The 72,089-nt window shown below is 46.9% G+C and overlaps 1 protein-coding gene across 3 annotated transcripts; it reads left to right on the top strand.

The window, feature by feature from the left end:
* Positions 1-42,018: 42,018 nt before the first annotated feature.
* Positions 42,019-71,834, top strand: LOC140211689 (mothers against decapentaplegic homolog 6-like). Of its 3 annotated transcripts, none has more exons than XM_072281750.1 (5): positions 42,019-42,261; positions 42,987-43,469; positions 48,175-48,279; positions 52,792-52,851; positions 65,234-71,834. In XM_072281750.1, exons 2-5 carry the CDS (start codon positions 43,058-43,060, stop codon positions 65,773-65,775), a joined length of 1,119 nt encoding a protein of 372 aa, XP_072137851.1. In that variant the 5' UTR covers positions 42,019-42,261; positions 42,987-43,057; the 3' UTR covers positions 65,776-71,834. The 3 variants fall into 3 exon arrangements, with proteins under 3 accessions (XP_072137851.1, XP_072137859.1, XP_072137869.1); XM_072281758.1 differs by having other exon boundaries at positions 42,019-42,284; XM_072281768.1 differs by lacking the exon at positions 48,175-48,279.
* Positions 71,835-72,089: the final 255 nt, after the last annotated feature.

Here is a 72,089-nt window from a genome sequence, read left to right as displayed (position 1 = left end):
TCAGGGGCAGGATCTCGTCAGTGACTGTGGGGCCAGACTCGGAGACACATCGTTGCTGGAACCAGTCCTACATCACCCGTCGCCAGAGGGCGCTGTCCCACCGCGGCTGCTCCAATAGGTCCCCCGATCACCCGGCAGAGTTGTTCGAACCTCTCTGCCCTTCTACCGCCTTCCGCACCCCACGGTGCGGCAAAGCAGAAGCGCTGTGTCCCATCTGAGAAGAGAAAGATCGTAACAATTAGCTCACGCTTGCCTTTTAATATCTTTAATGTTAGCTTTATTTGTCACATGTACAATTTTCAAAGATAATTTAGAATCAGATTTAGTATCACCGGCGTGAAATTAACTTAGCAGCAGCAGTTCACTGCAATACATGATAATATAGAAAGAAAAAATAAATAAGTAAACCAATTACAGCAAGTACTGAATAGATTAAAATAGTGCAAAAACAGAAGTAATATATATTTTTGAAAAGTGAGGTAATGTCCATTTAGGAATCGATGGCAGAGGGGAAGAAGCTGTTCCTGAATCGCTGAGTGTGTGCCTTCAGGCTTCTGTACCTCCTACCTGATGGTAACAGTGAGAAAAGGGCATGCCCTGGGTGCTGGAGGTCCTTAATAATGGACACTGCCTTTCTGAGACACTGCTCCTTGAAGATGTCCTGTGTACTGCGGAGGCTAGTACCCGAGTTGGAGCAGTAGCCGCCTCCTCTCTTCCCGCCTCTCAGCAACCCCCCCCCCCCCCCCCCCGCCGTACCAGACAGTGATGCAGCCCGTCAGAATGCTCTCCACTGTGCTTCTATAGAAGTTTTTGAGTGTATTAAATGAGAAACCAAATCTCCTCAAACTCCGAATGAAACACAACTGCTGTCGTGCTTTCTTTATAACTACTGTAAGTCGATATGTTGGGACCCGGTTAGTTCCCCAGAGATCTTGACACCCAGGAAATGGAAGCTGCTCATTCTCTCCACTTCTGATCCCTCTGTGAGGATTGGTATGTGTGCCTTCGCCTTACCCTTCCTGCAGTCCACAATCAGCTCTTTCATCTTACAGACGTTGTTGCTGTGCCATCATTCCACTAGCTGGCATATCTCACTCCTGTACACCCTCTCGTCACTTGAGCTCTGTCTAGCCACACAGTCGTGGGTATAGAGAGAGTAGAGCAGTGGGCTAAGCACACACCCCTGAGGTGCACCAGTGTTGATCGTCAGCGAGGAGGAGATGTTATCACCAATCCGCACAGATTGTGGTCTTCCGGTTAGGAAGTCAAGTATCCAATTGTCGAGGGAGGTACAGAGGCCCAGGTTCTGTAGCTTTTTGATCAGGACTATGGGAATGATGATGTTAAATGCTGAGCTATAGTCAACAAACAGTAGGTGCTTGTATTGTCCAGATGTGTGGCCGTGTGAGGAGCCATTGAGATTGCATCTGCTGTTGACCTATTGTGACGATAGGCAAATTGCAATGGGTCCAGATCCTTGCTGAGGCAGGAATTCAGTCTAGTCATGACCAACCTCTCAAAGCATTTCATCACTGTAGATGTGAGTGCTACTGGACAACAGTCATTAAGGCAGCCCACGTTACTCTTCTTGGGCACTGGTATAACTGTTGCCTTTTTGAGGGAGGTGGGACATTCTGACCTGAGACGAGGCACTAGTCGAGAATGCAGCTGCTGGAAACTGGGGCAATGATGCTTACAGGTGTTGAGCACAGACTCTGCGATCACCAGTCAAGGTTCAAATCCCATCACTGTCTGTAAGGTGTTTGCACGTTCTCCCTGTCACTTTGTGGGTTTCCTCTACCTGCTCCCGTTTCCTCCGGCATTCCGAAAGGCTTACAGTTAGTGAGTTGTGGACACATTTGTTGGTGCCAAAAGCTGGCAATACTTGTAGGATAAGTCTGGGACTGATACAGGACTGTGGGGAGAGAGTGGGACAGTGGGATTAGTGTGGGGATTGACACAGGACTGTGGGGAGAGAGGGGACAGTGGGATTAGTTTGGGGACTGATACAGGACTGTGGAGAGAGAGTGGGACAGTGGGATTAGTTTGGGGACTGATACAGAACTGTGGGGAGAGAGGGGGACAGTGGGATTAGTTTGGGGACTGACACAGGACTGTGAGAAGAGAGTGGGACAGTGGGATTAGTGTGGGGACTGACACAGGGCTGTGGGGAGAGAGGGGGACAGTGGGATTAGTGTGGGAACTGACACAGGACTGTGGGGAGAGAGGGGGAGAGTGGGATTAGTGTGGGAACTGATATAGGACTGTGGCGAGAGAGGGGGACAGTGGGATTAGTGTGGGAACTGATATAGGACTGTGGGGAGAGAGAGCAGGGCATTGGGATTAGTTCGGGGAAGGATTGAGGATGTGACATTGTTTGATGGAGCTGGTTTTGCATTTCAGCCACACAGGGGGACTGGGGATGTTCACTGACTGACAGCAGGTCCTGCTCGACCACACTGTCCCCAGAATCTGAATCCCCATGACTGAGAGACACAAGAGGTTCCGCAGATGCTGGAAATCTTAAATTACACATACAAAATGCTGGAGGAACTCACATACAAGCACATGAACACACAGACACACAGACACACACACACACACACACACACACACACACACACACACACACACACACATACAGACACACACACACTCACACACAGACACACACTCTCACACACACAGACATACGCGCGCGCACACACATACACACACGTACATACACACACACACTCACACACAGACACACACTCACACACAGACAGACACACACATGCGTGCGCACACACATACAGAGACACACACACACACACACACACACACACACACACACACACACACACACACACACACCCCTCCATCAGATTCAATCCCACGTATCCAGGTCATCACAGGGAACTCTCCAAGTCTGTCGTCTCGGGAGGGGCTTTGTGTCCGACTCCCGAACGTCTTTCCTTTCCTAACAGTTGCCCAGTAGACGTGTGGGCTGGTCAGTTAATTGGCCGTTGTAAATCACCCTGCACAGCCTCCACCACCAGACGAGAGGGAGGTGATTTGGAATGGGAATGGCTCAGTACCAGCAGAGACTAAATGGGCGAAACAGCCTCTTTCTCTTTCATAGGATCCATTTTACAATCAGGGAAAAGTATTCTGGGAAGTCCGGAGGTCGGGAGAGTAGAGGACACAATGTCTTCAGGTGATCTTTAATCGGAAGCAGGCCACTCGGCCCCTCAGCTTTTATCCATCCTCTTATCCAAATTTCTTTTAAATGTTGTTAACGTACCTGTCTCAACCACTTCCTCTGGCAGCTCATTCCATAGACTGGCCCCCTCTGGGTGAAGAATTTGCCCCTCAGGTTCCTGTTAAATCTCTCCCCTCTCACCTTAAACCTCTGCCATCTAGTTTCAGTTCTCCTTCCCCTGGGGAAAGGACTGTGTGCATTCACCCTTTCTATGCCACTCATGACTATATATAAAGTCGAGTTTATTGTCATCTGCACAAGTCCACGTGTGCACAGGTACAATGAAAAACTCACTTACAGCAGCATCACGGTATCAGCTACTCAACATTCACATGAAAAACATAAATCACACAAAATTATGCAAGGAAGAAGACAATTAGAACAAAAACAGTCAATTGTAGTGCAAAGTGGTCACAGTGTTGCTGTACTGAGGTGGTGATTGGGGTCGTGCCGGTTGGTTCAGGAACTGAATGGTTGAAGGGAAGTCGCTGTTCCTGAACCTGGTGGTGTGGGACTTCAGGCTTCTGTACCTCCTGCCCGATGGGAGCTGTGAGATTTCATGGTCCGAATGGTGGGGATCTTTGACAGTACATAGAACATAGAACATAGAATAGTACAGCACAGTACAGGCCCTTCGGCCCACAATGTTGTGCTGACCCTCAAACCCTGCCTCCCATATAAGCCCCCACCTTAAATTCCTCCATATACCTGTCTAGTAGTCTCTTAAACTTCACTAGCGTATCTGCCTCCACCACTGACTCAGGCAGTGCGTTCCATACACCAACCACTCTCTGAGTAAAAAACCTTCCTCTAATATCCCCCTTGAACTTCCCACCCCTTACCTTAAAGCCATGTCCTCTTGTATTGAGCAGTGCTGCCCTGGGGAAGAGGTGCTGGCTATCCACTCTATCTATTCCTCTTATTATCTTGTACACCTCTATCATGTCTCCTCTCATCCTCCTTCTCTCCAAAGAGTAAAGCCCTAGCTCCCTTAATCTCTGATCATAATGCACACTTCCTAAATCAGGCAGCATCCTGGTAGATCTCCTCTGTACCCTTTCCAATGCTTCCACATCCTTCCTACAGTGAGGTGACCAGAACTGGACACAGTACTCCAAGTGTGGCCTAACCAGAGTTTTATAGAGCTGCATCATTACATCGCGACTCTTAAACTCTATCCCTCGACTTATGAAAGCTAAGACCCCATAAGCTTTCTTAACTACCCTATCCACCTGTGAGGCAACTTTCAGGGATCTGTGGACATGTACCCCCAGATCCCTCTGCTCCTCCACACTACCAAGTATCCTGCCATTTACTTTGTACTCTGCCTTGGAGTTTGTCCTTCCAAAGTGTACCACCTCACACTTCTCCGGGTTGAACTCCATCTGCCACTTCTCAGCCCACTTCTGCATCCTATCAATGTCTCTCTGCAATCTTTGACAATCCTCTACACTATCTACACCACCAAACTTTGTGTCATCTGCAAACTTGCCAACCCACCCTTCTACCCCCACATCCAGGTCATTAATAAAAATCATGAAAAGTAGAGGTCCCAGAACAGATCCTTGTGGGACACCACCAGTCACAATCCTCCAATCTGAATGTACTCCCTCCACCACCACCCTCTGCCTTCTGCAGGCAAGCCAATTCTGAATCCACCTGGCCAAACTTCCCTGGATCCCATGCCTTCTAACTTTCTGAATAAGCCTACCGTGTGGAACCTTGTCAAATGCCTTACTAAAATCCATATAGATCACATCCACCGCACTACCCTCATCTATATGCCTGGTCACCTCCTCAAAGAACTCTATCAAGCTTGTTGGACGTGATCTGCCCTTCACGAAGCCATGCTGACTGTCCCTAATCAGACCATGATTCTCTAAATGCCCATAGATCCTATCTCTAAGAATATTTTCCAACGGCTTTCCCACCACAGACGTAAGGCTCACTGGTCTATAATTACCCGGACTATCCCTACTACCTTTTTTGAACAAGGGGACAACATTTGCCTCCCTCTAATCCTCCGGTACCATTCCTGTAGACAACGAGGAGATAAAGATCCTAGCCAGAGGCTCAGCAATCTCTTCCTTCACCTTGTGGAGCAGCCTGGGGAATATTCCATCAGGCCCTGGGGTCTTATCTGTCCTAATGTATTTTAACAACTCCAACACCTCCTCTCCCTTAATATCAACATGCTCCAGAACATCAACCTCACTCATATTGTCCTCACCATCATCGTTCCCTCTCATTGGTGAATACCGAAGAGAAGTATTCATTGAGGACCTCACTCACTTCCACAGCCTCCAGGCACATCTTCCCACCTTTATCTCTAATCGGTCCTACCTTCACTCCTGTCATCCTTTTTTTCTTCACATAATTGAAGAATGCCTTGGGGTTTTCCTTTACCCTACTCGCCAAGGCCTTCTCATGCCCCCTTCTTGCTCTTCTCAGCCGCTTCTTAAGCTCCTTTCTTGCTTCCCTATATTCCTCAATAGACCCATCTGATCCTTGCTTCCTAAACCTCATGTATGCTGCCTTCTTCCATCTGACTAGATTTTCCATCTCACTTGTCACCCATGGTTCCTTCACCCTACCATTCTTTATCTTCCTCACTGGAACAAATTTATCCCTAACATCCTGCAAGAGATGTCTAAACATTGACCACATGTTCATAGTACATTTCCCTGCAAAAACATCATCCCAATTCACACCTGCAAGTTCCAGCCTCAGAGCCTCGTAATTTGCCCTTCCCCAATTAAAAATTTTCCTGTTCTCTCTGATTCTATCCTTTTCCATGATAATGCTAAAGGCCAGGGAGCGGTGATCACTGTGACCCAGATGCTCACCCACTGAGAGATCTGTGACCTGACCCGGTTCATTACCTAGTACTAGATCTAGTATGGCATTCCCTCTAGTCGGCCTGTCTACATACTGTGACAGGAATCCATCCTGGACACACTTAACAAACTCTGTCCCACCTAAACCCTTGGAACTAATTAGGTTCCAATCAATATTAGGGAAGTTAAAGTCACCCATGATAACAACCCTGTTATTTTTGCACCTTTCCAAAATCTGCCTCCCAATCTGCTCCTCTGTATCTCTGCTGCTACCAGGGGGCCTATAGAATACCCCCAATAGAGTAACTACTCCCTTCCGGTTCCTGACTTCCACCCATACTGACTCAAAAGAGGATCCCGCTACATTACCCACCCTTTCTGTAGCTGTAATAGTATCCCTGACCAGTAATGCCACCCCTTCTCCCCTTTTTCCGCCCTCTCTATCCCTTTTAAAGCACTGAAATCCAGGAATATTGAGAATCCATTCCTGCCCTGGTGCCAGCCAAGTCTCTGTAATGGCCACTACATCATAATTCCATGTATGTATCCAAGCTCCCAGTTCATCACCTTTGTTCCTGATGCTTCTTGCATTGAGGTACACACATTTCAGCCATTCTACCTTACTATCTTTACACCATTTATTCTGCTTCTCTTTCCTCAAAGCCTCTCTGTATGTTAGATCTGGCTTTACTCCATGCACTTCTTTCACTGCTCTATCGCTCTGGGTCCCATCCCCCTCGCAAATTAGTTTAAACCCTCCCGAACCATGCTAGCAAACCTACCTGCAAGGATATTGCACCCCCTCGAGTTCAGGTGCAACCCATCCAATCTGAACAGGTCCAACCTTCCCCAGAAGAGATCCCAATGATCCAAAAATCTAAAACCCTGCCCCCTGCACCAACTCCTCAGCCACGCATTCAACTGCCATCTCCTCCAATTCTTACCATCTCTGTTACGTAGCACTGGCAGCAATCCTGACAACGCCACCCCTGAGGTCCTGTTCTTCAGCCTTCTGCCTGGTTCCGGAAACTCACACTTCAGGACCTCATCCCTCTTCCTGCCAATGTCGTTGGTCCCAACATGTATCACGACTTCTGGTTGCTTTCCCTCTTGTACCAGGATGTCGTGCACCCTCTCAGAGACATCCCGGACCCTGGCACCCGGGAGGCAACAAACCATGCGGGTGTCCTTCTCACGTCCACAAAATCTCCTGTCTGCTCCCCTGACTATAGAGTCTCCAATGACGACAGCTCTCCTCTTCTCCGTCCCACCCTTCTGCACCACAGGGTCAGACTCAGTGCCGGAGGCCCCACCACCGTGGCTCACACCTGGTTGGTCGTCCCCGCCAACAGTATCCAGGACGGTAAACTTATTATTCAGGGGAATGGCTACAGGGGTGCTCTGCACTACCTGTCTGCTCACCTTCGCTTTCCCCCCTCTGACTGTCACCCAATGACTTGTTTCCAACAGCCTAGGTGTGACTACCTCCCTGTAGCTCTCATCTATGACTGCCTCATTCTCCCTTATGAGTCGAAGGTCATCCAGCTGCTGCTCCAGATTCCTTACACGGTCTTCCAGATCGCCCAGCCATATGCACTTCTGTCAGATGTGACTCTGCGGGAGAGGGGCGTTCCCCCAAGACTGCCACATCTCACATGAGAGGCACATCACAGTAGACATGGCCATCTTGAGGCAGTGGCTCCTGTAGCTAAGACCGATGCTGGGGAGGGATGAGCCCCTGATGTATTGGGCTGAGTACACTATTCTCCACAGCCACTTACATTTACCATTAAGCTGACTCCTACATCTCCACCGCTCCAAGGAATAAAGTCCTAGCCTGCCCTGCCTCTCCCAATAACTCAGACTTTCGAGTACTCACGGGCCACGCAGTGACCACTGAACTTTGTCTAACGCTGTACAGAGTTTACTCCTCGGGGATCATTAGCGGCTCTACTTTATCGGGAGTTCAAGGAGATTTTGCACGTCACCAAAGACTAGCCAATTTTTACAGATGTACCATGGAGAGCATTCTGGTAGGGAGGGGCCAGTGGAGGGGATTGGAAAAAGCGGCAGAGAGTTGTAAACTCTGCTAGCACCATCATAGGCACAGCCCTCCCACCACTCCCACCACCGAGGACATCTGTAGGAGGTGGCGTCCATCATTAAGGACCCCCACCACCCTGGGCATGCCCTCTTCTCAATGCTACCACCAGAAAGGACATTCAGGAGCCTGAAGACACACATTCAATGATTCAGGAACAGCTTCTCTCCCTCCGCCATCTGATTTCTGAATGGACAATGGACCCACGAACACTACCTCAGTAATTTGCCCTGCTTACGGTATATTTCCCAATGTAATTTGTAGTAATTTTACTGTACTGCTGTGGCAACACTACAAATTTCACAATGTACGTCAGTGACAGTAAACCTGATTTTCATTCTGGGCAGTAGGGAGATTCCCTCCTGCTTGATTGTGCGCGGTCTGTGTGTGAGTGAGTGCTGTCCCTTCTGTTTGCGGATGGTGGGTTAAAGGGAAGGATTCTCCCTGTTTAAGTTATCGACCTTTAGGGTCTGCACTTCCTCAGACCGTGTCTGCAGAGGCAGAGGCCGTGCTCTGAAGATCAGACCGCCGCTGCCTGTTCTCTGATGTTCCATTGACGCTGCGTTAATTCCAATGTGTTGACGGCTGTCTGTCCAGCGTTTATGCAGGCGAGCCCAACTCCGTGGGCTTGGCCGCGATTCAAAGGGCCAGGAAAGACTTGTACTGTGAGATCTGGCGCCGGGGCTGAGGGGAGTCGGATTTAGTTGTGTAAACCTTGGGAACAACCTCCCACTGGCTCCAGCGAGCTGAGAGAAACAGACGGCAACTTCAAAGGGGGAGTTCCTGGTGGCAGCGTGTGTCTTAGCATGGGTGTGTGCGCGCGTACGTGCGTGTGCGTGTGTGTGTGTGCGCGCGCGTACGTGCGTGTGCGTGTGTGTGTGTGTGTGTGTCTGTGCGTGTGTGTCTCTGTGTGTGTGCGTGTGTATGTGTGCGTGTGTGTGTGTGTGTGTGTGTGTCTGTGCGTGTGTGTGTGTGTGTGTGTGTGTGTATATAACCATATAACAATTACAACACGGAAACTGTCCATCTTGGCCCTTCTAGTCCGTGCCGAACTCTTACCCTATCCTATTCCCATTGACCTGCATGTCTGTGTGTGTGTGTGTGTGTGTGTGTCTGCATCTGTCTGTCTATATGCGTTTGCCTGTGTCTCTGTGCCTGTTTGTATTAACGTATCAGAGTGTGCATCTGTGTGTCTCTTCCTGTATATTGTCTGTGTGTGTATGAGTGTGCCTGTATGAACATGTCTCTGTGTGTGTTGGTATCAGTTTGTGTCTGTGTACGGGTGTATGGCTATGTATCTGTGTGTGTGTGTGTGTTTAAGTGTCTGTGTGTTTGCCTCAGTGTGTACATATGTGTGAATGTGCGCTGTGTCCCTGTGTGTCTTCCTTCGTCACTGCTCATCTATCTGTGTGTGTGCCAGGGTGAATATCTCTGTAGTTTGGGTCAGTGTGTTTTGTCTGTTCCTCTCAGTGACCCTCGCAAGTGTCTGTGTGTGTGTGGTGTGTGATTGTACGCATGTGTGTGTGTGAATGTGTAACTGTGATGTGTGTGCATGTTTGTGAGAGAATATGTGTGAGTGTGTGAAAGTATGCATGTGTGTGTGTGAGTGTGTGAGTGTTTACTGTCTGTGTTCGGTGTGTATGAGTGTATGTGTGCAAGTGTGTTTAGTGTGCATGTGTGTGTGTGTCTCGCTCTCTCTTTCACATGCAAACACACACACATGCACTCAGACAGTTTCTATGATGAAGAATCTTGGCTCAAAACATTTCTTTATTCCCACCATAGATGCTGCCTGACCCCCACACACAAAATGCTGAAGGAGCTCGGCCGTTCCTGGCCTGCTGCGTTCCTCCAGCATCTTGTGTGTGTTGCTCTGTCTCTCCCCTCTCTCTGTACCCCTGCGTGTTCCCCGTACCACGAGTTCACTCCCAGGCTAAAGGTGAACCATCTTCCACGCACATCAGGCCCCGCTGGAGATCGGCGCTCAGAGCCCCCCCCCCCCCGCCCCTCGGAGGGCAGTGGAGTTACCCCGCCGCCTTTGGGTGGGCGAGCTCCAGGGCTCGGCGCTGGCCCTTTAAGGGGACGTGTTGGCTCCCTGCCTCTCACTGCAGCCCAGCATTCCTTCCCTGAACAGACTCTATATTCACAGTTCATCAACTGAACGCTGGCGCCATAACCCAGTCTTTAACAATAGCACTTTGAGCTAATACACAGACCACAGCCAATGCTCTCTGCGACATATAATTCATACAGGGATTGTTCAAAGAAACATAGAGATTTTCCAGCACGCCTCCTATTTATATATATGCTTTTTATATACAATAAGAAACCTTCTTGTTATTGTACGTCGCTTTCAAAGCTTTCGTTCAAGTCTAACGCCGTGGCTGATTGATATTTACAGGGTGGTACTTGCTGTGTTCGCCAGGCGCCTGCTTATCAGCGCGGGGAGGAAGCTCTCAGTGCCCGGACAGGGGGCGGCGGCAGGGCGGCAGGACAGGGCTGACACTGGGATCTAAACCGGGGGAGGCGGGAGGACAGGACAGGAGACTGAGCCTGACTCCTTCCTTCTCCCCTCCCGTCCCCCTTCTCTCTTTCTCCCCCCTTCCCTCTCTCTCTCTCACACTCACCCTCTCTCACACTGACCCTCTCTCTCACAAACTCACCCTCTCTCACACACTCACCCTCTCTCTCACACACACCCTGTCTCTCAGATTCACCCCTCTCTCTCACACACACTCACCCTCTCTCTCACACACTCACTCCTGTCTCTCACACACACACCCTCTCTCTCACACACTCACCCTCTCTCTCACACTCACCCTCTCTCTGACACACATACCCTCTCTCTCTCACACACTCACCCTCTCTCTCACACACACCCTCTCTCTCAGACTCACCCTCTCTCACACTCACCCTCTCTCTCACACTCACCCTCTCTCTCACACACACACCCTCTCTCTCACACACTCACCCCTCTCTCACACACTCACCCTCTCTCTCACACACTCACCCTCTCTCACACACTCACCCTCTCTCTCACACACACACCCTCTCTCTCAGACTCACCCCTCTCTCTCACACACACTCACCCTCTCTCTCACACACTCACCCCTGTCTCTCACACACACACCCTCTCTCTCACACACTCACCCTCTCTCTCACACACACACCCTCTCTCTCACACACTCACCCCTCTCTCTCACACACACACCCTCTCTATCACACACTCACCCCTCTCTCTCACACACTCACCCTCTCTCTCACACTCACCCTCTCTCTCACACTCACCCCTCTCTCTCACACACACACACTCCCTCTCACACACTCACCCCTCTCTCTCACACACACACCCTCTCTCTCACACACTCACCCCTCTCTCTCACACACACCCCTCTCTCTCACACACTCACCCCTCTATCTCACACACTCACCCTCTCTCTCACACACTCACCCCTCTCTCTCACACACTCACCCTCTCTCTCACACACTCACCCCTCTCTCTCACACACTCACCCTCTCTCTCACACACTCACCCCTCTCTCTCTCACACACTCACCCCTCTCTCTCACACACTCACCCCTCTCTCACACATTCACCCTCTCTCTCACACACTCACCCCTCTCTCTCACACACTCACCCTCTCTCTCACACACTCACCCCTCTCTCTCACACACTCACCCTCTCTCTCAGACTCACTCTCTATTACACATATTCTCACATTCACACTGTCACACACAATCTCTTCCTCTCTCTCTCAAACATCTTTCCCTCTCTCTGCCTGCTCATCCTTTCTGTTTCTCCCCCCCTCTTTATCCGTCCTCTCTCTCTAGCTCTCCCCTCGCTCACACACACCCTTCCGATTTCTCCACCCATTTCTCATTTTCCCTTTACCCCTTGCTTTCTCACCCTCTCTCTATCCATCTCATCTTCTGTCCCTCTCCCCTTTATTTCAGTCTTTCCCCCTTCCTTACCCCAGTTCCCTCTCTCCCTCCCTCCCTCCCTCTCTTTCTCACACACTCTCCTGGCTCTCTTCCCTCCATTCCTCTGCCCCCTTGCTCTCTCACACTCTTCCTCCTCTTGTTTTTTTCTCCCCATCCTCCTTATCTCAGTATTTCCACTCCCCTCTCCCTCCCTTTTTCTCTCTCCCACCCTCACATATTCTCTTTTTCTCACCTCTCTCTCTCTTTACTACTCCCTCTCTCCTCCACTCACGTTCTAATCCCCTCCCTCCCCCTTTTCCTCCCATTCTTTCTCACACTCCCTGCTCTATCTCTGTCTGTCTCCCTTTCTTTTCTCTCTCTGCGTCTTGTTTTTTTTTGAATCTATCTTCCCCCACTCTCTGTGTCGAACCCGTTGACACAGTCTAAGCTGTCGTACTTCGGAGAAACGCCCTCTTCTTCAAACAGAAACCAACCATAGAAGTTCCCAGCATCCTTCTCACTCCTCGTCCTCCACACCGCCAGCTTTGTGTGATGAGCTTACTGCGCAGAACGTCATGCCGGAAACAGCACAGAAAAGGTTCGTGAAGATGTCAACTGGGACCAGAGGGTTTAGATTATGAGGACACGCAGTCCTCCTTTATTGTCATTTAGTAATGCATGCATTAAGAAATGATACAATATTTCCTCCGGTGGGATATCACAAAACACAGGACAGACCAAGACTGAAAAAACTAACAAAACCACATAATTATAACATATAGTTACAACAGTGCAACAATACCATAACTTGATGAAAAAGTCCATGAGCACAGTAAAAGTTCAAAGTCTCTCACATGTCCCACATCTCACGCAGATGGAAGAAGGAAGAAAAACTCTCCCTGCCATGCCGACCACAGTCCGCCTCTGAGTCATCCGAAAACTTTGAGCCTCCGAATCAGCTCTCCGACACCGAGTACTGAGCGCCATCTCTATCCGAACGATTCGACCTCAATCTCGGTCGCCAACAGTAGGCAAAGCCAAGGATTTTGAGGCCTTCCCTCTGGAAGATTCCCGATCGCACAGTAACAACAGCAGCGAACTCGTGATTCAGAAATTTCTCCAGATGTTCCTCTGTGCTTTCATGTCTGTCTCCATCAAATCAGAATTGTCCACGGCCCCTATTTTGAGTTACAAACAGACGTTAGATAGTCTGGAAGCCGTGGAGTGGCCTTCAAAGTTCAAGGTAAATTTATTCTCGAAGTATGTACTGTCACCACGCACAATGCTGAGATTCATTTTCTTACAGGTATTCACAGTAGAACTAAGAAACACAACAGAATCAGTGAAAAACTACGCACAGACTTACAAACAACCCACGTGCAAGAGAAGGCCAACTGTGCAAATATGAAAACAATGACAATAACAACAATAAATCGTTAAAATATAATTCTGGGAACATGCGTTGTAAGGAGGATTGAAAGTCTGTTGTGGAACCAGTTGAGAGGTGAGGTGAGTGAAGTTATCCACACTGGTTCAGGAGCCTGATTATCGAGGGGCACTCACTCTTCCTGAACCTGCTGGTGTGGGACCTGAGGCTCCTGCACCTCCTCCCAATGGCAGCGGAGACAAGAGAGCACGGCCTGGACAGGGATCCTTGATGATGGATAGATAGGTAGACAATTGATCCCAAAGGAAATTGCAGAGTGACAGTAGCATTACAAGAGCACAGATATAAATATTAGAAGAGAAGTAAGAGAGAATTTAAAAATAAATTACCTCAAGGAGTCCAACAGGAGGGGTCATCTCTTCCCAGTCTAATGGGGGGGGGGGGGGTCATCTCTTCCCAGTCTAACGGCGGGGGGGGGGGGGGTCATCACTTCCCTGGCGATAGGTTGACTCATTGCTGAGCCGAATGACTCTACAACCAACAGGCTCATTAACCGGTGTGAATCACCACTCACCCCTGCGCTGAACTGAGTCTACAATCTACTGACTCACTTTCAAGGGCACTTTACAAATCATGTTCTCAGTATTTTTATACTTTTACACATTGCACTTCTTGTAGGTGTGCTGAATGGTGGGGAGGGCGTTTCCTGTGACAGACTGGGCCGTATCCATGACTTTTTGTAGGTTTTTTCTGGTCTTGGGCACTGTTGTTTACATACCGGGCTGTGAATCGTCTAGTCTGGATACTCTCCACTGTGCGAAGTTGGTCGAAGTTTTAGGTGCCGTGGCCGCAAACCGCTGTGCTTTCCTCGTAATGGACCCTACAGAGGTTTATCAAATCCCAGGTGGATGGTCACAGTCTTCCCCCCAGAGTAGGGGAGTCTAAAACGAAAGTAAATTCAAGTCTTTTACACAGAGAGTGCTGGGTGCCTCCAATGCATTGCCAGTGGTGGTGGAGGCTCTCAGACCCATGGATATGCAGGAATGGAGGGATATGGACCTTGTGTGGGCAGAAGGGATTAGTTCTCACTACTTGCTGCTACCATCAGGCAGTAGGTACAGGAGCTTCAGGTCCCACACCACCTAGTTCGGGAACAGTTATTACCCCTCAAGCATCAGGCTCCTGAACCAGTGTGGATCTTGGGGTCGGAGTCCATAGGACACTCAAAGCTGCTGCACAGGTTGACTCTGTGGTTAAGAAAGCATATGGTGCATTGGCCTTCATCAATCGTGGGATTGGGTTTAAGAGCTGAGAGGTAATGTTGCAGCTATATAGGACCCTGGTCAGACCCCACTTGGAGTACTGTGCTCAATGCTGGTCGTCTCACTACAGGAAGGATGTGGAAACCATAGAAAGGGTGCAGAGGAGATTTACAAGGATGTTGCCTGGATTGGGGAGCATGCCTTATGAGAATAGGTTGAGTTTTTTTAAAGCGTGACGTACCAGACATTCAGCCATTCTTGTGTGGCATGTGGTGTCAGGATTAACAGGGTCACATTATGAACGTTCCTGACTCAACCTTTGTATTTTTTACGTGGCCGAGTGGCAAGCTCGACACTCCACCCGGCACGGATGGAAAGCCTGCTCGGTGGTGGCCCGACCTGGATTCGAACTCGGGAACCTTCGCTCCGGAGTCTGGTGCTGATCTCACTGCGCCACCTGCTGGCCATAGGTTGAGTGAACTCGGCCTTCTCTCCTTCCACGGAGGATGAGAGGTGACCTGATAGAGGTGTACAAGATGATGAGAAGCATTGATCGTGTGGATAGTCAGAGGCTTTTTCCCAGGGCTGAAATGGCTAACATGAGAGGGCACAGTTTTAAGTTGCTTGAAAGTAGGTACAGGGGGTATGTCAGGGGTAAGTTTTTTACACAGAGAGTGGTGAGTGTGTGGAATGGGCTGCCGGTGACGGTGGTGGAGGTGGATACGATAGAGTTTTTTAAGAGACTCCTGGATAGATACATGGAGCTTAGAAAAACAGAGGGCTATGGATAAGCCTAGGTAATTTCTAAGGTAAAGACATGTTCGGCACAGCTTTGTGTATCGTGCTGTAGGTTTCTATGTTTCTGTTCCTATGTTCCTAATGCTGGTGAGCTTTCCTGCCCTTATAAAGTTGTCTATCAAGTAGAATTTAGAACCTCGGCCTAAAAATATCCACGCTGGTTATTTTTTTAAAGCTTTTTTTTCTTGTCAAGCAGGACTGCGTGGAAAAAGTGGTTCAGTGTGTTAGACTTTCTGCTCCTGGGTTTGAGGTTTATTCCCACCCTCGACTGATGGTCGGAAGGAATCTAGATTTATTTAATAATCACATGTACATCGCAGCATACAGTGAAGTGTGCTGTGTGCGATGACAGCCAACGCAATCTGAGGATGTGCCTGGGGGCAGCCCACCAGGGTCACCACACATCCCAGAGCCAACATAGAGAGCCCTCAAAGTTCAGCAGAACAACAGGCAGCCAACATGAAACGAGTAACGACAGCAACTCAAAACTCTTTCCCCACATCTACCTACTCACACACAGAGGCCTCCAACCCCACAACAGGCCTGCTGCCTCCAGACAGCGGCTGCAGACTAGGGTTGCCAACTGTCCCGTATTAGCCGGGACATCCGTATATTGGGCTAAATTGGTTTGTCCCATACAGGACCGCCCTTGTCCCATATTTCCCCCACTAAGGTAGAGCGTTCCTATGAAACCTTTCGTGCTGAAATGGCGCAAAACGCAGAAGCAATTACCATTAATTTATATGGGAAAAATTTTTGAGCGTTCCCAGACCCAAAAAATAACCTAACAAATCATACCAAATAACACACAAAACCTAAAATAACACTAACGTATAGTAAAACCAGGAATGGTATGATAAATACATAGCCTATATAAAGTAGAAATAACGTATGTACGGTGTACCAGAATCGGGAAGATTAAGCCAAAACCGATTTGTAGAAAAAAAATCGCCCTGTACACGTGTGCGCACGTCACGCCTGCGCTCACAGGCGCCCGCGCAAGACTTCACGGTCATGGTAGTCTTTCTCGGGGTAAACACAAGTGTCCCATATTTGACTGCTACTTTTGTCCCTTACTTGAGAGTGAGAAAGTTGGCGACCCTCCTCCAGGCCTATGGAACTCACTGACCTTTGGCTTCAACTTCTGGACTTGCTGTCCACGTCTTCGACCTCTGGACCACCACCCCAGGGTCCCGGGTTCCATCCTGACCTCCGGTGCTGTGTGTGTGTGTGTATTTTGCATGTTATCCCTGTGACCGTGTGGGTATCCCCCCCAGGTGCTCCGATCCCCTTCTGCATCCCAGTGTGATGTGTGGGGTCGTGTGTTCATTGGCTACTGTAAATCTCACCCTAGCGCGTGGACGAGGGGTAGAATCTGGGAGAGAGACGGGAGATCTAGGAGCACTTGAGACCAATCGGTGTAAAGCTTGTTTGATAGAGATGTGCCCATCCCCAACTGAGGAAAAGGATGAGATAATATCCTTCTTGTTCTCCCTCCCCCCCACCATCACCCCTGCCCCCAAGAAAAAGGAAAAGAACTCAATAGACATCTCAGATTTGGTGCCTAGGGTTGAAGAATCTGCTGTAGGTTATGGGGAGAAGGCTGGAGAATAATGTATAGTGAATAATGAATCGAGTAGCAAAGCAGACTCGATGGCCAAATACACTGATTCTGCTCCTATGTCATGTCGTCTTATGGCCTAAGGTGTTGACGGAAATGTGTGGGGAATGAAATGGGAGATGGTCGGCACCACCCATGGGTTTATAGTCCTGGAGACAGACAGTGCCCGAAGTCGGGATCGAACCTGGGTCTCTGGCGCTGTGAGGCGCTGCGATCTCTTGAACCTCTCCCCTCCTTTAGTCTTGATCTTTGCCATTTCCCCTACCTCTAAGCTCTTACACTCCCTCTAACACTCTGTCCCTCGAGCCTGTCCCGGCTTTCAGTAAGACTGTGGTCAATCCAATCTGCCCTCTGCACCTTTTTCAAGGATCAAGGGTCAACTTTATTTGCCATATATGGATTAGGAATTTGCTCAGGGCACAGCACACAACAAAAAAAACATTCAACAATGATAAAGAATAAAGAATTATATGAAAGATAGAGGCTAAAATATGGATAGAGAATACAACGTGCATAAATACACAAACACCAGCATGCATTTACAATAGAAACAGTATTATAAAAAGTGGCTTAAAGTGTTTACAGTGCAGACACTAAGATAATAGACTGAGGGGGGTGTGGGGGTCTAACTAGAATGGTTGATCAGATTAACTGCCTGGGGGACAAAACTTTGAGGAACTTCCTGATAATCCCTGAAAATCAAAAATCTATCTTTTCACTGACTCTCCCACCTAGCTTCCTTGTCTAAACAGTGCCAAAGCTTCACCACACTTGGAGAGAAAGTATCTCACCTCATCTCCTACAGAAGTAGCCACCCATCTCCGAAACCTGTCCTTTGGCCCCTAATTTCAAGGCCCTTCCAACAGCAGAAGCATTGCAGCATTCTCACACTGTTATCCCCTCCCTTTCCCAAACCCAGATCCTACATTTCAATACAATTTTATTCAGAGATACAGCACAGTAACAGGCCCTCCCAGCCTAATGAGCTGACCCACCTCACCCAGTTACACCCGTGTGACCATTTAACCTGCTAGCCCGTAGGTCCTTCAATGTAGGAAGAAACCAGAGCACCCGGAGGAAACCCACGGGGTCACGGGAATGTTCGAGGTCCTTACAGACTGAGGCAGGAACTGAAGGCAAATCACTGTCGGTGTAAACCGTTACACTAACCACTTCGTCACAGTGCAGTAAATCATTAACACAAAAGATGCTGGAAATTTTTAATGCTGGAGGAACTCAGCAAGTCAGGCAGCATCTAGGGAGGGGAATAAACTGCTCACGTTTCAGCCCAAGACCCTTCATCAGGACTTTAATTACTTAGCAGATCTTTACTGAACCTCATCCTTCAAAATCAAAGCTTCGTTCCATTACCTCCCACAGATGTGAAGTTTATACAGCACAGAAGCAGGCCATTTGGCCCAATGAATCCATGCCAACCACCAAAATCTAAGTCGGGTTTATTGTCATCTGCACAAGTCCGTGTGTTAACAGGTGCAATGAAAAACTTTATTTGCAGCAGCACTATAGGTCTAGAGCATCAGGTGCACAAGAAAAATATAAATTGGACGTAAATTATACACAATTTTTACAAGGAAAACACAAGTAGAACAAAATAAACAAAGTCCATTTTAATAGAAAATGGTCACACTGTTGCTGTACTGAGATGGTGATTAGGGTTGTGCTGGTTGGATCAAGAACCGAATGGTTGAAGGGAAGTAGCTGTTCCTGAATCTGGTGGTGTGGGAATTCAGGCTTCTGTACCTCCTGCCCGATGGGAGCTGTGAGAAGATGGCCTGGCCCGGATGGTGGGGATCTCTGATGATGGCCCCTGTAGATGCTACCAGTGGTGGGGAGAGATATTCCTGTGATGTGCTGGGCTGAGTCCACTTTTCTCAGCAGCTTCTTACGGACCTGCACATTTGAATTGCCATACCAGACCGTGATGCAAGCTATCAGGACGCGTCTGTATAACAGTAAAGCTGTATAACTTTGTTAGAGTTTTCAATGGCAAGCTAAACCTCCTTACCCTCCTAAGAACGTCGAGAAGCTTGCTCGCCTTCCTTGTGAGTGTCCTGACCAAATGCATCTGACTTCTGGTACTGGAATTGTAAGTGTCTGACTGTAAAGCCCTAATTTGTGATTGGATCTGTGTTCAAAGTAAATTTATTACCACAGTACCTACTTGTCACCATATACAATCCCGAGATTCATTTTCTCACGGGCATACTCTGTAAATACAAAGGAACATAACAGAATCAATGAAAGACTGCTCCCAACAAGATGGACAATGCAAACATCAACAAAATGTGCAAATACATAAAGAAAATAATAGTAATAAATAAATAAGCAATAAATATCAAGGCAAAAAGATGAAGAGCCCTTAAAAGTGAGTCCATAGGTAGCGTAGAGTTGCCCTTAAACTCCCGTTCCCTTTAAGCTCTCTGAGTTCACTGTGAAGTTTATGCAGTGCTGTGTACTGTGTGGTAGACGTGATCAGCATGGTAACCCCCCCTCAGTATCACCGTGTGCCAGGTTATCAGACAGTTGTTCCCTCTCACTGCCCAGCGTCCTGGAGCCTTTGAACATTTTTGCTTATTTTCTTTCAAATCTATTGTGTTTATGGAACACCGGATTTAATGAGCTTCGCCCGGGGTGATGTAACACCACCAAATATTTATTTATCCAATTTTTTCTGAATTTGGCCCATTCAAGTCTTGTGTTCCTTGATTTCCTTTGTTTGTTCAAATTATTTATAGTCCAGTGAAGCAAGCTACTGTTCGTCCTACTCAGTTTCCTAATTTGTTAATGAATTGGTCTTCCACTGAATGGAAGTATTTTCATAATATTTGAGGGGCGGCTTTTATAGAAACACACACAATGTATTATTGGCCTTTGACGCCAGCTTCTCAGTAATAGTTATTTATGGGTTATACATAGCCACGGTTACCGGCTGGGTCGGAATCCAAAGGCTGCAGCATCACTTGGTCCAAATTATTCTGTTTCAGGATCTGGAATCCAGGAAAGATCTCACGAATTACGCAAGTCCCTTCTTCAGACAATCGGCTCACTTTTAGAATCCGTTGGGTTTGTTATCACAGACCCATGTCATGAAATTTGTTGTTTTAATGTAGAGTGCAGGACATAAAATGTACTTCCAGCTACAATAAGAAATACAAAAATAAATACATTTATAGTGCAAAAAGCCAGCAGAGTAGTGAGGTAATATTCATGGGTTCATGGTCCATTCAGAGTAGTGAGGTAGTGAGGGGTAGTGAGGGTTCAGAGTAGTGAGGGTCCCTGGACCGTTCAGAGTAGTGAGGTAGTGAGGGGTAGTGAGGGTTCAGAGTAGTGAGGTAGTGAGGGTCCATGGTCCATTCAGAGTAGTGAGGTAGTGAGGTAGTGAGGGTTCAGAGTAGTGAGGTAGTGAGGGTTCAGAGTTGTGAGGTAGTGAGGGTTCAGAGTAGTGAGGTAGTGAGTGTTCAGAGTAGTGAGGTAGTGGGTTCAGAGTTGTGAGGCAGTGAGGTAGTGAGGGTTCAGAGTAGTGAGGTAGTGAGGGTCCATGGTCCATTCAGAGTACTGAGGTAGTGAGGTACTGAGGGTCCATTGCACCATTCAGAGCAGTGAGGGTTTATCGACCATTCAGAGTGGTGAGGTAGTGAGGTAGTGAGGGGTAGTGAGGGTTCAGAGTAATGAGGTAGTGAGGGTTCAGAGTACTGAGGTAGTGAGGTAGTGAGGGTCCATGGACTGTTCAGAGTAGTGAGGTAGTGAGGAGTAATGAGGGTTCAGAGTAATGAGGTTGTGAGCTAGTGAGGGTCCATGAACTGTTCAGAGTAGTGAGGTAGTGAAGGTTCAGAGTAATGAGGTAGTGAGGTAGTGAGAGTTTATTGACTGTTCAGAGTACTGAGGTGTACTCATGGGTTCATGGTTAATTCATAAATCTGATGATCCCAAAATATTGACATAAACCAATTTCCCCCAGGATCAATAAAGTATGACTATGACTATGACTAAAACCATAAGACACAGGAGCAGAATTAAGCCATTCGGCCCATTGAGTCTGCTCCACCATTTTACCATGACTAATCTAATTGCCTCTCAACACCAGTGAGTGTGTGTCTTCAGGATCCTGTACTTCCCCCCTGATGGCAGTTGTAGCAAGTACAGGACTCGATGGTGAGGGTCCTTAGCGATCTCAGCCGGCATCATCTTTTGAATATGTCCTCGATGGTGGAGAGGCGAGTGACCATGATGGAGGTGGCTGAGTTTATAACTCTTTGAAGCTCTTTCCCATCCTGTGCACTGGCGCCTCCTAAAACATTAATGATGCAACCATTCGGAATGTTCTTCAAGGTATATCTGTAGTAATTTGCTCGTCTCTAATACCATGCCTAATCTCCTCAAGCTCCTAATGCTATGTAGCCACTGACCTTCATAATTGTGTCAAAATGTTGGGCTCTGGAAAGATCTTCAGAGATGTCGACACACAGGAACTTGAAACTGCTCACTGCGGACCCCTTAATGAGGACTGGTGTGTGTTCCCTCAACTTCCCCATCCTTTAGAAGGAAGTCCACAATCCACCAGTCTAGAATATGCAAGAAGTGGCCTAACCAGAGTTTTATAAAGCTGCCGTATAACTTTCTGACTCTTGAACTTGATGCCTCAACTAATGAAGACATTGAAGAATGCAGTAGAACAGAGGGATCTAGGAATAATGGTGCATAGTTCCCTGAAGGTGGCATCTCATGTGGATAGGGTAGTGAGGAAAGCTTTTGGTTTGCTGGCCTTTATAAATCAGAGCATTGAGTATAGGAGTTGGGAGGTAATGTTGAAATTGTACAAGACATTGGTAAGGCCAAATTTGGAGTATTGTGTACAGTTCTGGTCACCGAATTATAGGAAAGATGTCAACAAAATAGAGAGAATACAGAAAAGATTTACTAGAATGTTACCTGGGTTTCATCTAAGTTACAGTGAAAGGTTGAACAAGTTGGGTCTTTATTCTTTGGGCCGTAGAAGGTTGAGGGAAGACTTGATAGAGGTATTTAAAATTATGAGGGGGATAGATAGAGTTGTAGTGGATAGGTTTTTTCCATTGAGAGTGGGGGAGATTCAAACAAGAGGACATGAGTTGAGAGTTAAAGGGCAAAAGTTTAGGGGTAACATGAGGGGAACTTCTTTACTCAGAGAGTGGTAGCTGTGTGGAACGAGCTTCCAGCAGAAGTGGTTGAGGCAGGTTCGATGTTGTCATTTAAAGTTAAACTGGACAGCTATATGGACAGCAAAGGAACAGAGGGTTATGGGCTGAGTGCAGGTCGGTGGGACTAGGTGAGAGTAAGAGTTCGGCACGGACTAGAAGGGCCGAGATAGCCTGTTTCCGTGCTGTAATTGTTATATGGTTATATAATGAAGGCATTGGAATCAGCAAGGATTGAGCACATCCTTGAATGATTTCCTTTGTCTGCCTGGTAAATCTTCCTACAATGGAGCTTGGAAGAGAGCGTCTGGTTCGGAAATCTGCTTCAAACTAATGATGGCAACTAGGTTCTGTCTTCTGAAAATCTTTAGTGAAGCATTAAAACTTTGGCTTGAGAAAGAGGACAGAGTTCCCCATAACTCTTTGACCTATTTTCATGGGGTCATTTATCTCCACCAGAGAGGACAGGAAGCCTTAGTTAGACATCTCAACAGAACTCACGAGTTGAAAATAGGATGAAGCTCATCAAATCTGTCTTGCCATTCTGAAACACCAGGACTAAAACCTCAAATCCGTGTTCTACTGACCCCTGTAATCTTTCATGCACACCCCATCCAGCGATCATGAGCTTTAAAGACTCTGCTTCTCTACCACTCCTCAAGGACATGAGCTCCAAGCACTCTGTGTGTGTGTGTCCGTGTGTGTGTGTGTGTGTGTGTGTGTGTGTGTGTGTGTGTGTGTGTGTGTGTGGGATAGAATCTGGGGGAGTCAAGGGGAATGTGGAGAAACCACACCTGGATTATTGTGTACAGTCTAGGAACTCTGATTTAGGAAATAAGTCTTTAAGCTGGAAAGTTTGCAGATATTTATGAGAGTTACTCGTGGACTAGCAGGGAGGATGCTGTGGTCAGCATGGACCAGATGGGCCAAAGGGCCTGTTTCTGTGCTGTATTACTTTGATTCTTTGCTGCATCATTTGATAATCTTCTACATTATTCGCAATGTCACCAATCTACAAACTTAGTGAGCCCCCCCATCCACGTTTTCATCCAAGTCAGTTGTACAAACCACAAACAGCAGAGGTTCCAGTACAGATCCCTGCACCGCTCATGGCCTTCCATCAGAGAAAGCTTCCTGTAGGACCCTATAACTCAGAGAGGTACACAGAATCAGCAGGGCTGAATGCACCACAGTCTTTTTCCCAGGGTTGGAGGCACAGGTTTAATGTGAGAGGGGATAAAGATTAACTTTATTTATCATATGTATATCAAAACATTGAAACATTGCATCGTTTTGCATCAATGAGCAACACAATTAGAGGATGTGCTGGGGGCAGCCCGCAAGTGTTGGCAAGCATCCGGCGCCAATACAGCGTGCCCACAACACACTGACCCTAAAGTCTTTGGAACGTCGGAAGAAACTGGAGCACCCAGAGGAAACCCATGCGGTCGTGTGGAGAACATACAAACTCCTTACAGACAGCACTGAGATTTGAACCCTGATCACTGGCACTGCAAAGTGTTAAACAAACACGAGGGGCAACTTCTTCACCCAGAAGGCGGTCAGTCTATGAAGCAAGTTGCCAGAGAAAGTGGTTCAGACAGGTACAGTAACAATGGACAGGTACACGGATAGGAAAGGTTTAGAGGGATACGGACGGGTACACGGATGGGAAAGGTTTAGAGGGATACGGACGGGTACACGGATGGGAAAGGTTTAGAGGGATACGGACAGGTACACGGATAGGAAAGGTTTAGAGGGATACGGACAGGTACGCGGATAGGAAAGGTTTAGAGGGATACGGACAGGTACGCGGATAGGAAAGGTTTAGAGGGATACGGACAGGTACGCGGATAGGAAAGGTTTAGAGGGATACGGACAGGTACGCGGATAGGAAAGGTTTAGAGGGATACGGACAGGTACGCGGATAGGAAAGGTTTAGAGGGATACGGACAGGTACGCGGATAGGAAAGGTTTAGAGGGATACGGACAGGTACGCGGATAGGAAAGGTTTAGAGGGATACGGACAGGTACGCGGATAGGAAAGGTTTAGAGGGATACGGACAGGTACGCGGATAGGAAAGGTTTAGAGGGATACGGACAGGTACGCGGATAGGAAAGGTTTAGAGGGATACGGACAGGTACGCGGATAGGAAAGGTTTAGAGGGATACGGACAGGTACGCGGATAGGAAAGGTTTAGAGGGATACGGACAGGTACGCGGATAGGAAAGGTTTAGAGGGATACGGACAGGTACGCGGATAGGAAAGGTTTAGAGGGATACGGACAGGTACGCGGATAGGAAAGGTTTAGAGGGATACGGACAGGTAAGCGGATAGGAAAGGTTTAGAGGGATACGGACAGGTACACGGATAGGAAAGGTTTAGAGGGATACGGACAGGTACACGGATAAGAAAGGTTTAGAGGGATACGGACAGGTACACTGATAGGAAAGGTTTAGAGGGATACGGACAGGTACACGGATAGGAAAGGTTTAGAGGGATACGGACAGGTACACTGATAGGAAAGGTTTAGAGGGATCTGGACAGGTACACGGATAGGAAAGGTTTAGAGGGATACGGACAGGTACACGGATAGGAAAGGTTTAGAGGGAGATGGACAGGTACATGGATAGGAAAGGTTTAGAGGGATGCGGACAGGTACACGGATAGGAAAGGTTTAGAGGGATATGGACAGGGACACGGATTGGAAAGGTTTAGAGGGATATGGACAGGTACACAGATAGGAAAGGTTTAGAGGGATACGGACAGGTACACTGATAGGAAAGGTTTAGAGGGATACGGACAGGTACACGGATAGGAAAGGTTTAGAGGGATACAGACAGGTACACTGATAGGAAAGGTTTAGAGGGATCTGGACAGGGACACGGATAGGAAAGGTTTAGAGGGATACGGACAGGTACACGGATAGGAAAGGTTTAGAGGGAGATGGACAGGTACATGGATAGGAAAGGTTTAGAGGGATGCGGACAGGTACACGGATAGGAAAGGTTTAGAGGGATATGGACAGGAACACGGATTGGAAAGGTTTAGAGGGATATGGACAGGTACACAGATAGGAAAGGTTTAGAGGGATACGGACAGGTACACAGATAGGAAAGGTTTAGAGGGATATGGACAGGGAGGTCCATGTGGTCACACGGAGAATTTACTAACCCCTTACAGACAGCAGTGGGAATTGATCCTCGATTGTTAACCAACACGCAACTGTGTCACCCCATAGACACCATACAACCCCACCAAACCTAAACTTCTTTTATTCCTGGTTAGTCTCTGGCACCAGGTGATGTACATGAGGAGCATAGAAACATAGAAATCTGCAGCACAATACAGGCCCTTCAGCCCACTAAGCTGTGCCGAACATGTCCTTACCCTAGAAATTACCTAGGGTTACCCAGAGCCCTCTATTTTCTTTAGCTCCATGTACCTATCCAGGGTTTTTTTAAAAGACCCTATCATATTAGCCTCCACCACAGTTGCTGGCAGCCCATTCCACACACTCACCAATCTGCGTAAAAAACTTACCCCTGACATCCCCTCTGTACCTACTTCCAAGCACCTTAAAATTGTGTCCTCTCATGTTAGCTATTTCAGCCCTGGGAAAAAGCCTCTGACTAACCACACGATCAATGCCTCTCATCATCTTATACACCTCTATCAGGTCACCTCTCATCCTCCGTCACTCCCAGGAGAAAAGGCCAAGTTTACTCAACCTATTCTCATAAGGCATGCTCCCCAATCCAGGCAACATCCTTGTAAATCTCCTCTGCACCCTTTCTATGGTTTCCACATCCTTTCTGTAGTGAGGCGACCAGAACTGAGCACAGTACTCCAAGTGGGGTCTGACCAGGGTCCTATATAGCTGCAACATTACCTCTCAGCTCCTAAACTCAATCCCATGGTTGATGAAGGCCTATGCACCGTATGCTTTCTTAACCACAGAGTCAACCTGCACAGCAGCTTTGAGTGTCCTATGGACTCCGACCCCAAGATCCCTCTGATCCTCCACACTGCCAAGAGTCTTACCATTAATACTATATTCTGCCATCATATTTGACCTACCAAAATGAACCACTTCTCTCTTAACTGGGTTGATCTCCATCTGCCACTTCTCAGCCCAATTTTGCATCCTATCAATGTCCTGCTGTAACCTCTCACAGCCCTCCACACTATCCACAACACCCCCAACCTTTGTGTCATCCGCAAATTTACTAACCCATCCCTCCACTTCCTTATCCAGGAAGTTTATGAAGGTCATAGAGAGTAGGGGTCCCAGAACAGATCCCTGAGACACACCACTGGTTACCGGCCTCCATGCAGAATATGACCTGTCTACAATCACTCTTTGCCTTCTCTGGGCAAGCCAGTTCTGGATCCACAAAGCAAGGTCCCCATGGATCCCATGCCTCTTTACTTTCTCAATATGCCTTGCATGGGGTACCTTATCAAATGCCTTGCTGAAATCCACATACACTACATCTACTGCTCTACCTTCATCAATGTGTTTAGTCACGTCCTCAGAAAATTCAATCAGGCTCGTAAGGCACGACCTGCCCTTGACAAAGCCATGCTGACTATTCCTAATCATATTATGCCTCTCCAAATCTTCAGAAATCCTTCCTCTCAGGATCTTTTCCATCAACTTATCAACCACTGAAGTAAGACTCACTGGTCTATAATTTCCTGGGCTATCTCTGCTCCCTTTCTTGAATAAGGGAACAACACCCGCAACCCTCCAATCCTTCGGAACCTGTTCCGGCCTCATTGATGATGCAAAGATCATCACCAGAGGCTCAGCAATCTCCTCCCTCACCTCCCACGGTAGCCTGGGGTATAGCTCGTCCATTCTCATTGACTTATCCAACTTGATGCTTTCCAACATCTCCAGCACATCCCCTTCCTTAATATCTATATGCTCAAGCTTTTCAATCCGCTGTAAGTCATCCCTACAATCATCAAGATCCTTTTTCGTAGTGAATACTGAAGCAAAGTATTCATTAATTACCTCTGCTATCTCCTCCGGTTCCATACACACTTTTCCACTGTCACACTTGATTGGTTCTATTCTCTCACGTCTTATCCTCTTGCTCTTCACATACTTGTAGAATGCCTTGAGATTTTCCTTAAGCCTGTCCGCCAAGGCTTTCTTATGGCCTCTTCTGGCTCTTCTAATTTCTTTCTTAACCTCCTTCTTTGTAGCCCTATAATCCTCTACATCTCCAACATTACCTAGTTTTTTGAACCTTTCATCAGCTTTTCTTTTCTTATTGACTAGATTTACAACAGCCTTTGTACACCACGGTTCCTGTACGCTACCATCCTTTCCCTCTTTCATCGGAACGTACCTATGCAGAACTCCACGTAAATATCCCCTGAACATTTGCCACATTTCTTCCGTACATTTCCCTGAGAACATCTGTTCCCAATTTATGCTTCCAAGTTCCTGTCTGATAGCCTCATATTTCCTCTTACTCCAATTAAACACTTTCCTAACTTGTCTGTTCCTATCTTTCTCCAATGCTGTGGTAAAGGAGATAGAATTGTGATCACTATCTCCAAAATAGTCATAGTCATAGTCATAGTCATACTTTATTGATCCTGGGGGAAATTGGTTTTCTGAGAGACCTGGCACCATACCAGGTTCATTTCCCAATACCAGATCAAGTACAGCCTCTCCTATTGTAGGCTTATCTACGTATTGTGTCAAGAAACCTTCCTGAACACACCTAACAAATTCCACCCCATCTAAACCCCTTGCTCTAGGGAGGTGCCAATCAATATTTGGGAAATTAAGATCTCCCACCACGACAACCCTGTTATTATTACACCTTTCCAGAATCTGTCTCCCTATCTGCTGCTTGATGTTACTATTGGGTGGTCTATAAAAAACACCCAGTAGAGTTATTGACCCCTTCCTGTTTCTAACTTTCACTCACAGAGACTCTGTAGACAATCCCTCCATGTCTTCCTTCTTTTCTGCAGCTTTGACACTATCTCTGATCAACACGCCTCCACCTCTTTTGCCTCCCTCCCTGTCCTTTCTGAAACATCTAATGCCTGACATTTGAAGTAACCATTCCTGCCCCTGTCTCTGTAATGGCCACAAAATCATAGCTCCAAGTACTGACCCACGCTCTAAGCTCATCCGCTTTGTTCATGATACTCCTTGTATTAAAATAGACACATCCCAAACCATCAGTATGAGCGCGTCCCTTCTCTATCACCTGCCTATCCTCCCTCTCGCACGTCTCCAAGCTTTCTCTATTTGTGAGCCAACTGCGCCTTCCTCTGTTTCCTCAGTTCAGTTCCCACCCCCCAGCAATTCTAGTTTAAACTCTCTCCAGTAGCCTTAGCAAATCTCCCTGCCAGGATATTGGTCCCCCTGGGATTCAAGTGCAACCCATCCTTTTTGTACAGGTCACACCTGCCCCAAAAGAGATCCCAATGATCCAGAAATCTGAATCCCTGTCCCCTGTTCCAATCCCTCAGCCACACATTCATCCTCCACGTCACTCTATTCCTGTACTCACTGTCGCGTGGCACAGGCAGTAATTCTCAGATCACTACCTTTGTGGTCCTGCTTCTCAACTTCCTTCCTAACTCCCTGTAGTCTGCTTTCAGGACCTCCTCCCTCTTCCTACCTACGTTGTTGGTACCAATATGTACCATGACCTCTGGTTGTTCACCTTCCCCCTTCAGGATGTCGTGGACATGATCAGAAACATCCTGGACCCTGGCACCTGGGAGGCAAACTACCATCCGTGTTTCTTTCTTGTGTCCACAGAATCGCCTGTCTGACCCCCTAACTATAGAGTCCCCCATCACTGCTGCCATCCTCTTCCTTTCCCTGCCCTTCTGAGCCACAGGGCCAGACTCTGTGCCAGAGGCCTGGCCACTGTTGCTTCCCCCAGGTAGGTCGCCCCCCCCCCCAAACAGTACTCAAGCAGGAATACTTATTGTTAAGGGGGACAGCCTCTGGGGTACTCTTTAGCACCTGCTTCTTGCCATTCCCTCTCCTGACTGTTACCCACTTATCTGTCCCCCCAGGCCCCAGAGTGACTACCTGCCTATAGCTCCTATCTATCACCTCCTCACTCTCCCTGAGCAGACGAAAGGTCATCGAGCTGCATCTCCAGTTCCCTAACGCGGTCCCTAAGGAGCTGCAGCTCAACACACCTGATGCAGATGTGGCCGTCCAAGAGGCTGGGAGTCTCCAGAACATCTGACATATGACACCCAGTACAGAACACTGGTCTCGTCCTCTCTGTATTCTACACAGGCAACCTGCCTCGCCTCGACCCGTCTTCGCTGAAGCCCCGTTAAGCCAAAGCCTTCCTACTCTGCCTCCCTCTATTCTGTCACCCGCTCTGTAAAGCTGTCTCCTTTTAAACTCTCCTCGCTGTTGTAACTGACTGACGTCCGCGCGCTTGCGCAGTTGTGCCTTGAGCGTCTGTCTGTCTGACCCCACCAACTGTGATTTTAGATTATGATTATGAAGACACGCAGTCCTCTTTTATTGTCATTTAGTAAAACATGCATTAAGAAATGATACAATATTTCCTCTGGTATGATATCACAAAACACAGGACAGACCAAGACTGAAAAAACTAACAAAACCACATAATTATAACATATAGTCACAACAGTGCAACAATACCATAACTTGATGAAGAACAGGCCATGACACAGTAAAAAAGTTCAAAGTCGCTCAAATGTCCCACATCTCACGCAGATGGGAGAAGGAAGAAAACTCTCCCTGCCATGCCCGACCACAGTCCAACTCTGAGTCAACCGAAAACTCCGAGCTTCCGATCAGCTCTCCGACACCAAGTACCGAGCGCCATCTCTGTCCAAACGATTCGACCTCAATCTTGGTCGCCAACAGCAGGCAAAGCCAGGGATTTTGGGACCTTCCCTCCGGAGATTCTCGATCGCCCAGTAACAGATTTGGAGCCGCGGTCTCCAGGAGGACCAGGTGAGAGGGAGCGCCAAGCCACACCCAGAACAAATACTCAGCCTAGTGGCACAGCAGGCAGAGCCTCTGCCACACAGCTCCAGAGGCCAGGGTTTGATCCCCACCTCTGGTACAACAACAAGAAAGCAGCAGCCACCATCAAGGAATCCCATCATCCAGGCCTTGCCCTCTTCTGGCTGCTGTCATCAGGAAGGAGGTTCAGGAGCGTTAGGTCCCACATCTCCAAGCTCAGCAACAGTTATCACCCCTCAACCATCGGGCTCCTTCACTCACCTCAACACTGAATAACTTCACAACCTACAGACTACCTTTCAGAAACTCTTTACAACTCATGTTCTCAGTATTATTTTTTATTTGTTAAATTTGTCTTCTTTCACACATTGGTTGGTTGTCAGTCTTTGTTTATGTATGGTTTTTGTCATAAATTCTATTGTATTTCTTTAAACCCAGTGTCAGTGAGTTGTGAGCGTGTTATAACGTACAGGTTAGTGTCAGTAAGTTGTGAGTGTTCTATACAGTATGGGCTAGTGAAACTAGTGAAAGTTGTGAGCGTGCTATAACATATGGGTTAGTGTCAGTGAGTTGAGTGTGTGCTGTAACATATAGGCTAGTGTGAATTGTGAGCATGCTATAACGTACATGTTAGTGTCAGCGAGTTGTGCTATAATGTGCAGTTTCGTGTGAGTTGCGAACGTGCTATAACGTAGAGTTTTGTGGGAGTTGTGAACGTGCTATAACATTGGGGTTAGTCAGTGAGTTGTGAGTGTGCTATTATGTACATGTTAGTCTGATTTGTGGGTGTGTTGTAACGTACAGGTTCGTGTGAGTTGTGTGTGTGCTATAATGTATGGGTTAGTGTGAGTTGTGTGCGTGCTATAACCTACAGGTTAGTGGTAGTGAGTTGTGAGCGTGCTATAATGTACAGGTCAGTATTTAAAAAATGATTAAGATTGAATTTTACATATATTTCACATATACAAATAAACAATAATAATAATTAAACTAAATAGCGAAACGTCCTCATGTTTTTCACAATCGTCAAAGGAAAAGAGATATAACATTTCACATACTTCACATATTTAACAAAGAAATAAAATAAAAACACATCAGAAAAAAAACCCGTAGAAGCTCTCAACAACACACAGCTATTTCAAAATGACTGTGCGCCTTGACGTCCAAGAAACTCCGAGAAAGGTTTCCACACATTTTGAAATTCTCCTGCCCTTCCTCTGGTTATGTAAGTCAGCCTCTCCAATACATTACAAGATGTCACCTCCTTCACCCACACATGTATTGAAGTTATATCCATTTTTCTCCAAGATAAAGCTATCATCCTTCTGGCCTGCAGGAGTCCAAAGTCAATTAAAATTGACTGTTTTGAACTAACAGTAAAGTTCTTTGGATATATACCTAGTACACACATTTTTGCTTGGTGACGCACCTTTACTCCAACAATCTCAGATACAGTCTGAACAACTATTTTCCAGTATTTTTTAAATTTTGAACAGTCCCATACACAGTGAAACAGAGTACCCTTTTCTTCTAAACATTTAACACAATTGTCCGGGATGTCAGGGGACCAACTGCTCAGTTTAACTGAGGTAATATAAATTCTCATTAACCATTTGTATTGTAATAGCTTCATTCTCGTGTTAATTGATTTTTTTGGGCTTTTAAGCATGCCATTTCCCACCCAGTTTCTTGTATGTCCTCTTGAACATCCAGTCTCCATGCCTCCAGCCTGTCAATGGTGGACTCCTTATCATATGACATCGAAGCTGTATAGAACAAAGAAATCCGACTCCTCCCCTTTAGGTTTAGAAGTGTGAGATTTTCAAGATGTGATAGTGGTGGTTCAGATATTAAATGCTTATATTTTGATAGTATGAAATGTTTCAGTTGCAAATATTTTAAGAAGTGTTTTTTAGGAATATGGTATGTCTGACACAATTGATCAAATGTAATAAGATTACCATTCATACAAAGGTCCTCTATTTTCTGCACACCTTTGTCTGCCCAGATTCTGAAACCACCATCTGCTCTTCCTGCCCTGAAGTATGTATTGCCCCATATTGGGGAGAAGCGAGAAATGGGAGGAGTATCTTTAATATGCTGATGTGTTTTATACCAGATGTCAATAGTATTTTTGGGGAAAGCTTGTTCTTTCCAGATTTCTTGGGTCTGCAGAGTATAGATAGAGCTTTAATGGGAGGTTTGGTACCAATGCCTGTTCAATATTCACCCAGGCTGGAAGGGCCTCCACTGGGAAATAAAACATTGCAGAACGTAGCTGAGCAGACCAATAATACCATTTCAGTTTCAGGAGCCGTAGCCCTCCCCTTCCATAAGGCAGCTATAGCAGCCTAAATCTCAGTCTAGATTTTATATTATTCCAAATGAATTTACTAAAAATACTATTAAGCTTATCAAAAAAATGATTTTGGAAGTGGGAGAGGAAGTGATTGAAAAAGACATAGAAATTTTGGTAATATATTCATTTCGATCATGTTTATACGGCCAATCATTGATATGGGCATTGTTACCCATCGATCCAACGTCTCCTTCACTTTGCCCCCTAGTGGGTCATAGTTTGTTGGGACGATCGTATTAATTTCAGGGGAAATTTTGACACCAAGGTAGGTAAATCCTTCCTTTGCATTTATAAATGTTTTTTTTATGACTAGTTTCAGTCTTTCTTCTTTGTTCAAAAACAGTATTGATGATTAGAGTTGTTAATGTTATAACCAGAGAACTGCCCAAACAATTCAATCTGTTGCATTAAGTTTGGAATACTGACGGATAAATTTGTTTAAAAAAAGAATCACGTTGTCAGCATATAAGGATATTCTATGTTCCTGTTCTCCTCGCTGGATGTCCGACAGGCCTGTCTACGTTCTTATTGCCATAGCCAGGGGTTCTATGGCCAGTATAAACAACATCGGTGACAAAGGAGATCCCTGGGGAGTAGATCGCTCCGAGATGACTGGGTTAGAAACTATACTGTTTGTTAAGACACTGGCTATTGGATTTGTATATAAAATCTGAATTCATTTAAGGAAGTTCTTTCCAAATCCAGATCTAGGCCATACATTAAGTAAATATGGCCATTCTATTCTATCGAAGGCCTGCCGAGCAACCAGTGATAATACTGCTGTATCCTTCACGTCAAATTTTTCATGAATTATGTTAAGAACTCTCCTAATATTATGGAATCCTTGGCATTTTTGCACAAAACCATTCCGATCATTATGAACTAGATGTGGAATATAAGGATCTAATCTTCTTGCTAAGGCTTTACAAAGTATTTTTGTGTCTGATCCAATTAGACTTATCGGTCTAAATGAGGAACATTCTGTAGGCGGTTTGCCTCGTCAGTGTCAGTGAGTTGTGAGCGTGTTATAACGTATCGGTTAGAGTCAGTGAGTGGTGAGTGTGCTATAACGTATGGGTTAGCGTGAGTTCTGAGTGTGCAATAATGTACGGATTACTGGAAATCTGCTATAACATAGGAGCTGTGTGTGAGCTTGCTATAATGTACTGGTTAGTGTCAGTGAGTTGTGAGCTTGCTATAATGTACTGGTTAGTGTCAGTGAGTTTTGAGCGTGCTATAACATACAGGTTAGTGTCAGTGAGTTGTGAGTGTGCTATAATGTATGGGTTACTGTGAGCTGTGTCCGTGCTATAACGTACAGGTCAATGTCAGTGAATTGTGAGCATGATATATCTTACAGGTTAGTGTGAGTTGTGAGCGTGTTATAATGTACAGGTTCGTATGAGTTGCAAGCCTGCTATAATGTACAGGTTAGTGTCAGTGAGTTTTGAGCGTACTATAATGTATGGGTTAGTGCCAGTGAGTTGTGAAGGTGATATAACATACAGGGTCGTGTGAGTTGTGATGTGTTATAATGTATGGATTACCGTTAGTGAGTTGTGACCGTGCTATAACATACAGGTTTGTGTGTGTTGTCAGCGTGCTATTACGTATGAGTAGGTGTCCGTGTGCTGTGACCGTGCTATAACATACAGATTCATGTGAGTTGTGAGCATGCGATAACGTACGAGAAGGTGTCAGAGAGTTGTGAGCATACTATAATGTACAGGTTAGTGTCAGTGATTTATGAGTGTGATATAATGTACAGGTTAGTGTGAGTTGTGAGCGTTCTATAACATACTGGTTCATATGAGTTGTGAATGTGTTATAATGTACGGATTACTATCAGCGGGTTGTGAGCGTGCGATAACATGTGGGTTAGTCTGAGTTGTGAGCTTGCTATAACGTACAGGTTCATGTGAGTTGTGAGTGTGCTATTACTTACAACTAGATGACTGTGTGATGTGAGCATGCTATAACATACAGATTCGTTTGAGTTAGAAGCATAGGAATCCTCCAGCACAATACAGGCCCTTTGGCCCACAAAGCTGTGCCGAACATGTCCCTTCCTTAGAACTACCTAGGCTTTACCCATAGCCCTTTACTTTTCTAAGCTCCATGTAGCCATCCAGGAGTCTCTTAAAAGACCCTATTGTTTCCACCTCCACCACCGCTGCTGGCAGCCCATTCCACGCACTCACCTCTCTCTGTGTAAAAAACTTATCCCTGACATCTCCTCTGTACCTACTTCCAAGCACCTTAAAACTATGCCCTCTCGTGCTAGCCATTTCAGCCCTGGGGAAAAGCCTCTGACTATCCACACGATCAATGCCTTTCATCATCTTGTACACCTCTATCAAGTCACCTCTCATTCTCCGTCGCTCCAAGGAGAAAAGACCGAGTTCAGTCAACCTATTCTCATAAGGCATGCTCCCCAATCCAGGCAACATCCTTGTAAATCTCCTCAGAGCCCTTTCTATGGTTTCCACATCCTTCCTGTAGTGAGGCAACCAGAAATGAGCACAGTACTCCAAGTGGGGTCTGACCAGGGTCCTATATAGCTGCAACATTACCTCTCGGCTCCTAAACTCAATCCCACGACTGATGAAGGCCAATGCACCGTTTGCCTTCTTAACCACAGAGTCAACCTGCACAGCAGCTTTGAGTGTCCTATGGACTAGGATCCCAAGATCCCTCTGATCCTCCACACTGCCAAGAGTCTTACCATTAATACTATATTCTGCCATCATATTTGACCTACCGAAATGAACCACCTCACACTTATCTGGGTTGAACTCCATCTGCCACTTCTCAGCCAGTTTTGCATCCTATCAATGTCCCGCTGTAACCTCTGACAGCCCTCCACACTATCCACAACACCTCCAACCTTTGTGTCATCAGCAAATTTACTAACACATCTCTCCACTTCCTCATCCAGGTCATTTATAAAAATCACAAAGAGTAGGGGTCCCAGAACAGATCCCTGAGGCACACCACTGATCACCAACCTCCATGCAGAATATGACCCATCTACAACCACTCTTTGCCTTCTGTGGGCAAGCCAGTTCTGGATCCACAAAGCAATGTCCCCTTGGATCCCATGCCTCCTTACTTTCTCAATAAGCCTTGCACGGGGTACCTTATCAAATGCCTTGCTGAAATCCATATCCACTACATTCGTAAGGCCAGTGATGTTGTGGGGATGGAGCTGGACTCTCTGATGGTGGTGTCTGAAAAGAGGATGCTGTCCAAGTTGCATGCCATCTTGGACAATGTCTCCCATCCACTACATAATGTTCTGGGTGGGCACAGGAGTACATTCAGCCAGAGACTCATTCCACCGAGATGCAGCACAGAGCGTCATAGGAAGTCATTCCTGCCTGTGGCCATCAAACTTTACAACTCCTCCCTTGGAGGGTCAGACACCCTGAGCCAATAGGCTGGTCCTGGACTTATTTCCTGGCATAATTTACATATTACTATTTAACTATTTATGGTTTTATTACTATTTATTATTTATGGTTTAACTGTAATGAAAACCAATTTCCCCCGGGATCAATAAAGTATGACTATGACTACCTACAACTCTACCTTCATCAACATGTTTAGTCACATCCTCAAGAAATTCAATCAGGCTCGTAAGGCACGACCTGCCTTTGGCAAAGCCATGCTGACTATTCCTAATCATATTATGCCTCTCCAAATCTTCAGAAATCCAGACTCTCAGGATCTTCTCCAACAACTTACCAACCACTGAAGTAAGACTCACTGGCCTATAATTTTCTGGGATATCCCTACTCCCTTTCTGGAATAAGGGAACAACATCTGCAATCCTCCAGTCCTCCGGAACCTCCCTCATACTCATTGATGATGCAAAGATTATTGCCAGAGGCTCAGCAATCTCCTCCCTCGCTTCCCACAGTAGCCTGGTGTATTTCCCGTCCGGTCCCGGTGACTTATCCAGCCTGATGCTTTCCAAAATCTCCAGCACATCCTCTTCCTTAATATCTACATGCTCAAGCTTTTCAGTCCACTTCAAGTCATCTCTATAATCACCAAGATCCTTTTCCGTAGTGAATACTGAAGCAAAGTATTCATTAAGTACCTCTGCTTTCTCCTCCAGTTCCATACACACTTTTCCACTGTCACACTTGATTGGTCCTATTCTCTCACGTCTTATCCTCTTGCTCTTTACATACTTGTAGAATGCCTTGGGGTTTTCCTTAAGCCTGTTCGCCAAGGCCTTCTCATGGCCCCTTCTGGCTCTCCTAATTTCATTCTTAAACTCCTTCCTACCAGCCTTATAATCTTCTAGATTCCTATGATTACCTAGTTTTTTGAACCTTTTGTAAGCTCTTACTTTATTCTTGACTAGATTTACAACAGCCTTTGTACACCACGGATCTTGTAGCCTACCATCCTTTCCATGTCTCATTGGAATGTACCTACTCAGAACTCCATGCAAATATCCCCTGAACATTTGCCACATTTCTTCCGTACGTTTCCCTGAGAACATCTGTTTCCAATTTATGCTTCCAAAATTTCGTGTCAGTTGTGAGTGTGCTGTAACATACAAGTAGGTGTCAGTGTGTTGTGAGCGTGCTATAACGTACAGATTTGTGTGGGTTGTGAGCGTGCGATAATGTATGTGTTGTCAGTGAGTTGTGAGTGTGCTATAATATATGGGTTACTGTGAGTTGTGAGTGTGCTATAACGTATGGGTTAGTCTGAGTTGTGAGTGTGCTATAACGTATGGGTTAGTCTGAGTTGTGAGCGTGCTATAACGTATGGGTTAGTCTGAGTTGTGAGTGTGCTATAACGTATGGGTTAGTCTGAGTTGTGAGCGTGCTATAACGTACAGGTTCGTGTCAGTTGTGAGCGCACTATAACGTGCAGGTTCGTGTCAGTTGTGAGCGAACTATAATGTACAGGTTCGTGTCAGTTGTGAGTGTGCTATAACGTACGAGTAGGTGTCAGTGAGCTGTGAGCATGCTGTAATATACAGGTTAGTGTCAGTGAGTTCTGAGCGTGCTATAGTGCACAGGTTAGTGTCAGTGAGTTGTGAGTGTTCTATAATATAGGGGCTAGTGAGAGTGGTGAGCATGCTATAACATATGCGTTAGTGTCAGTGAGTTGTGTGTGTGCTGTAACGTACAGTTTAGTGTGAATTGTGAACGTGCTATAACGTACGGGTTGTTGTCAGTGAGTTGTGAGCGTGATATAACGTATGGGTTAGCGTCAGTGAGTTGCGTGTGTGCTATCATGTACAGGTTAGTGTGAGATGTGATCATGCTATAATGTACGAGTAGGTGACAGTGAGGTTTGAGCATGCTATAATGTACTGGTTAGTGTTGCTGAGTTGTGAGCATGCTATAACGTACAGGTTCGTTTCAGTGAGTTGTGAGTGTTCTATAACGTATGGGCTAGTTAGAGTTATGAGCATGCTATAACGTACGGGTTAGAGTCAGTGGGTTGTGAGCGTGCTATAACATACATGTTCGTGTGAGTTGTGAGCATGCTATAATGTACAGGTTAGTGTCAGTGAGTTGTGAGTGTGATATAACATACAGGATAGTGTGAGCTGTAAGCATCCTATAACGTACAGGTTTGGATGAGTTGTGAGTGAGTTATAATGTACGGATTGCTGTCAGTGAGTTGTGTGCATGCTATAACGTTCGGGTTAGTGTCAGTGAGTCGTGAGTGTGCTATGTTGGTGCTGGAAGACACTTGCCGTAAATCCTCATACTGTGTTGGTCATTGTGACAAACAAGATATTTCACTGTATGTGTTTGATGTACATGTGATAAATAAAGCTAAATCTTATTGAATCAACAAAAGACTCTGCAAGACAAGACCTTGGTGCAAAGGAACAAGTTCATGGTAGCGCAAGAGATGTTCTCTAGTGTTCTGTTGCTGAGGTCGTGTTAGGGTTGTGCACTTTGGGTCAAGCAATTAATGGTAGTTGTTCCTGAACCTGGTGGTGTGGTCTGGAGTGTGGTGGGGTGTTGGGGGCAGAGGCAGACGGTTTGAAATGTGGATCATGCGTGTGGTTGTGATCTGCTACAGCAAGTGTTAAGGAGCCGGGTGGGGCTCATCTCCAAGCTGTGATTTGTCTGCATTTCCCTCCACTCCCTTTAAGCTCACCGGATTATCGAGCTCAGCTGAAAAATTATCATTAACGTTTCAAATGTGTGAAATTTGCCAGCATGCTGCCTGGATTAGAGAGGACATCTTTTGAGGAAATGTGTAGAGAGTTAGGCCTTTTCCTCTCTGAATCAAAGGTGACGTAATAGAGGAGTACAAGATAAAGATTGAGTGATTTTTTCCAAGGTCCAAGGCATAATTTTAGGGTGATCGGAGGAAAGGTTAGTAGAAGTCACTCAAGTTGAGTATGATGTTCTCCAAAGTGGTTACTGTATAAAGAGTTAAAAAGAGGTGAGAGTGGATATCAGACTGCTGCAAAATGACAGCAGTAATGGGGAAGAGGAAATGACAGAGGAAATGAATGAGTATTTTGAGTCAGTCTTCACTGTGGAAGACCCTAGCAGTATGCCAGAAATTCAAAAGTATCAAGGGGCGGATTGAGTGTCGTTGCTATCACTAAGGGGAAGGTGCTTGGGAAGCTGAAATGTCTTAAGGTAGATAGGTCACCTGGATCAGATGGACTACATGCCAGAGTCATAAAAGAGTTTTTTTTTGCATCTGGGCATACGTGTACTTGTGCAGATGGCAATAAACTTGAGTTCAATCAAATTCTTAGTGAGAAGTGACATAGGGTCAGAAGATGTAGAACCTTTGTGGGTAAAGCCAAAAAAATTTCAAGGGCAAAAGGACCATGATGGGAATTATATACAGGCCTTCAAACAGTAGCCAGGATGGGAGCTACAAATTACAGCGGGAGATAGAAAAGACACGTCAAAAGGGCAATGGGGGATTGCAATATGCAGGTAGACTGGGAAAATCAGGTTGATGCTGGATCCCATGAGAGAGAATTTGTAGACTGCCTATGAGATATGGGCAGTTTGTGGTTGAGGCTCCTAGGGAAAAGGCAATTCCGGGAAAAGTATTCAAGGGAAGTCAAAAAAAGGCGGGGGGAGGGCATCAAGGTTAATTCCCGGGATGGCGGGACTGTCATATGTTGAAAAATTGGAGCGACTGGGCTTGTATACTCTGGAATTTAGAAGGCAGAGAGAGGATCTTATTGAAACATATAAGATTATTAAGGGATTGGACACGCTGCAGGCAGGAAGCATGTTCCCGCTGATGGGTGAGTCCAGAACCAGAGGCCACAGTTTAAGAATTAGGGGTAGGCCATTTAGAACGGAGTTGAGGAAAAACTTTTTCACCCAGAGAGTGGTGGATATATGGAATGCTCTGCCCCAGAAGGCTGTGGAGGCCAAGTCTCTGGATGCTTTCAAGAAAGAGATGGATAGAGCTCTTAAAGATAGCGGAATCAAAGGTTATGGGGATAAGGCAGGAACTGGATACTGGTAGTGGATGATCAGCCATGATCACAGTGAATGGTGGTGCTGGCTCGAAGGGCCGAATGGCCTACTCCTGCACCTATTGTCTATTGTCTGTAAATATTGCAAAAATTATCAGGAAGGTAGTGGCTTTTAAAAACCAACTGAAGGCAACTAAAAAGGTAATGGGGGTGGGGGAGAAAAGATTAAATATCAACACAAATGAGCCAATAATTAAAAGCCCATATCAAAAGAGTAAAAAAGAGAGGATGTCAGACTGCTGAAGAGGTAGGAATTAGAGCAGAGGAATGGAGGATGAACTAAGTTAAGTATCTTTTGTCAGTCTTCATCATGAAAGATACCAGTAGTATGCCAGAAATTTGAGAGCGTCGGCGGCAGAAGTAAGTGTACTAAGGAGAAGGTGCTCGGGAAGATAAAAGGTCTGAAGGTAAATTAGTCACCTGGAGCAGATGGACTACACCCGGGGTTCTGAAAGAGGTGGCTGAAGAGATTGTGGAGGCGAGAGTCACTGGAGCCAGCAATGATTTCAGAGGACTGAGAAATTGCAAATGTCGCTCCGTTATTCTTTTAAGAAGGAAGGGTTTTCAACTTAAGTATGAGGTGATTGATTTTGGACATCCAAACCAGGATAGGTGCTATATGGCGAATGGCAGGGCACTGACAGGTGTTGTGGAACAGAGGGTCCTGGGAGTACGAATAAAGTGTTCCCTGCGGGTGGCCACACAGGTAGACAGAGTGTTTAGCATGTTGGTCTTCAGAATCGGAATTATTATCACCGGCACGTGTCGTGAAATTTGTTAACTTAGCAGCAGCAGTTCAATGCAATACATAATATAGAGGAAGAAGAAAAATAATAATAAATAAATAAGCAAATCAATTACAGTATACGTATAGCGAACAGATTAAAATCGTGCAAAAACAGAAATAATAAAACAGTAAGGTAGTGTTCACGGGTTCACTGTCCATTTAGGAATCTGATGGCAGAGGGGAAGAAGCTGTTCCTGAATCGCTGAATGTGTGCCTTCAGGCTCCTGTACCTCCTAGGGGATGGTAAAGGCGAGAAAAGCACACGTCCTGGGTACTGGGGGTCCTTAATAATGGACGCTGCCTTTCTGAGACACCGCTCCTTGAAGATGTCTTGGCTACTTTGTAGTCTACTACCCAAGATGGAGCCGACTAAATTTCATCAGTCAGGGGATGAAGTCTAGGAGTAGGGACTTTATACGGGTTGTTGGTGAGACTGCACTTGGAGTATTGTGTGCAGTTTTGACCCCCCTGTACATCGTCAAGCTGGAGAGGATGCAGATTTATGAGATTGCTGCCCGGCCTGAGTTACAGGGAGAGGTTGGCTACTCCTCGATCATTGTTCCCTGGAGCGCAGGAGAATTTTGGGGGAGACCACCCTGTATAGAAGTTCATGAGGGGTATGGATAACGTGAATGGTCAGTCTCCCCCTGGGTTGGGGACTGGAGGTCACGGTACAAGAGGGGAGAGGGAGAACTGAGGGGTAACAGGGGCCGGTGAGTACGGGACTGAGGTGCCAGAGGGGGTGGTCGATGCGCGTACAATTGCGACAATTAAAGAGCCATTTGGACAGGTAAATGGGGGGGGGGGGTAATGGGCTGAAGTGGGACTAGCAGGGAGGATTACTGTGGTCGGCACAGAACAGTTATGCTCAAGGTCCTGCGCCGCGCCGTTTGACTCCAAACTACAAAGAGTTAAAGGAAAATCCTATTTCTATCCCGCCTTTGTGAGCTGAAAGACACGCGAGGCCGAAGCGGACTAATAGATTCCTTTAAAGCATGAGGAAGTGGGTGGTCCGACCAACTTCCAGTGACAGGAGGTGAGTGTCGGGTTGTCTATCGCCGTCGGCCGGTCCCTCCCAGCAACTCATCCACAGGGACCACGGCGGGGAGCGGAGAATGGGTCCGTTCTCCGCCGCCTGCAGAGACCCCTGACACTGTGTGAGACAACACTGTGAGCAGCGCCGCGGGGTCCGGGAGAACCTGGATCAGCCAAGAAGCTCTCCGGGAAGCGGCGCTAGGAAGTGAGTTTATTTATTTTCGGGAGGTAATGACGTTTGTGAAATCCTAAACTTGCTCTCCTAGAGAGAAAAAAAATTAAACGACCTCTTTTGCTTTGAATGCGTAAACTGTAAATTGTTGAGAATATCACTATTGTTTTTTTTAAAAAAACTTTATTAAAGTTTGCATACACTTTTAAACTTGAATAATACGTTATGCAATCCTCAACTTGCAAAGATCAAACATAAATAACGGGGAGGATGAAAGGACGTCCGTTTGCAAGAGAGATTTGGAATAATGTCTTAAGAGCCGGCGGGTTACTTTGGAAGGTTTCGGAAGATTGAAAATTTTTGCAAACTCAAACTTAAAAATTGCAATATGATAATTTCTTCTGCAAAGTTGCAACGTTGTCATTTCCCTGTTTCTGCAAACTTTTAAAAAATTGAAACCTATTTCTGTACTTCTTGCGAACATGTAAAATTTACTTTTTTTTTGTGTTGCAAATATTTACAATTTGCAGCTGGACCGGTTTTTGCATTTGCAACATAACGATTTTATCGTTTATTGCAAACATTTATCATTTACAATAAGACCGTTTCTCTTTTTCTAAAATGTGATTTGGGTTGTTCATGCTGTGGAAAGTTGTCACAACGTTCCACGTTGGTTTTAAAACTTTTTGCAAAGCTTTTGGAAACGTTTTTTAACTAAGTTTTTTTCTCTCTCCTCCCTGTCCTTGAATGCCGAACAGTTCCTCGCCCCTCCCGCTCCCTTCTCTCACTTGTGAATGACCTCTCCCCCGAGCCGCTACCCTGGCGTCGCATGTTCGGCTCCCGACGCTCGTCCGTCGTGCGGAGACTGTGGAGAAACCGGTGCGGGGCGGCGGCGGCGGCGGGCGTCGCAGGAGGAGAGGGCGGCCGGAATGAGGACCTGCAGGCCGGGCTGAAGCCGGTCACCCAGTCACTCTTCAAGAAGCTGCGGGACGATCAGCTGGAGACGCTGGCGCGGGCGGTGGAGGGCGGCGCCGAGGAGCGCGGCGGCTGCGTCTACGTCCCCGGGGGCGAGGCGAACCCCTGGCCGCCGGTGCTGACCTGCCGGCTGTTCCGCTGGCCCGACTTGCGCTCGCCGCACCAGCTCAAGCGGCTCTGCATCTGCGAGTGCTCTCCGAAGGTCGCCGAGGAGGCCGGCGTGGTGTGCTGCAACCCCTATCACTTCAGCCGGCTGTGTGAGCCCGGTGAGCCGGGGCAGGGGCCGGGGATTGGGGAAGGAGGACGGGGGATAGAGCAGGGGAGGGAGGTCTGGGAAGCAGACGGGGTTCGTGGGACGGAGGTCGTGAGGGGAGAGAAGGCGGGGGTGGGGGATGGTGATATCCTGCCCGACGGTAGCTGCGAGTCTGCGTAGCTCGGATGGTGTGGATTTTCGGTTGCTGCCACCTCGAGACACTGCCAAAAAGATCTCATCCGAAGATCCCTATCTCAGGAAGACAGGGCGAAGAAGGGCTGTGCCCGTGATAGACCGGGCTTTGTCCACTGTTTTCTGCAACCTCGACCCTAGCGCTAGACACTAGGGATTGATCCAGTGATCCTGGGAATGGAAGGGTTAACGTACGAGGAGAGTGTAATGACTCAGGGCCTGTACTCACTGGAGTTTAGAAGAATGAAGGGTGGGTGGTGGGGGGAATCTCATTGAAACCTGTTGTGAAAGGTCTCGAGTGGCTGTGGAGAGGATGTTTCCCATAGTGGGAGAGTCTATGACCAGAGAGCATAGCCTCAGAACACAAGGACGGTCTTTGGAATTGAGATGAGGAACTTTCATTATCCATAAAGTGGTGAATCTGCGAGACAGGGTTGATGTGTTCTTGATTAGTCAGGGAACTGGGAGAAAGAAAAATAAATTAGTCAGGGAACTGGGAGAAAGAAAAATAAATCAGTCATGAGCAATCATAGAGCAGAATCATTGGGCTGAACAGCCTAATCCTGTTCCTTTGTCTTGCCCTTTCTGTTTGATAACAGCCAGTGGGGTGGCACCTACCTGAGTGGGTCTTTCTCACTCCCCTCACTCATCCAAATCTACCTCCTTGCAAACACAGTGCTGTCCTGGGTGAGTTAGTAGGGCAGGTGTGTGGGTAAGGATGAAGGGCACTGGGTTGAGGGCTGGGGTTGAAGATGAGCCCGTTGCCACGCACTGGAGGATTGGGCAGCTCTGTGGTGGCACCAGAGATGCCAGTTTGATCCTGACTTCTGGTTGTCTGTGTTGGTTCCCTCCCACGTGATGTGCAGGTTTGCTGGGTTGACCTGTGGGTGCAGGGGTAGAATCAGGTGGTCAGTTGTTGGTACGGACTGGGTGAGTCTCTACTCGGACTGAAACTTAGATAGGTATGTGAACAGAGGAATGGAGGGAGATAGACCATGCGCTGTGTAACTCTGGCATTGCAGTTGGCACGGACGTTGAGCCAAAGACCCTGCCTCCTTGTGACTGCCCAAACGGGACAACTGGAGTGTCTCTGGGGAATATGGAGCCGGAAAAAGGCAGCTATACCTACTGCGGCCCCATCCCAGCCACCCCCTTGGGGGGGGGGTGGTAAGTGAGGGGCCAGCGTGGGATTTACCTGTGAGGTTTGTGGTCTTGAGTGATGGGGGTATGTGACTGGTGAGAGGGACAGTTGTCCCGGTCAATCCTGATCATGAGATGGATAGGTTCTGTGGAATGCATCTCATTCTGCAGCAGTCAGTACGTGTGAGAGTGTGTATGTGTGTGGTAAGAGAACAGGAAGTGGTGGATACAGCCCAGTCCATCTCAAGCAAAGCCCTTCCCACCAATGGGTGTATTTACATGGAGCTCTGCCCTAAGAAGGCAGCATCCATCATCTAGAACCCCCACCTCAGGCAGGGGTACAGGAGCCTGACACCACCCGGGGCAGGAAAAGTTATTACCCCTCAACCATCAGGCTGCTGAACCAGTGTGGGTAACTTCACTCACCTCAGCTCAGAACTGATTCCATGATCTACAGACTCTCTTCCAAGGACTCTTTACCACTCGTGTTCTCAGTATTGTCTTTATTTTCACAGTGTGTCATTTTTTGTACCTTGGTTGTTGGTCAGTCTTTGGAGTGAGTCATTTAAAGAGGTCTTTCAGCCAAGCTTGTCCATGACAACAGTGGTGCCCAAAACGTTGGTCTCATTTCTCTGTATTTGGCCCGATTGTCTGTTTAAGTGTAGTTTTATTGTAAAATTCTATAGTTTCTTGTCTCTGTAAATGCCTACAATTAAATGTATCACGGGTAGTATATGGTAACATGTATGTACTTTTGATAATAAATTTACTTTGATCTTTGAGGCATTTTTCCAATAGTGGAGAGGTTAGACTTGTTCCCAGGGTGGGGGGGTGGCTTAATCTGCACCGGGGAGGACGGAATATTTTCCATGGAGGAGGTGGGACCTGGTAGGAGTGTGTTAGAGGGGGCAGGCAGCCCACTGGTGAAGTCCCAGTCACAGCCTGAGCCAGGCCGGCAAGCTGACCTGGGATTTCCTCGGGTCACTTCCGCCTGAGGTGGTTTATTTACCGCAGTGGGAAACTGCTTTGCAATCCGCTTGTCCGGTTTGGAATAAACAGGGAGTCTTGATTGTTCCGGCAGCAGCTCCACCTCCTTCCTCCCCACTTTGGCTTCTCTTTCTTGGGCCTACTGTAGCGGAAATCTGCATCTCACTGCCACCAAAAGCACTGAGGGCGGGGGTGTCCTGGGTAATATCTGCCAGCAGTCGGAATCAGGTTTATAATCACTGAGGATTTGAGTACAGGAGCAGGGAGGTACTACTGCAGTTGTACAAGGCCTTGGTGAGACCACGCCTGGAGTATTGTGTGCAGTTTGGTCCCCTAATCTGAGGAAAGACATCCTTGCCATAGAGAGAGTACAAAGAAGGTTCACCAGATTGATTCCTGGGATGGCAGGACTTTCATATGATGAAGGACTGGATCGACTAGGTTTATACTCACTGGAATTTAGAAGATTGAGGGGGGATCTGATTGAAACGTATAAAATTCTAAAGGGATTGGACAGGCTAGATGCAGGAAGATTGTTCCCGATGTTGGGGAAGTCCAGAACGAGGGGTCACAGTTTGAGGATAAAGGGGAAGCCTTTTAGGACCGAGATGAGGAAAAACTTCTTCACACAGAGAGTGGTGAATCTGTGGAATTCTCTGCCACAGGAAACATTTGAGGCCAGTTCGTTGGCTATATTTAAGAGGGAGTTAGATATGGCCCTTGTGGCTAAACGGATTGGGGGGTATGGAGAGAAGGCAGGTACAGGGTTCTGAGTTGGATGATCAGCCATGATCGTACTGAATGGCGGTGCAGGGTCGAAGGGCCGAATGGCCTACTCCTGCACCTATTTTCTATGTTTCTATGATGTATCATGCAATTTGATGTTTAGTGGTAGCAGCACAATGCAAGACAAAAGGTACTACAATTACAAAAATAAAAGAATAGTTTAAAAAGAAGACTGGTGAGGTAGTGTTCATGGACCGCCTAGAAATCTGAAGAAGCTGTTCCTAAAGTGTTGAGTGTGGGACTTGAGACTCCTCTACCTCCTCCTCGCTGGTAGGAATAGCCCGGGATGGTGAGGGTCCTTAACGATGGATGCTGCCTTTCTGAGGTGCCACCTCTTGTTCTTGACGTTGGGGAGGGAGGGTTGTGCCAGTGATGGAGATGGTTGAGCCTACAGCTTTTTGCAATGCTGTGTGCTGGCCCCTCCACACCAGACTGTGATACAACCCGTCAGAATTAGATTATGAGAACACTCAGTCCTCTTTTATTGTCATTTAGAAATGCATGCATGCATTAAGAAATGATACAATGTTCCTCCAGAGTGATATCACAGAAAAACAGGACAAACCAAAGACCACATAATTATAACATATAGTTACAGCAGTGCAAAGCAATACCATAATTTGATAAAGAACAGACCATGGGCACGGTAAAAAAGTCTCAAGTCCCAATCGACACCCGAGTCCCCGATTGCAGGTGGCAAAAGGAAGAAACTCGCTGCCATAAACCTCCAGGCACCGTCAACTTGCCGATACATTGGAAGCAGCCGACACTGAGTCCATCCATCCGAAAACTTCGAGCCTCCGACCAGCCCCTCCTATACAGCCTCCCGAGCGCCATCGTCTGCCAAGCGCCTTCGACCTCACCCCGGCTGCTGAAACAAGCAAAGCCGAGGATTCGGGGCCTTCTGCTCCGGAGATTCTGGTTACCATGCAGTAGCAACGGCAGCGAAGCGGGCATTTCAGAAGTTTCTCCAGATGTTCCTCCATACTCTTACGTCTGTCTCCATCAAATCAGAATTGTGCACGGTCCCCTACTTGACAGATTACAGATATCATTCACGGAGAGGCCACGCGTGCTGCGTCGCGCTGTCATCTTCTCCTCCTCCTCCATTGTACATCTGTAGAAATTTGCTTGGGTCTTTGGTGTCATTGGGAGAGGTGAAAATAGACCCTAAGGCCCATCAAGTCTGTGCTGACTTGTCACCACCAGTTTATACCGTTCCCACTTTATTCTCCCCATATTGCTGTCAGCTCCCCGTCACAAATTCTCCCCTCACCCACACACCAGAGGGGGGTGGGTGGTTAACCCACTGACACTGCATGTTGTTGGGATCCAGTGAGACTGAAATGCACAAAGTAGAAATGTCTAGTACCAGATGATCTGTATTTAAAGGTGGGGGGGGAACACTCAAAGGGGATTTATGGGTCAGTGTCGGGCACCTGGAGTGTGTTGCCAGTTATGGTGGTGGAGGCAGATATGATGGAGGTGTTTAAAGGGCTTTTGGATGGGCAAAGTTCAGAGAGTGGAGGGATAGGGACAGTGTGTAGGCTGAAGGAATTAGTTCAGTTTGGCGATTTTAACTGGAATATCTTTATTCTTATCACATGAACAAGGAGACATTACGGTGCAAGCCTACAGTTCCCTGAAAGTGGCCATACTGGTACATACTGGTACATGTGGCATGCTTGCCTTCGTAGGTCGGGGCATTGAGGTTAAAGGTAATTGGTTTATTATTGTCACATACAGTGAAAAGCCTTTCTTGCATACTGTTCATACAGATCAGATCATTACATACTACATTCAGCTTCTTAGCCCGTCACTCTGACTGGGTCATAGTTCGCCAAAAGCAGCTCGCCAGAATCCACTGACCTGGGCCAGTCCTTCAAGTTGTCCCCAGGTGTAGATGATCTTTGAAGATCCCTCCTCTCCCAGGGATGAGGTCTTTGCAGCTTCTGTTGGCATTTCTCTAGCTCTGGGTTTTTTTTTTACGAGATGGGGTTACTAGCCCATGCCCAGCCCTCCCTTTTGCAGCTGGGCTTGGGACCGTCTATGGTGGAGTTCGTGCATTGAGCTACAACAAGGTAAATGTTGTAGCGTTTCACTGGATTCATAGTGAGACAGCACAGAGACGGGCCCTTTCACCCAATTGGTCCATGCTGACCAAGATGCAAGCCTAAAGCTAGTCTCATCTGGTTCAGTGGAAGGGCAACATCTCCAATGCTGCTGGATTCATTGAGTTCCTCCAGCAGATTGATGCTGTGGATTCCAGCATCTGCAGTCTCTCATGTCTCCAGGCCTGCGAAAGGTCTCTTTGTCATTAGACCATAAGATATTGGAGCATAATTAGGCCATTCAGCCCATTGTACCTGCTCTGCCATTCCATCTTGGCTGATTTATTATCTCCCTCAACCCCATTCTCCTGCCTTCTCCCAATAGCCTCACTAATCAAGAACCTATCAACCTAAACTTTAAATATACCCAATAACCTGGCCTCCATAGCCATCTGTGGCAATGAATTCCACAGGTTCCCCACCCTCTGGCTGAAGAAATCCCTCCTCTTTAATATTCAAGTTGCTTCTATATGTTATATTTTTGTTCTGTTGATGTTTAATCTCGTGCTACCTTGTGTCTTAGACGGGTCAGTGCAAACTTTATTGTGTGCTTGAACCCTGCAGTTATGTTGGCACTGTTGCCTGCACTGTGTAATCCACAAATTATAACCCTTTCTGGGAATTGTGCCAGGCTGCTTTTCCAAGATTTCCATGGAATTTGAAGCCAGTGCCAGCCTTTGCTGTTACGAGAGCAAGTTGTGCATTTTTCTTGACTGCGTGTTTCTGGCGCCGAGGTTGGGGCTGCTCTGCATACCAGAGCCTGCTTTCACTGTTCTTAAAGGAGTGGATGTAGTTCATTCATTGTTCTGGGATGTGGGCTGGACCAGTAGGGGATTTGAGGTGGTCCACTGTGTGGTCTTCATGCATGTCCTTGAGGTTCTCAATCCTGAATGTCCCTTCTCCACTCAAGCACCCCCTGGGCTGCACATTCCTGGGAGTCAGTCGGGAAGTTGCAGTTCCTCATGGAGGCTTCTTGAGCTCCTGAAGACTCCACTGTGGCGGGGGGCTTGGAATTGTGTGCTTGCTTGGGTGGGGGGGGTGTGGAATCTGGTGTGGGACTTGAGTGTAACCTGGTCGACGCAACATCAATTGCAAGCACTTGACCTTGAAGAAAATGTGGGCTTTGGTGCGTCTGGTGAATTAGAGTGATTGAGAAAGGGCAGATACAGCCCCGTCTATCACAGGGAAAGCCCTCCCCACCATTGAGTACAATTATATGGAGTGTGGCCACAAGAAAGCAGCGTCCATCATTAAGCACCCCCACCAACCCAACTGTGCCCTCTCCTCACCACCACCATTAGGTAGGCAGCACTGGAGCTTTAGGTTCCACGCCATCAGATTTAGGAAGTTATTACTCTTCAACCATTAGACTCCTGAACTAGAGTTGAGGTGAGTGAAGTTATCACTCATCTCAACTCGAAACTGATTCTGCAACCTACAGACTCACTTTCAAGGAGTCTTTCAACCTGTGTTCTCAGTAATTTTTTTTTGTTATCTGTCTTCTTTTGTGCATTAGTTGTTGCCGGACTTGTGTATAGTTTTCATAATTTCTATTGTATTTATTTTGCTGTAGATGCCTGCAAGCAATAAATCTCAAGTACATAAGTATTTAGATAATACTTTGATTTTGTGGAGACAATCTAGGCCTCAGAAACACAGGGCATCACTGCCTCAGAGGAAGGGGATGAATCACGTCTCTACATGATTCATGACATACAGTACTGTGCAAAAGTCTAAGGCACATGTATATAGCTAGGGGGCACTGTATTGCACTGTACTGCTACGGCAAAAAAAATACAAATTTCATGACATTTGAGTGATTTAAACGTGATTCTCATATGGGTCTCTATTGTGGACTGACAGTGGGAAGGGGACAGGGAGAAGGGAATCATGGTTGGGAAGAGAGAAAGGGAGAGCAGAGGGAGTGGGAAGCACCAGAGAGACAGCTTGCCTGGTGTCTCAGGGTTGGGTGTGTCTGGGTCTGGGCTACCTCCCCTCTGTGCCACCTGTCCCACACCCCTACCGTGGCTCTCCACCTTCACCCCAAACTTACAAACTCACTCTCTGCTCCACTTTGACAAATACAGCACTGCAAAAATCTTAGGCACCCTAGCTATAGATATGTGTCTAAGACTGACACAGTACTATAATTATGCTAGGAATGAGATGTCGAGGGGACACCTGAGAGAGGTCTATAATGCTGCCTGGATTAAGGAGCATGTGATACAAGGAGAGGCTGTATAAACTTGGGTTGTTTTCTCTGGACTGGTGGCGGCTGAGGGGAGATCTGATAGGAGTTCATAGAATTAGGAAAGGTATAATTAGATAGTCTCTTACCCCGGGATAGAAATATCAAGGACTCCAGGATGTGCATTTAAGGTGAGAGGGGTAAATTTTAAAAGAGACATGTGGGACAAGTTTTTCTTTGCGCTGAGTGGTGGGTGCCTGGGGTGATGGTGGAGGCAGACCTGCTGATGGCGTTTAGTTATGTAGACAGATTCGGATTAATTTATCACATGTGCATCGAAACATACAGTGGAATGCAGTATTTGTTATTAACAAGCAACACTTGTTGTTCATCTTTATGCTGGGGGGAGCCCGTAAGTGTCAATGCACGTTCCGCTGCCAACATGGCACGTCCACCGTGTTCGGCAGACAACAGCAGAACAAGTCTGTTTCCCATCCTCACTCACACTGACACGCCTTGAACCTCAGAACAGCCACCTCTGGACCTCCAGTCCTTGGCCCTTCAGGGACTCTGACCTCTGGACTTTCCAACTTCGGACTTTGAATCTTGGACTTGCTGACCTCTTGGTGTGGACCCCAGGACTGGCTGATCACAGGGACACATAAATATGCAGGGAATGGAGGAGATGGATCACGTGCAGGCAGAAGAGATTTACCTTAATTCGGCATTGTGTTTAGCACAAACGTGGTGGGTCAGAGGGCCTTTTCGTGTGCTGTGTACTGTTCTGCATTCTATCTCAGAAATCCTAATCTACAAGAGAGCATCTTCCCATTGAGACTAGTACAACAATCTCAACAACCTCTCCTTTGAGTCCTAAAAGTTACTCTCTCCATCACCTCTCTACCTTTCCTAATCCTGTAGCCTTCAGAACATGATAGTCTCTGATTGCCTCCAGTTCCTGGACCCCATGTGGCATGTGGGTGGTGGGAGCTGCCATTAAACTGGTCAGCACGGTGGCCAACTAGAAGAATGACCAGCTCACAGCAGCAGTGAGCCCAGGGTTCGATCCTGACTCTGTCTGTGTGGAGTGTGCAGGTTCTTCCTGTGGCCGAGTGGATTCCCCAGCACACCTCCGCGACGTGCAGGCTGACGGACACTGTTTATTGTCCCTAGTGCACAGATAAGGAGTTGAATCGGGGGGGGGGGTAGTGGCTAGTTTAAGATGGAGAATAAACAAATTGAATTCATATAGGGTCTGTAAATGGGTGACTGATGGTCAGTTTGGACTTGGTGGGCCGAAGGGCCTGTTTTCATGCTGAATCTCTCTGATCCAATGGTCGAGTCAAAGTTGAGTTTTTTTTTGTCAGATAAACAAGTACACGTCTGCACAGGTGTAATGAAAACCAGGCAGCATCACCGGCAGATAGCATCAGATAAGTAGCGTTTGCAAGAAAAATGTAGTTAATTTTTATGAGGAAACTCAATTAGAACAAAACAAAATGCATTATTATACGAAGTGGTCACAGCGTTCCTGTACTGAGATGGTGATCAGGGTTGTGCTGGTTGGTTCAAGAACCGAACAGTTGAAGGGAAGTCGCTGTTCCTGAACCTGGTGGTGTGGGACTTCAGGCTTCTGTACCTCCTGCCCTATGGGAGCTGTGAGAAGATGGCCTGGCCCGGATGGTGGGGGTCTTTGGTGATGGATGTTGCCTCCTTAAGGCAGTGCCTCAGAATGCGTTAATTTAGGAAGCTTGAGATCCCATGGCATGCACTGTGGTTTGAAAGATCTTTAGATTATGTCCAATTGTATTAATTTGGATGTCAAATTTGTCTAAATTTGCTCAGATTTATGAATTGTTTGTACTCTGAAGTATGAGAGATCTCTTCATATCCAAATTATAATACCAATAATAATCTTCTTTTCCTCTCAGAATCTCCTCCACCGCCTTACTCCAAGCTGTCTCCAAGCCAAACGTGGAACAACTTTGACGGCAAGTTCATACCTGTTGCCTTTATTTGTTTCAAACCTTTATTGTACAGGATCCCCGTGCAACTTTATTAGGAATTGGTTTCTTATTGTCACATGTACCGAGACCCAGTGAAAAGCTTGTCTTGCATACTGTTCATACAGATCAAATCATTACACAGTACCTTGAGCTAGAACAAGGTAAAATGATGAAAGTGCGTAACAAAGTGCAGCAGCTACAGGAAAATGCAGTGCAGGCAAGATGCAAGGTCAAAAGGTAAATTTTAAGGCCAGGATTCCCATCTTATCGCACTAGGGAATTATTCAGTAGTGTTAAAACAGCAGGGTAGAAGCTGTCCTTAAGCCTCATGTTTTCATGCTTTTGTGTCTTTTGCCCAAGAGCGCGTGGATGGGGTGTCCATGGTGGATAGGATCCTTGACTCTGCTGGCTGCTTTACTGAGGCAGTGAGAAGTACCTACGAACCTAGATTTTGCCTGGACTTGGGACTCAGTTATTAGGAGATGTTACATTGACCAGGACTTTACTACCTACAACGTAGGGGAATGAAGGGAGACCTGAGGGCTCACTGAGGCACATAGTCTGGGTGAGTCTTTTTCCTAGGGATGGAGGGCTAAAAGCAGGGAGCATAGGTGTAAGATCAGAGGTGAGAATTTTAGAAAGGATATCGGGGAAGGCTTCTTCACACAGGGGGTGGTGCATATTTGGAATGAGTGGACAGATTTGCAACATTTACAAGCCATCTGGGTTAGTATGTAGATAGGAGAGCTTTGGAGGGCTGTGGGCCAAAGATGGGACTTGCTCGCCGGGCAGCACAGTGAGCATGTACGAATTGGGCTGAATGGCCTGTTTCTGTGCTATGACGTTCTAGGACCCCGAGACCCTGCAGTTTCCTCTGAATCTGAAAACACTTGACAGGTCAGAGTGAGAAATGGTTAATGTTTCAGATTAAAACTCAGAACGTCAGGGATCAGATATGGGAAGTGATTTCTTTTCCACAGATGCTACCTGACCCGTTGAGTTGTTTCACTGTTCTGCCCATGGTGTCTGTGCTGGCCATCACGTACCTAACTTTACTATTCCCATTTTTGAGCATTTGGCCCTTATCCTTTCTGCTAGTGCAAGCTGAATGCTCATCTAGATACTAAAATGTCTGAGCCTGTCTGTCTCCATCTTCCCCTCAAGCAGTGAAGTTGGAGCTGGTTTGTTATCGTCATGGTTTTGTTGTTCCTCTCTGCGCCTTGTGACACACTGGGCGGCAAACTTTAGCATTTGTTTTTTTTACGAGGTCGAGTTGTTAGTTTGATGCTCGACCCAGTGTGGATGGAAAGTGTCCAAGGAGCAGGCTGGGTTTGAACCTGGAACCACTCTCCTTGAAGTCCGGTGCAAGTGCCACTACGCCACCGGCTTGCTATACTGTCACATGCCTTGCGTACTGTTAATTCAGATCAGATCATTGAGGTAGGGCAAAGTAAAACGATACATTATGCAGAATAAAGTGTTACGGTTCCAGAGAAAGTGTGGTGCAAATAGATAACATGGTGCAAACTCGTAACGGGGTAGATTGTACTTTTTTTTTCCATAGATGCTGCCTGGCCTGCTGAGTTCCTCCAGCATCTTGTGTGTGAAGGGTTTTGGCCTGAAACGTCGACTGTACTTTTTCCATAGATGCTGCCTGGCCTGCTGAGTTCCTCCAGCATTTTGTGTGTGTTGCTCAGATTTCCAGCATCTGCAGATTTTCTCTTGTTTTAGATTGTGTGTGGTCGATCCATCTCATCAGACAAGGGGACCATTTGATAATCTTATAACAGCTGGATAGAAGCTGTCTTGGAGCCTGGTAAGAGGTTTTGTTTTGTATCTTCTGCCCGATGGAAGGGGAGCAAAGAGAGAACGTCTGGGCTTGGATGGGGTCTTTGATGATGTCGGCTGCTTTACTGAGACATTGAGAAGCGTAGACAGAGCCCATGGAAGGGAGGTTGACGTCCATGTTGTGCTGAGCTGTGTCCACAACTCTCTGCAGTTTCTTGTGGTCTCAGGCAGGGCTGTCCTAAGCCATAATGCATCAGGATAGGACGCTTTCTATGGTAAAACTTGCAAAGGGTGGATGAGGACATGACAAATTTCTTCAGCCTCCTGAGGAAGCGGAGGCGATGGTAAGCCTTCTTGGCCATGACGTCAATGTGGTTAGACCAGGACGGGCAATTAGTGATGTTCACACCTAGGAACTCGAGCTGTCAGTCCAATATGTTCCAGATTCAATCATTCTCCAAAAAAAGAATCTCAGTCATAGAATTATGCAACACGGAAACAACTCACCATGCTGACTATGGTGTCTACTTGAGCTAATCCCACTTCTCAAGTTTCAAAGTTCAAAGCAAATTTATTACCAAAGTACATGTATGTCACCATTTACAACCGTGAAATTTGTTTCCTTGTGAGCATACTCAGCATCTCCTAGAAACTTCACAGAATCAATGAAAGACTACACCCAACAGGGCAGACAAACAACCAGTGTACAAAAGACAACAAACTCTGCATAAACTAACTAAGTAACTAAGCAAAAACTATTGAGAACATGAGATGAAGAGTCCTTGAAACTGAGTCCATAAGTTGTAGGGACAGTTCGGTGACTGGGAGAGTGAGGTTATTCCCTCCGGTTCAGGAGCCTGATGGTTGTGGGGTAATAACTGTTCCTGAACCTGGTGGTGTGGGTCCTGAGGTTCCTGCACCACCTTTCTGATGGTTGAGGGGTAATAACTGTTCCTGAACCTGGTGGTGTGGGTCCTGAGGTTCCTGTACCACCTTCCTGATGGCAGCAGTGAGAAGAGAGCATGGCCTGAGTGGGGGTCTTTGATGATGGATGCCGCTTTCCTGCAATAGCGCTCCATATAGATGCACTCAATGGTGGGGAGGGCTTTTCCCCAGATGGACAGGGCCGTATCTACTACTTTTTTGTAGCATTTTCCATTCAAGGGAAATGGTGTTTCCATACCAAGCTGTGATGCAACCAGTCAATGTGCTCTCCACTGCACATCTATAGAAGGTTGTCGAAGTCTCAGATGTCATACGAAATCTTTGCAAACTCCTAAGGAAGTAGAGGTGCTGCCGTCTTTTCTTCAGGTTGCAATTGCATGCTACACCCTGGACAGATCCTCTAAAATTATAACATGAACTTAAAGTTTGGCCCATAACCCTCTAAATATTTCCTATCTATTGTCTTTTAAACATTGTACTAATACCCACTTCGACCACTGGCAGCTCGTTCCATATACCTATCACTCTCTGTATGGAAAAACTCCCTCAGGTCTCCTTTAAAACTTACCCCCTCACATTTAACCTGTGTTCTCTAGTTTTAGACTCCACTAACCAGAGGAGGAAGACTGACCACCGACTTTATTTATTGTGTCATAATCTTGTATAAGGTCACCTTGTTAATTTCATACATCTGTCATACTTTTCCATGGTAAAGACAATCAGGTCTGTCCCGTTAGCTGAACCACTTCATCCCAGTATCTTCCTTCCATAGAGCACTACAGCACAGAAACATGCCCTTCAGCCCATCTACTCCATGCCAAACTATTAATATTCTCAGTCCCATGCATCTGCACCCGGTTCCATGGTTCTTAATACCCCTCTCATCCATGTACTTTTACAAACTTCTCTTAAGTGTTGCAATTGAACCTGCATCTACCACTTCTGCTGGCAACTCATTCCACACTTTCCAACGTTTGAGTGAAGAAGTGCCCTTTCAGGTTCCCTGAAACATTTCACCCGTAATCCCTGACCTCTAGTTTTAGCCTCACCTAAAATCAGTAGAAAAAACCTGCTTTCATTTACTCTGTCTCAACGTCGCAAAAACGAAGGAGTTGGTTGTGGACTACAGTAGGAATGGAGACTGGCTAACCCCTATTGACATCAATGGATCTGGGGTTGAGAGGGTGAACAGCTTTAAGTTCCTCAGCATAAACATCACCAAGGATCTCACGTGGTCTGTACATTCCAGCTGTGCAGTGAAAAAAGCACAACAGCGCCTCTTTCACCTCAGACAGTTGAGGAGGTTTGGTATGGCCCCCCAAATTCTAAGAACTTTCTAAAGGGGCACAATTGAGAACATCCTGACTGGCTGCATCACTGCCTGGTATGGAAACTGTACTTGCTTCAATTGCAGGACTCTGCAGAGAGTGGTGCAGACAGCCCAGTGTATCTGTAGATGTGAACTTCCCACTATTCAGGACATTTACAAGGACAGGTGTGTAAAAAGGGCCCAAAGAATCACTGGGGACCTGAGTCACCCCAACCACAAACTGTTCCAGCTGCTACCATCCGGGAAACAATACCGCTGCAGTAAAGCCAGGACCAACAGACTCCGGGACGGCTTCTTCCACCAGGCCATCAGACTGATTAATTCACACTGACACAACAGTATTCCTTTGTTATATTGACTGTGTCCTGCTGTATGTAATATTTATTATTATTTACTATAATTGCATTTGAATGGAGACATAACGTAAAGAGTTTTACTGCTCATGTATGTGAAGGATTTAAGTAAGGCTTTAGACCACCTGGACAACACACACACCTAAGTCAGGGTGCTGTACATCAACTATAGCTCAGCATTTAACACCATCATTCCCACAATCCTGATTGAGAAGTTGTAGAACCTGGACCTCTGTACCTCCTCTGCAATTGATTCCTTGACTTCCTAACCAGAAGACCGCAGTCTGTGCGGATTGGTGATAATATCTCCTCCTTGCTGACGATCAACACTGGCGCACGTCAGGGGTGTGTGCTTAGTCCACTGCTCTACTCTCTATACACACATGACTGTGTGGCTAGGCATAGCTCAAATATCATCTATAGATTTGCTGACAGTACAACCATTGCTGGTGGAATCTCAGGTGGTGACGAGAGGGCGTACAGGAGTGAGATATGCCAACTAGTGGGATGGTGCTGCAGCAACAACCTGGCACTCAACGTCAGTAAGATGAAAGAGCAGATTGTGGACTTCAGGGTGGGTAAGACGAGGAACACACTCCAATCCTCATAGAGGGATCAGAAGTGGAGAGAGTGAGCAGTTTCAAGTTCCTGGGTGTCAAGATCTTTGAGGATCTAAGCTGATTCCAACATGTCGATGTAGTTATAAAGAAGCCAAGACAGTAGCTATACTTTATTAGGAGATTGAAGAGATGTAGCTGTCAACAAATACACTCAAAAACTTCTGTAGTTATGCCGTGGAGAGCATTCTGACAGGCTGCATCACTGTCTGGTATGGAGGGGCTACTGCACAGGACCGAGAGAAGCTGCAGAGGGTTGTAAGTCTAGTCAGCTCCATCTTGGGCACTAGCCTACAAAGTACCCAGGATAGCTTTAGGGAGCGGTGTCTCAGAAAGGCAGCGTCCATTATTAAGGACCTCCAGCTCCCAGGGTATGCCCATTTCTCACTGTTACCATCAGGTAGGAGGTACAGAAGCCTGAAAGCACACACTCAGCGATTCAGGAACAGCTTCTTCCCCTCTGCCATCCAATTCCTAAATGGACATTGAAGCTTTGGACACTACGTCAATTTTTTTAATATATAGTATTTCTGTTTTTGCATGCTTTTTTAATCTATTCAATATATGTAATTGATTTACTTGTTTATTTACTATTATGTTTTATTTTATTTATTATTAATATTTTTTCTCTCTGCTAGATTATGTATTGCATTGAACTGCTGCTGCTAAGTTAACAAATTTCACGTCACGTGCCGGTGATAATAAACCGGATTCTGATAAAGTCAATTCAATTCAATTTATAACTTCGTGTACCTCATATCAAATCTCCCCTCATTCTGCTGCTCTCCAAGGAAAAAAAGTCCTAACCTTTCCTCTCGTCCCAGCAACATCCTTGTAAATTTCCTCTGCATTCTGACAAAACTACAAACGGTGTCAGTAATGGAGTGATTGTGGATGTGGAGCCAACCGAGCAGGTTGCTATGACCATGATGGTGGCGAAGCACCAAATGACACTGAAGTGAACTTATCCAGGCAAGCGGAGAGGGCAGCTTCCGAAGGTAATAACAGGAATGGTGGGAATGCTCAATGGAATGGCCAGCTCCAGTTAGAAGGGAAGCTCTTCTGAAGGACCGAAGACTCTTTAGAAACACAAGAGAGTCTACTGATGCTGGAAGTGAAGAGTTACATACGCAAAATGCTGGAGGAACTCGGTAGGTCAGGCAGCAACTATGGAATAAACAGTCAATGTTTTGGACCAAAACTCTTCAACAGAACTGGAAAGGAAGGGGGAAGAAGCCAGAATAAAAAAGTGTGGGGAGGGCAATGAGGATAGCGAGAAGGTGATAGGTGAAGCCAGGTGGGTGAGCTGGAGAAGAAGGATTCTGATAGGGGAGGAGAGTGGACCATGGGACAAAGGGAAGAAGGAGGGGCAGCAGGGGGAGGTGATAGGCAGGTAAGGAGAAGAGGTAAAAGACTAGACTGGGAATAGAAGAAGAGAGAGGTGTGGGGGGGTGTGAGGAGGGAATAAATAAATTACCAGAAGGAGAGTTCAATGTTTCTACCATCAGTTTGAAGGCTACCTAGATGGAGTATGAGGGGCTACTCCTCCACCCCGAGAGTGGTCTCGTCATAGCAAAAGAGGAGGCCATGGAGCAACATGTCCGAATGGGGATAGGAATTAAAATGGTTGGCCACTGAGAAATTTTGCTTTTGGCAGACGGAGCGGAGGTGCTGAACAAAGCGGCCCCCCAATTTACGTCAGGTCTCACCAGTGCAGAGGAGGCCGCATTGGGAGCACCGGACACAATAGACAACCCCAGCAGATTTGCAGGTGAAGCGTTGCCTCAGCTGGAAGGACTGTTTGGGGGTCCTAAATGGAGGTGGGGGAGGAAGTGAACGGGCAGGTGTAGCATTTCTGTGGCTTGTAGGGGTAAGTGTTAGTAGGGAGATTAGTGGAGAGGGATGAGTGGACAAGGGAATCACAGAGGGAGCATTTGCTGCAGAGATTGGGGGGGGGGCGGGTGAAGATGTGTTTGGTGGTAGGATCCCATTGAAGGTGATGCAGGTAGTGGACAATGATGAGTTAGATTTGGGGACTTATTGGGTGGTAGATGAGGAGAAGATGATCTCTATCCCAGTTAAGGTAGTGGGAAGATGGGGTGAATGTGGATGTTTGGGAAATGAAGGAGATACAGGTGAGGGTAGAATCACTGGTGGAAAAAGGAAAATCCCATTCTTTGAAGAAACTCATTTCAGTTGCTCTGGAAAGGAGAATTTCATCCTGGGAACAGAGAAAAGGAATAGCATTTTTACAGGAGACAGGATGGGAAGAGTCAAGATAGCCATGGGAATCAGTAGGTTTATAATAGATGTCGGTAGGCAGTTTGTCTCCTGAGATAGAGACGGGGAAATCGAGGAAGAGTAGAGAGGTATCAGAAATGGACCGCGAGTTTAAGGGCAGGGTGGAAGTTGATCAAATTGACAAGCTCAGCACGTGTACCTGAAGCAGCACCAATGCAGTTGTCAATTTAATGCAGGAAAACGTGAAGAGCATTACCATGGAAATAGTAATTAGCTACCCATTGAGTAGTGTGGCTGGTTCAGAGGTTTGCCAGATCCAATTGAAGGAAATTCTCCTGAAGCATTAACTCTATCTGTCTTCAAACATGGGTGCTGCTGGGTTTATCAAATGTTGTTTGCTTTTATCCCAGATTTTCTAGCATCTGCAGGTTTGTTTTTATTTACTGTTGGGGTGGTTTGCAGAGGAAAGTATTCTGTGGTTCATCGATGGATTGGACACAGTAAAGTTCCCTCAATACTGTCATGTCTCATGTCTCACATCTCCCTCACGCACACTCATTCTCTCCCAGGGAAAGGCAGCACCGGTTACAGGGTAAAACTTCCTCTTAACCAACCTGTAACACACTCCTGGGGCTGGGTGCCAGGGCTTAGACACTGCGTAAGGCTAGTGTTTGACATCTCTGACCTGGGAAATCTCTCAGACTGTCTACCTCATCCTACGATCAGGTCTCCCCTCAGTCTGCCACTCCAGAGAAAACATCCCAAGTTTGTCCGTCATTTTGTAGCTTACACCCTCTAATCCAGGCAGCATCCTGGCACCCTCTCCAAAGCCTCCACATCCTTCCTGTTAATGGAGCGACTGGAAGTGCTCACTATCCGCCAAGTGCGGCCTGACCGGAGATTCAGCATACGATAACTAGGATAATTCCTGGTATGAGCCAACTGTTGGTCATTGATGCAAAAAGCAAATTGTCTCAATGTACGTGAGACAAAAAAGCGAATCTTTATAAAGACTTCTACTGAGCTGGGTGAGAGGGCTACCATGAGAGGAAAGTTGACGTTTGGTGGGATGCGATCTGTCCATTTGGGTGCTGGCTGTGTGGAGGGAGGAGGACAGTTATTGGGATGAGTATTCTTCACTCTCTCCCTTCCCCATTCCTCACGCACATTTCCCTTTGAGTTTTGAATAGAAATCAGAATCAGGTATATTATCGCTGACATCCTGTATGTTCTGAAATTTGTTGTTTTGCAGTAGCAGTACAGTGCAATACATACAATTACTCTGTTACAATTAAGAAATATAAAAATAATTAAGTCATGCAAAATACGGATGTATCGTTCATGGACTGTTCAGAAATCTGATGGCGGCAGAGAAGAAGCTCCATTAGACACAATGAGTCTGTTTAGAAGAGAGACGAGGAGCAATTTCTTCAGCCAGAGGGCGCTGAATCTGTGGAATTCATTGTCACAGACAGCCATAGAGGCCAGTATATTTAAAGCAGAAGCCGATAGGGTCTTGATTAGTCAGCGTCAAATGTCACAGGGAGAAGGCGGAAAATGGGGTTGAGAGGGATAGTAAATCTGCCATGATGGAATGGCACAGCACTGGATGGGCCGAGTGGCCTAATGCTGTTCCTTCGGTGTGTCATGGGCCCGTGGACTAAAGCTGTTCCTAAAACATTGAGTATAGAGTCTTTAGGCTGCTGTACCTTCTTCCTGATGGCAGTGATAAGGTGCCCTGGGAGATGGGGGTCCTTTGTGATGGACACCTTGTGAAGATGTCCTTGATGGTGCCCGTGAGGGAGCTGGCTGAGTTCACAGCCCTCTGCAGCCTTTTCTGATCTTGTGTTCTGGAGTCTCCATCTAGATGGTGAAGCAACCGGTCAGATTGCTCTCCACCTTTCATTTTGTGGAAACTTGCTAGAACCTTTGGTGAAATGAGAGGTTGCCTGCTGCTATCACGTGCTCCCACCTTGTTTATCATGTAGTGAAGTAAATAAGTCTTGTTGAGTCTGTATTTGTCTTGTAACAAACAGTTTTGGATCAAGTACAGGACACAGTCTTGATCTGTTTCCTGTTGCTGTTTGGATAAATTGAAAAATAAACTTTTCCCCTCCCCTCCATCCAGAAACTAAATCCATTGAAAAAAAATCCTTCTCTTCCCCTCCCCCTCCTACACCAATGTGAGTGGGGTTTGGATGGTTATTTTTGGACACCCTCCTCTCTGGACCCTGCCAGAGGAAACGGGAACTGACACAGCAGCGGTCTACAATGTGCCTTGACGCACTTTCTGAGGAAAAACTCTTATTTTTTTTTAATTGTGTACTTGGCTGTGAGCCCAGGCAGAGAGCTTGGCTGCTACTCTGCTGTAGGTGGGGGGAGTCCCATGACCACAGCCCAGCAGTCAGAATGTCTGGTCTCATTGCCGCTGTGCTCGATCACTGACCTTTACCACAGCCTCGCCCCTTCCATGTCCAGCTCCCGCTGCAAGCACGGGATCAGTCCAATCAGCTGCTTGATTAACTGACCCCACTCCTTGCTCTTTTTCTTCTCCCCCGCCCCCACATTAGCCTTCTCATAATATATATTACAAGAAGCTCAATAGCTGAGGGCCTGGGTCTACGAATCTGAAGCCCACTGGGGAAGCCAAAGGCCTGTTGTCTGTGCTGGGGTTGGAGGAGAGTGGGCGGGAGGGAGGAAAGGGGCTTGTTTTTCTGCTGTTCTTTTGCTGCTTGTTATGTTCTGTTCTGTGGTGTTCTGCCAAGCATTGTGGGCATGCCGTGTTGGCGCCAGAGTGTGTGGCGATGCTTGTGGGCTGCCCCCAGTGCATCCTTGGGTTCTGTTGGTTATTAATGCGAACAGTGTATTTCACTGTATGTTGTGATGGTACTTGTGATTGATAAATGAATCTGATTACTTCTGCCCTCACCACCCCCCCAGGTTGCGGGGGAATCAAGAATTAAGATGAGGGGGGAGATTTACTCTTGGCATCACTATCTGTCTGGTTTATGGTCTTGCATTTTACCGTTTATCTGCACTGTGCACTTTCTCTCTGACTACACTTTATTCTGCATTCAGTGCACTGTGTAATGATTCGATCTGTTTGACAAACTTTTCACTGCATTTTGGTACTTGTGACAATAATACAATGGGGTGGTACTGGTCGCGTGGTGCTGCTACAGTGCCAGTGAGCCGGGCTCCATTCCCACTGCTGTGTACGTTCCCAGCGGGACTGTGTGGGTTTCCTCCGGCTGCTCCGGTTTCCTCCCGCGGTCTAAAGGTTAGTCAGCCTCACGGGTGTAATTGGCAGCACGGGCTCACTGGGCCGGAAGGGTCTGCCATCGTTCTGTATCTCTGTAACTTGGCCAACAGGAGCCTGATGGGGGGGGGGGAGGGAAAGGAGATGAAGTGAGAAGCTGTGCGGAAGGGGTAAAGGGCTGAAGAAAGAGAAGACAGTGGACTATGGAAGAAAGGGAAGGAGGAAGGGAACCAGAGGGAGGTGAGGAGATGAGAATGGGTGAGAGAATCATAATTGGAAATGGAAAAAGAGAAGGGGGGGAGAAATCTACAAAAAAAATCTACCTCTGACAACCCTGATGTATCCTTGCCTCTATTCACCTTAAAATTATGCCCTTTCATATTAGCCATGTCTGCCCTGGGGAAAAAGGAGCTGGCTGTCCACTCTGTCAATGCCTCGTATCATATACACTTCTATCAAGTCGCCTCTCATCCTCCTTTGCTCCTACGAGAAAGCCCGAGCTTGCTCAACCTTTCCTCATAAGGATATGCTCTCTAATTCTGGCGACATCCTGGTAAATCTCCTCTGCTTCTTCTCTAAAGCTTCCACGTCCTTCCTATAACGAGGTGACCAGAAGTGAACACACTCCCAAGTGTGGTCTAACCAGGGTTTTGTAGAGCTGCAACATTACTCGTGGATCTTGAACTCAACCCCCGATTAATGAAGGCAAACACAAACTTGTGCAGTAACTTCGCAGGATGTATAGATGTGGATCCCAAGGTCCCTCTGTTCCTCTACACTGCTAGGAATCCTGTCATTAACCCTGTAGTCTGCTGTCAAGTTAGATCTTCGAAGTATACCTCTTCACATTTTTCCGTAGTAAATACCATCTGCTACTTTTCAGCCCAGCTTTGCATCCTATCAATGTCTGTTGTCATCTACACGACCTTCCCCACTATCCATATCACCACCAACCTCTGTAATATGCAAACTTACCAAACCACCTCCTTATCCAAATCATTTATAGAATAGTACAGCGCAGTACAGGCCCTTCGGCCCACATTATAAAAGTCACAAAGAGCAGGGGTCTCATGAAAAATCCCTGCGAAACACCACTGGTCACTGACCTCCAGGCAGAATACGCTCCATCTGTTAACACCCTCTGCCTCTGGTGGGCAAGCCAATTCTGAATCCACACTGCCAAGTTTCCTGGATCCCATGCCCCCCGTCCCTGACTTTCTGAATGAGCATACCTTGTCGACTGCTTTACTAGAATCCATATACACCACATCTACTTCTCTCCCTTCACATCTTCAAAGAATTTAATCAGGCTCATGAGGCATGACCTGCCCCTCACAAAGCCATGCTGACTGTCCCTAATTAGTCTATGCTTCTCCAAATGCTCATAATTCATGTCTCTAAAGAGTAATTTGCCCACCACTGAAGTAAGACTCACTAACCATGGTCTGTAAATTTCCATGGTTATCCCTATTCCCTTTCTTGAACAGAGGAATAACATTTTCCACCCTCCAATCATCTTGTACTGCTCCTGTGGCCAGTGAGGATGCAAAGATCATTGTCAAAGGTTCAGCTATCTCTTCCCTCGCTTCCCATTGTAACCCGGGGTTTATCCCGTCTGGCCCCAATTCCTGTGATTTTCGGGATGAGCCTTTCATTGTCAATATACGCCACATCCACATCGATTTGTTTTGTCAACTCCTTGAGAAAGTCACTCAGGCTCTGGTGGCACGACCTGCCGCAAAAGTTCTTCCGTAAGTTTCTTGGAGAGGGAGGTGTTGTTTTTGGTTATGTTGTGAACTCTCCTCTAGCTGAATACACTCACCTTGTTTTGCAGATGTTGGCCTGTCTCCTTACCTGCCCAGAGAGGGACACTGGTGCAGCGTGGCATACTGGGAGCACAGAACCCGCGTGGGTCGCCTCTTCGCCGTCCACGAGCCCTCGGTGGGCGTCTTCTGTGATCTGCCACGCGGCAGCGGCTTCTGTCTGGGCCAGCTGCATGTGGCCAACCGCCATGAGATGGTGCGGCGTACCCGCGGCAAGATCGGTGGAGGCGTGCTGCTAAGCCGGGAGTGGGACGGCGTCTGGGTCTACAACCGTAGCCAGCACCCCATTTTTGTCAGCTCACCCACCCTGGGCCTGCCTGGCTCCCGCGCGGTCTCTGTCCACAAGGTGCTGCCCGGCTACTCTGTCAAGGTTTTCGACTATGGCAAGTCGCGTGCCTTGCAGCGGGCCGTGAGCCCGGGTGGGTTCTCGGATGGACCTTACGATCCCAACAGTATCCGCATCAGCTTCGCCAAAGGCTGGGGCCCCTGTTACTCCAGACAGTTCATCACCTCGTGCCCCTGCTGGTTAGAAATACTGCTCAATCACTCCTGAGGGATTTGCCCACCTCGGAACAGAAGAAACAGGAGCAGCAGTCGGCCATGTGGCCCATTGAGCCTGCTTCGCCATTCAATAACGTGGCTGACCTGACTGAGGACTCAGCTCCACCTCCCTGCCTCTTCCCCATAACTTTTAATTCCACTACTATTCAACTCTCATTTCCCATGCTATGCACAAATCTATCTAACTCTGTCATAAGTATATTTACTGAGGTAGCCTCTGCTGCCTCCCTGGGCAGAGAATTCTGCTGATTCACTCCTCTCTGGGGAAAGTAATTTCTCCTCATCTCCATCTTAAATCTACTGCCCTGAATCTTGTGGCTGTGTCTCCTAGTTCTAGTCTCACCTACCAGTGGAATCAACTTTCCTGCCTCATTCTTTATAATTTTCAATGTTTCTGAGAGATCCCCACCTATCCTTCTGAACTTCAGTAAGTATAGTCCCAGGTGACTCAATCTCTCCTCATAGTCTAACCCTTTCACCTCCAGAATCAATCTGGTGAACCTCCTCCGCGCTCCCTCCAAAGCCAGTACATCTCTCATCAACGCAAACACGAGGAATTCTGCAGATGTTAGTCCTGACGAAGGGTCTTGGCCCGAAATGGCGACTGTACCTTTTCCTAGAGATGCTGCCTGGCCTGCTGCGTTCACCAGCAACTTTTGTGTGTGTTACATGTCTCATCAAGTAAGGAGACCAGAACTTCATGCAATACTCCAGGTGTATTCTCACCAGTACCCTGTACAATTGCAGCATAACCTCCCTGCTCTTAAATTCAATCTCTGTAGCAATGATTGCCAACATTCTGAAGGGCCTGTAATGTGCTGTGTGTTCTGAAGCCCAAGAGAAACGCCACAGTAGCACGGGGGTTAGCATGACACTATTACAGCTCGGGAGCGTCAGAGTTCAGTTCCAGCACTGTCTGTAAGGAGTTTGTACGTTCTGCCTGTGAGCGTGTGGGTTTCCTCCCGGTGCTCTGCTTTCCTCCTGTAGTTCAAAGCTCTACCTGTTAGTAGGCTAATTGGTCATTGTAATTTTTAAAAATTCATTTACGGGATGTGGGCATCGCCAGCTAAGCCAGCATTTATTGCCCATCCCTAGTTGCCCTTGAGAAGGTGGTGATGAGCTGCCTTCTTGAACCGCTGCAGTCCTTGAGGTGTAGGAAAGCCCTCCGTGCTGTTGGGAGGGACATCTTATTGTCCTGTGATTAGGCGAGGGTTAAATCTGGGTGGGGCAGCTCGACGGGCTGGAAGGGGCTGGTCTGAGCTGTATCTCTTACTTACTGCCTGTTATGTCACTGGTGTTTAGGGCAGCAGTGCAGGTCCTCCATCTCTGCCTGTCCATACCATCACACACAGGTACAGGAGGATTCTTCTTGCTGTTTCCGTAACTATTTTGTTTGACCAGTCAGAGTTGTTAGCCCTGAGCAGAACCCCTTGAACCTGTTCTCTACCTTTTGACCCTTTTTGCCGTGGGTGACCCTACCAAGAGCCAAGGCACAAGGCCCTGACTCTAGCCACTATAGCGCTCTGAGTCATTGAGGCATGCAAGCCTCCAAATCCAAGTGTTGGGGTGTGTCACACTGAGCAGAGGCTAGTCACCTGCGGAATTTGTGGGGAAGGATTCACTCGGTCATCTGACCTAATGGCTCACCAGCGAGTTCACACCGGGGAGCGGCCATTCACCTGCTCGGACTGTGGGAAGGAATTCTCTCAGTCATCTCAACTGGAGGTACATCAGCGAGTTCACACTGGGGAGAGGCTGTTCATCTGCTCAGACTGTGGGAAGGAATTCAAATGGTTAGCTCACCTACTGACACACTAGTCAGTTCACACTGGAGAGAGGCCATTCATGTGCTCAGACTGTGGGAAGGGATTCACTCAGTCATACCACCTATGGAGTCACCAGCGAGATCACACTGGGGTGAGGCCATTCACCTGCTTGGACTGTGGGTGTATCCTACCTCAATAAATAAAGTAGTTTTCCCTCCCTCGGTCCCTGTCCCTTTGATCTGCTTGTCGCCTGCATCCAGTGTCCCCGTTTCCATTGTTTTCATTCTGAATTATCACATGTACATCGAAACAAACAGTGAAATACCTTGTTTGTATTCACAACCCACACACCTAAGGAGGTGCATCATTTATATTCACGACCCACACACCTGGGGGACAGCCTACAAGTGTTGCAGCCCATGCAGCACAGAATGCCAGCCCCACGCCTGCAATAAGATGTCCTCCTTGGGCGTTGAGCATTGTTGAAGAGAAGGGAGCACAATGAGTAGAACTGCTGCCTCGCAGCTCCAAAGACAGGGGTTCAGTCCCGACCTCCTGAGCTTCTTATGTGCGCGTGGAATTTATCCGTCCTCCCTGTGACCGCGAGGGTCTCTCCCAAGTGCTCTGGTTCCCTCCCACTCTCCGAGTAGGTGGGTTAGTTGGCCCCTTTGTGTGCGGATGAGGGGTCAGATCTGGGGATGGGCAGGAAAGGGAGAGGAACATGAGGATGATAAAGTGGGATGAGTGTAAATGGGTGATGAAAGTAAGCAGAGACTTTGGTGGTCTAGAGTACTTGGAAACCTGCCCTGTTACTCTGAGTAGATGTGTTGGAAACTGATGGTCAGCATGATCTACCAAGGTCTGTTGAGGGAGGGTCGTGAGTTGAGGACCAAGAAAGTCTGAATTTTTTTGTTTGTGTTCCAGTAAGGATGAGGCAGAATATTTAACTGCATTCCTAATTTGGGGGAGGTCTTGTTGCTCACAAGACTCCCAATTGAACCACTGGACGTGAGGGGAAAGTGCCTGCTGTCCTCCTCCACACCTTCCCCTTCTTCCCCCCTCCACCTTTTCAAGGCTATTGGCTTCCCAGTCAAAGGAATTCTAAACAGCTGGGAACTGTGTAGACTCGGGTGTGTAAAACTTCAGGGACCTGAGTTACAGGGAAAGGTTCGGCAGGCTGGGACTGCATTCCTTGGAGTGCAGGAGACCGAGGGGTGACCTTATAGAAGTGTGTAGAATCATGAGGGACAGTGATAGGTATTGGTACTTTTTTCCTAGAGTTGGGGAACTAGAGGGCAGAGGTTTTAGGTGAGAGGGTATTTAATAGGAACTTAAGGGTGGCTTTTTTACACACAAAGGGTGGTGTGTGTGTTTGGAATAAGCTGCCAAAAGAAATGGTTGAGGTAGGTACATTAGCACATTAAAAGACACTTGGGCAACTTCATGGGTAGGAAAGATTTAGAAGGATGTGGGCTAGATGCTGGCAGGTGCGTCTAGCTTGAATGGGAGCGGCATGGTTGAGTTGGGCTGTAGGACCTGTATGACGCTATAATGGGAGGATGGGGCTGCGCAGTGGGGAGACACTATGCCCTGCAGCTCAAGAGAGCTGGGTTCAATCCCGACCTTTGGCTCTGTCTGCCTGTGTGAAGTTTACACATTCATCCTATTGACTGTGGGTGTAACCCAGTTCCCTCCCATGTTTGGGCGACCTGCAGGGTTGGTGAATTAATTGGCAGCCGTAAGTTTTTCCTCGATAAGGGGTGGGAGAAGCGATTGGGAGTTGGTGGGAATGTAAATGGGAATTGTGGTTGTTCTGAGAGTTGGCATGGAAGTGATGGCCGGAATGGTCTTGTGTTGGAAGGATGCACATCAGAACTGAAATGTTAGTCAATGAGGTCGCTGTTGTGAATTGCAAGACAAACAGTTGAATTTCTTTCTATATAAATGGCAGGCATGTATATGCAGTACCAGTTGGAATTGGTTTATTGTTGTCACAAGTGAAAAGCTTGTCTTGCAGGCTGCTCATACAGATCAAATCATTACACAGCACATTAAGGTAGTGCATGGTAAAGCAGTAAGTTCCTGAGTTGCATCTGTATCTATCACTGGGTATCCTCCAAATTACACTGTACAAGACATGGGAAGCCTTTCGCAGACTCCCCAGCCCAAACAGTTATAGAGCAATACAGCTTGGACACAGGCCCTTCGGCCCATCAGTCCATGCTGACCATGGTCCCAATTTCCTGCATTCAGCCCATATCCCTCCAGGCCTTTCCCCTCCCATCTGCTTATCCAAGTGCTTCTGAAATGATACAATTGTACCTGCCTCAATCACTTCCTCTGGGTGCTTTTCCATAGACTCGCCACCCTCTGCATGAAGAAGTTGCCCCTTGGGGCTGTATTAAATAAGCTGCATGGTGGTAGCATAGTATTTGAGTGTAATGCTAACACAGTGCCAGTGATCAGGGTACAGCCCCACTGCTGTTTGTAAGAAGTTTGTACGTTCTCCCCATGGCCACGTGGGTTTCTCCCACATTCCACAGATGGGTTAGTAGGTTAATTGGTCACATGGTTTGAGCAGTGTGGGCTTGTTGGTTCCTGTGCTGTATCTCTAAATCAGGAGAAATAAACCCTTTCCTTCTCACCCTGAACGCAACCCCCTACCCCACCCCAGGTTTGGACTTCCCCCACCCTGGGGTAAAGACCCTGGATGTTTGGGGAAAATCTCACGTTTGAGTATCATAGAAACATAGAAAATAGGTGCAGGAGTAGGCCATTCGGCCCTTCGAGCCTGCACCGCCATTTATTATGATCATGGCTGATCATCCAACTCAGAACACTGCCCCAGCCTTCCCTCCATACCCCCTGACCCCCGTAGCCACAAGGGCCATATCTAACTCCCTCTTAAATATAGCCAATGAACTGGCCTCAACTGTTTCCTGTGGCAGAGAATTCCACAGATTCACCACTCTCTGTGTGAGGAAGTTTTTCCTAATCTCGGTCCTAAAAGGCTTCCCCTCTATCCTCAAACTGTGACCCCTCGTTCTGGAATCTGTATCGCCACACAGTCTTACTTAACTGGACAGGAGCTTCCTTCTTTCCTACACAGATGTCCATTTTAGAAACAAGTTGGACCAAATGAGTTGGGTTGAATTATGTTGTAAACATCTCTGAGAGATGGCTAATTACACTGATTCATACAAGAAATTCCATTCAGCTTTAATATTGATGTCCACCTTGGATGGAAACAGCTGTTGGGAACCAGTTGTCTTATCTGTTCAAAATCTGCTGTACTTGTTATGTGTATCAATACCTGATTCCGTTGGGCTATCTGATTCCATTGGGTGGCCCTGATGTTGGTCGGTTCTGAATGGCAGGGACATGAGCCTCCCTCTTTTTGTATATCTCAACGTAAAGGAATGTACTGCTTTGTAAGACCACTCTGACTCTGCCACTCTGAATCACTCACACACAAAGCTTCCACTGCCCACCATGCCTAATAAGAGAGTCATGGGGCTGGAATAGTGCGCATTGTTATTTTATTTCTCAGTCCCTCCTCTGACCTCCCTTGTTCCCTGCTTGAGGATTTTTGTTTTACCCTTGCTTTGTATTGCTGAAGTTTTGGCCACAACCTTTAATGGTAAAACTCTGATAATTCAGCATCTTTGGGACCTTGGTACTGGGATGAGTATATTTTCCAGATCTATGGATACTATTCTTAATTTCCCAACCCCAGTTTAAATTGCTTTTTATTCACAGTGGCATAATAAATGTTCCAGTGAACAGATTAAGGAGAGCATGGGAATTGTAATTCAGTGTAATTAAAAGGAACATGGGGAAATGGGACCCCGGCAAGCTTAAAGAGACAACTGGAACTATCTCCCAGATGCCAACAATTGGATAGTGAATTATTGGAATTTTACCATTGCTTATTTGGGGAAGACATCAAGGCCGATAACAATTCCTATCACTTGTGTGCAAAACCCTCTGCCATTATATGGACGAATTCTCCTTTAATTAGAATTGATCAGAAGGAACTATCTTCTTACTATATATGCACAGATTTAATATAAAGATTTATATTAAAATTTTATAATTGTAAATATGGAGGCGTTTACATAGTAATTATTTATGTATTTTCAAATGTATACAAGGACTATAAAGGTGACTAAAGGCACTTTGTCAGATATCACTATATTACCACCTAGCTATCCTGAAAGATGCTAAGTAAAATGTACTTTAATAAACTCATTTTATTCACCCGGAGGCTCTCTGTAATGTGTGAAGTGAATGGTGTGGCCTGTCATGTTTGCATGGTTCAAACCTGCAGGATCAAGAAGAAACATTTCATTGATGATGTCTCCTTCGCCTGTATCTAGCATAGTCACACCCGCCTGTCCCTGAGAGATTACCGGAAGGAGGAGTCACAGGTAGACAGTGCAGTGAAGGAGGAGTTTGGCACAATGGTCAGGGGAATGAATGCAGAAGTTGTGACGTTAGGTTGCAGTTGTACAAGGCCACATTTCAGAACCAAAAGCCC

This window comes from Mobula birostris, chromosome 2, assembly GCF_030028105.1.
Source record: "Mobula birostris isolate sMobBir1 chromosome 2, sMobBir1.hap1, whole genome shotgun sequence".
Lineage (NCBI taxonomy): Eukaryota > Metazoa > Chordata > Chondrichthyes > Myliobatiformes > Myliobatidae > Mobula > Mobula birostris.
This window is presented reverse-complemented; position numbering and strand designations above follow the sequence as displayed.

Excerpts from the sequence above, each read along its gene's own strand:
- LOC140211689 (XM_072281750.1), top strand. The coding sequence starts at position 43,058 with ATGTTCGGCTCCCGACGCTCGTCCGTCGTGCGGAGACTGTGGAGAAAC. Across the intron at positions 48,280-52,791 it reads TCGGGGCATTGAGGTTAAAG|AATCTCCTCCACCGCCTTAC; the intron begins GTAATTGGTTTA and ends TTTTCCTCTCAG. Across the intron at positions 52,852-65,233 it reads AACGTGGAACAACTTTGACG|ATGTTGGCCTGTCTCCTTAC; the intron begins GCAAGTTCATAC and ends CTTGTTTTGCAG.